Consider the following 65,958-nt stretch of genomic DNA (forward strand, 5'->3'; position numbering starts at 1 on the left):
GTTACCAGAAATTCCCCTCGACAAAGCAACATGATTTGAAAATCTTTAGAAATAATTTAATTTTAAATGTGTTTCAAAAGACTTCACATGAGACCTTTAACAAAACATCTGAATCAAATGTTAGAGCAAAAGACAGGTTTGAATAAAAAAAAGAAATGTGCTATTTACACAGTGCAAATAGAGGAAGATACTGTTAGCACTAGGAATGAACAGCAAGAAATAGCATTTTGTTTATACTACATGCACACAAAGGGTAAATGGACATAATATGCTATTTGTACTAGTGGTCGACCGATATTGTTTTTTTGATGGCCGATGCCGATATCTTAGAGAGCAGGATGGCCGATGGCCGATATAAAGCCAATATTTTTATTATATACTTAATATTTATTTTAATCAATATTTTATACATTTTAAATAAAATTTAATACATAGAAAACAAATCTTTAAAATAAACATGCTTATACTTTAGATGGCAACTTCTTGAATCTGCAATCCTATTACAGTATTTTTCACAAATAAAGTAATTGTTTAAAAATATATGTGAATAAAAAGGAAGTAAACACTGTAACATTGCACTCAGTAATCTGGTAATATTGTGCGCACTGGTAATCATATTTTTTCAAATAAAGGCAAGGTAACGCTAATATTACATACAGCACACAGTGAAACCGATATGAATATGACACAGTGGGCAACTGGATAAAGCACAGCATATTTTAAAATGAAGGATTTAAAGTTTTTCGATCACGTCTCCTGTGAAGCTGATCTTCTGTTTGCATTCACTCACTTCACACGGACCGACCGTCACTCGCAGTAACACGTTTATGCAGGCTACAAATTCACACTTCACAAGATATCACAGCTGGATTCCATTAAATCTGCAAGGTTTGTAAAATTAAATGTTTATTAGATATTCAGAGATTTGTTTAAATGATGTAGATGCGCGTTTGCTGAATGTTGACAGTAAATGAGAAAGTATTTTAGCCTAATTGTTTGCCTTTTCTGTAACAAATAATATAAAAGCAACACTTTACTTTTTCGCATACCATTTACTTTCTTTGTTTACCAGTTCTGTCTAACAAAGTATTAGATATGACTGACAGAGATCGTAAACTAATGAAGACGGAGAATGTGAGTGAGCGCTGTGTGATCAGGCGCTGCCATTCTCTTCTCAGGCACTGGTGTTCTCAGCGCCGCCCGTCAAAATAAAAGTCCGGAGCGCCGTCAAATATCGGCCTTGGCGATATATCGGTCGACCACTAATTTGTACTAAAGGTATAAAGTTTGTAGTTTGTACTAAAGAAATGTCAGACAGAGTTAGTTAGATTTGCCAATGCCAACAAAGTTGCCTGTTTGCACTCATAAAAAAAAAAAATAAAAAAAAAATATTGGCACCAACTTCATGCATATTGTGTAAAAAAGGCTTAAAAAGTTTCAAACAAGCTTTCGACAACAAATTAACATTAATCTGATGCTACATGACTTTCAGAACAAAGTCACCCTTTGTGATTTAGTCACCTGGTCAGACTCTTGGCACAAATTACAGCAGTTTTCCTCTAAGAATAATTGTGCATGCAAAACCATACCGTCCAGAGCTTAGTCCCAAATCAAATATCCAGTAGATGTCTATGATAAGCTTGTGCTACCTTAGTCTGGAAACACTTTCATATCTAATGCTGGATAACCCAACTATGACCTGAATTTTCTGCATGAGCATTTTGACATGTGCTGTACTATAAGACATGTATGTTGATGTGGTACGGAGTGTTATTGACAGTGCCTGATTCTCTCAGGGTTCATAAAGAGCTAGTAAATGATTAAAGTGACAGAAAGATGTGTTTGATATGTCAGTTATGGTGGCATAAAGGCAGTGTGGATCATGGATTCATTTCAGCACTAAGAGGCACACATTTTGAAAAGGTAACATGTAGAGAATATTAACTTAGCAGTGGTATATATTGAGTATTTGTGCTTGAATACTATTCAAACTGAACACTTGTACTTTTATTCAATTACATTTAAAAATACTTGAAATTAAAATACTTTGACCTTCAAAGCACAAAGTACACATTTCACTGGTCATGATAAATATTACTGTGTTAACGAGTCAAATCACATTCGTGGGTCTTTTTTCTTGTACAGCACTTTGGCATGCTTTTATAGTTTTTAAAGTGCTTTTTGACTGATTGATTGATTGATTAATTGATTGATTGATTGATTGATTGATTTGATGTTTTAACCATCAGTGAGAAAGAACACAATTAGTGATCAGTCTATAAACAACTATAATACTATTATGATCAATATCCTGTTAAATATATGTTTAAAAAAATGGCAGTTGTGGTTGTCAGAAATTGACGATGTTTTAGGTATTATGTAGTAGTGTAACGATATTTCTTGTCGAGCTGAAAAGCTGTCTCACGATCAACATGACAGTTGAGTTTGTGGCAAAACCTTTTACTGTGCTTGCATTTAATTGTCCTGTCTTTTACTGCATGTGATAATTCATAGTCAAAGTAAAACTGACATGACATTCATTACAAGATGATTGGTTAAAACAATTTAAAATGCACCTGCATTGTTTTTCATTTTGTGATTTCACCTCATAAAATAACTTTTACAGTCATTTATTCCGGCATTGAAGATTTCTTAAAAATAGTGTTAAAATATTGTCTTGTGAACCCAATATTGTGCATTGTCTCGTTTCGTGAGCTAAGTGTATCGTCACACCCCTAGTATGGGATTGAATATTGAGCCTGTAGGCTAACCGTATATTGCATTAAGGGATATAATGTTAATCAATATCAATCTTCTTGAACTACCAAAATCTGCTTTTTGCCTTAAAATGTACTGATAACCACCAAAGCAATACAGGTGGTACAACAGAAAAAAAAAAAAAGAAAATACATGATGAATCATAGCTGTAATTTTGCTCGTTGCCTATCCATAAAACTCACACAGCAGGGTCACACAAACAAAGACAAAACAATATAAGGGTAACACACGACACTAAATGCAAAAAACATTAAAAAGAAAATGCAACAAAACACCCTGATGTACATAACTAATAACAACAATGAGATGAGAAAAATATTTAAATAAAATATAATCAAATGTGATGTTTTTTGGAAATATCTGATGTATACAATTATACCTAATTTATAGCCTAGTTTTTATTTGCAAAAACCATACATTTGATAGTAATTTACAGTAAAATTACATGTAATATGATGTTATTAACAGTTTTTCACCTTTTACGGTAAGATCACTTAACCGTTAACCAATCAACAGGTTTATACTGTCGCATTTTTAGTTTTTTTGGTAAAAATGACAAACTTACAGTGTAATGAAGTAAAACATAATTCCCATACTTAAGTTCAAGTTTAATTTCCCGGTATACCCTAATAAGTTGAATATACAAAGAATTATTTGTCAAGCATTTTTAAACACTAACCTGACACTATGGCATAGACAATGTTAAAACTGAAATGTATAATTTCTCTGAAACTATTTTGCAAAACCAAAACATGTTTTCAGAACCCTCCCCTCATCTTACATTGGTCCGAAAATCGAATAGTTCTGCCTAGGGCTGTAACGATTCCTCGATTAAAGTCGGGTACTCGATTTAAAAAAACAAATCCTCAATTGCAATTTTCCCGTGTTGAGTAACCGGCAAAATACCAGAAGTGGCGCGTTCCACTCTAAGGCTACGTGGTATATTTAAACCCATTTAAAATTATAATAGAGCATAGTGTTATTGTAAAATCACAAAGGCTGCGATTCAGTTAAATAAATATTTGCGCTGTTTTTTCCCCCCACAGAAGCACGACGCTTTAATTATTAACATGCGTGCAGATTACATGTTAAACGTACCTCAGCTCTGTACACAGTAAACGCTGCTCCACTCAACCTCAGTGTCTGCATGTGCTGTTTGTTTAGGTTTCCAATAACGTGCATTTGGGAACACGGAAAGTCAGACGCGGTTTGTGTTTCATAGTTGCACTGTTTTCATTTATAGCCTATGCGTGGAGTGTCTCGGGTTTCTCAAACTCCATCTCTGCATGCTGTGTTCATCTGGGAGCACAAGTGTGCGCCATTTCACAAGACTTGTAACGTAACTCATTTGTATATCTAAGCCAACACAGGAGATTACATAAATGTTTCTAAATATGTGAATTGTTGTTCATCGCTTTTTCAAAATCAAAGTTTAAACTCTCCCTCTGAGTTTGCATGTTTTGATGTGCACATGTTCTTGTTCAAGAAATTACTGCGGTTGTTGCATTTCTATCGTACAGAAGTGACCAAATATTAAATATTAAGTGGATATTTGAATTAAATGTTGCTTGACCAATATTATATTAGTTTATATCATTTATTTTACATGGTGTATTTAAACAATGTATAAAACCCATGTGATTACTTAGATACTTTGTTTGAACCAATTATTATAGCTTGTTATTATATATTTGTAAGTCATTTTAAAGGCTGTTGTTCACTTGGATCTATTTTTATTACTAAAAATTGTTTATCCGATTAATCGATGGAAAATTCGGTAGAATACACAATTACTAAAATAGTCGATAGCTGCAGCCCTAGTTCTGTCACAAGTTTGACTTTGCTTTAAGATGAATGCCTTTGGATGCTGGCTCGATCCAAAAAAGAATGTGCTCTTTCTAAAATTAAGGCAAGACATTACAGGCAAAAACAGGGTTTAATTATCACACTAAAAGCATCTGTCAATTTTGAGATTTGTTTTTTTTGGGCTTTTCAAAAATTGTTTTTTCAGACTTGTGGACAGAAAACATCCAAAATACACTTTTAACTGTATCTTTTAGAGCACTTCATCTATTTGCGTCAGTAGATTTCAACTACAGTATACAGTGGGGAGAACAAGTATTTGATACACTGCCGATTTTGCAGGTTTTCCCACTTACAAAGCATGTAGGAGTCTGTAATTTTTATCATAGGTACTCTTCAACTGTGAGTGACGGAATCTAAAACAAAAATCCAGAAAATCACATTGTATGATTTTTAAGTCATTCATTTGCATTTTATTGCATGACATAAGTATTTGATACATCAGAAAATAACTTAATATTTGGTACAGAAACCTTTGTTTGCAATTACAGAGATCATACGTTTCCTGTAGTTCTTGACCAGGTTTGCACACACTGCAGCAGGGATTTTGGCCCACTCCTCCATACAGACCTTCTCCAGATCCTTCAGGTTTCAGGGCTGTCACTGGGCAATACGGACTTTCAGCTCCCTCCAAAGATTTTCTATTGGGTTCAGGTCTGGAGACTGGCTAGGCCACTCCAGGACCTTGAGATGCTTCTTACGGAGCCACTCCTTAGTTGCCCTGGCTGTGTGTTTCGGGTCATTGTCATGTTGGAAGACCCAGCCACGACCCATCTTCAATGCTCTAACTGAGGGAAGGAGGTTGTTGGCCAAGATCTCGCGATACATGGCCCCATCCATCCTCCCCTCAATACGGTACAGTCGTCCTGTCCCCTTTGCAGAAAAGCATCCCCAAAGAATGATGTTTCCACCTCCATGCTTCACGGTTGGGATGGTGTTCTTGGGGTTGTACTCATCCTTCTTCTTCCTCCAAACACGGCGAGTGGAGTTTAGACCAAAAAGCTCTATTTTTGTCTCATCAGACCACATGACCTTCTCCCATTCCTCCTCTGGATCATCCAGATGGTCATTGGCAAACTTCAGACGGGCCTGAACATGCGCTGACTTGAGCAGGAGGACCTTGCATGCGCTACAGGATTTTAATCCATGACGGCGTAGTGTGTTACTAATGGTTTTCTTTGAGACTGGTCCCAGCTCTCTTCAGGTCATTGACCAGGTCCTGCCGTGTAGTTCTGGGCTGATCCCTCACCTTCCTCATGATCATTGATGCCCCACGAGGTGAGATCTTGCATGGTGCCCCAGACCGAGGGAGATTGACCGTCATCTTGAACTTCTTCCATTTTCTAATAATTGCGGTCTACAATTATGTGCAGGTCTACAATTTTATCCCTGATGTCCTTACACAGCTCTCTGGTCTTGGCCATTGTGGAGAGGGGTTGGAGGGAGGGCTTCTTAAAGAAAAACTAACAGGTCTATGAGAGCTGGAATTCTTACTGGTTGGTAGGTGATCAATTACTTATGTCATGCAATAAAATGCAAATTAATTATTTAAAAATCATACAATGTGATTTTCTGGATTTTTGTCTCTCACAGTTGAAGTGTACCTATGATAAAAATTACAGACCTCTACATGCTTTGTAAGTAGGAAAACCTGCAAAATCAGCAGTGTATCAAATACTTGTTCTCCCCACTGTATATCTTTAAAGGCCATTTTCTCAAAATGAGTTTTTCCTCCTAAATTGAGCCAGAAATCTCCACTTCAGTAACACTTACATACACCAAACTTTACAGTTTTATTCCTATCTATATTCTGAAGGTTTTTACTGAGGGGTTTGTTCATATATAATTTTCCTGATTTTATACAACATTTTATTCCCAAAAAAATGGCGAAAATGTATTTATTTTTGGCTGTTGACAGTATTTTCTAATTTGTGATAAATAGAGATATCCAAAACTCCCTCTTTAAAACCCTTTGACTAATATATAAAAAAATGAAACAAGAATTCTGAACCTGGTATTCAGATTTTTGTTCTAGAAATGTATGCAAATTAGTGCACATTTAATTAGATAACCCCTAATTTGCATATTTAAACATAACATTTCAGAAAACTTGTAAAACAAATTTTTTTTGCAATTATTGTTGTAATCAATCAACTGGTGAAGAATGGTGATATTTATTAGTTATCTTTTTACCCTATTCATCTGGGGTGTCTCGCCTAGCATGACTAGACCACCAGCTGTGAATGGAGTAAGTGATTCCAGCAAGCTTGTTCTCTGATGCTTGGGAACTATTGCGGGGTCGGTGGGGACACTGCAATCCCTAAAGCTTTTAACAAATACCTAAAATGTCTTTTGTCACCAGGTCTTGCACTGAAATGAATGACACACCGGACAGAGGACTATTAAATGTTCTGCACTCTCATTTTTCATGGTTCAGTATATGGCCTTTTCAGTTTCATATTTCACTTGTTTTCTGAGAATTTAGTTTCTTTCTATCCAAGTTATATTCGGGCCATAATAGCAGACATACTAAATTCCAACAACTTTTAGCATTTCATTATTTTACAGTTGAACTTATAAAATGACCTGTTTAGCAGTTTTTTTAAAACAAGAATGAGAATAAAATGTGATTTATTCAATAATTTATTTTATATTATTATTTAATTTGATTATTAATTGTATTTAATAATTTATTAATATGAATAATTTATAGGGGTGAGAATCTTTTGGAATCTCATGATTTGATTAAAATTGATTCCGGTCATGATTCGATTCTCAAGTTAAAATAAGTTAAAATAAACCGCATTTCTAGACTTTTCGCTTTTTTCCGTTCCACTGACCTGTGTCTCGCAGTTTTAACAGCAAAAACACGTTCTGTGTGAACCGGCCCTAAAAGTGTTCTTCCTTGCTAGTTTCAGAGCACTAGACATTTGGGACTGAAACTGAGAAAAACGGTAAACGGCTGTAGGTGTTATCAGTTTAAATTTACAAGCAAAATTTCACATATAGCAGGAGGGAATAAATTTAACATGCACTTGAAATGGATGTTGCCCATGAGGTTAGGCTTTCAGAGCTCTAGCTCATTTTTTGTTGTGCATTACAAATGGAAAGTGGCTGGTTCCTAGTATGGCTAGAGAACAAGCACTCTCCAGCTAGACTACTTGTTTACAAGCATTCAAGGTCTTGTGACCTTCACAATGCACATCAATCAAACAAAAATCATCAAAAAAATGGAAGAAAAACCTCCATTGGTCTCTTTTTGACATATCCAAACTGTACCGCAAAACTGTATTGATCCTCTTTCTATTTTAGCAACACAGCTCCCATTGATCAACATTCATGCTTCCTTACCAAACCAGTCAGCATGCCTCCAAATTAGACATTTTGGATGCGTTTATCTTTGTGCTCAGAATAATTCAGCAGGCATGTACTGAGCAGCAACTCCCATAGCGTACCACAACACACAAGCTGCTTCAATATTGACCAAAAAAATGACATCAGGACGCCTGACAATCTATTATTCAAGCCAATGCAATTTGATGGATTTAAGAACAGAGGACAAATACTCAATCTCTTTTGCTAGAAAGAAATGCAGCTGACATCACTGACTTCATGTCAACACCGCTACACTTGTTACAGTGTCAAGTATCATTTGGGAAACACAATTACATGACTACAGACATTCATGCCTTTTCCCTATGGGGTATATTTGAATATTTGCATCCTAACCAACCAATTGTATGGTTCATGTTCTAAGAACTACCTCAAAACACCAGTGGACTAAAGCTAATTTGGTTGTGTGAGACTTTACAGACTACAAGGCTACAGTTAGCTTTCGGAAACATCATTAAAGCGATCAAACTTTTTATTTTTCCTATTGCCTTTTTTAACCTTTCCTGTTATCTTTTATAACACTGTAGCATGAGGCATACTATTCATCGCTAAACCTTAGTGAATATCCCCTGTACTTCTATAATGCAGCATAGGACAAAGCTTTTTATGCTTTTAGAGATTAAATTCTGCAATTTTCTGTGATTATCATGCACTTGATTGCAGCCTGCAGATGAATACCATCACGAGTGAAAATGTGACATTGATTTCATATTGTTCTGTTTCAGCAGCGAAAATAGTTCCAAACAAAGATCACAGCAGAACCATAACGCATCTCACAGCAACACTCAGCAGTGTTTTTTCTTTACTGAATGATTCAGCATTTTGAACGAATCAGTTGAGTCAAAGATTCAATGACCCATTCATAACACCTGTCTCATTCATGAATGAATCAGTCGTTTGAACGAATCGTTTAAATGAATGAATCAATGACCTGCTCATTAAGACGGTTGCCTACTGGCTCCTGCTGGCGGCTTAGTGTTATGTTTAAAAGGATCATTTTTTCAAACGTTTCTTATTTGTATATTTAAAACAATCTCCTAACATTTTGTAATGCAATTGTAATTTTTCAGTGTAAATGATTTAATTTGATCAGCCCAACCTAGGGTAACAGCCCTATAGTGTCTTATTATTACCATAACTGAATTCCAGCTCCGAAGGCTTCCTCAGTCCTCAGCGATTGTACACACTGTAAAGACAGTAACTATGCCGTCGATTTTACCATATCAATCCGAGCACGAGTCTGATGATGAAACATTGGAAGAACTAGTTATTCAACCCGAAAATCCATCGCAAGGACGACTCGAGCAGGACGTTTCTCAGTGATACACTTCTCAGTTTGAGGTACATTATGAGATGTTGCAGCTGTAATTCCTCACCATAAGCATTAACAAGTGTATGTCCATCAACAAACCGATGATATATTTAATTTATTGTGGTGCACATGTGGGAACTGTATCATTAACTGTATTAATAATAGTGCATATGTTAGCCAAATGACTAATGTAACATTAATGCGAGTTAGCCGGTTAGCCGGAGAGCTACACAATATAAAACACAAAACTACATATTTTGAACACCCGGTAGAAAATATATACAGTACCAGTCAAAAGTTTGGAAACATTACTATTTTTATAGAATGATTTCTGAAGGATCATAAGACACCAAAGACTGGAGTACTTGCTGATGAAAATTCAGCTTTGCATCACAAAAATAAATTACATTTTAAAGTATATTAAAAAAGAGAACCATTATTTTAAATTGTAATAATATTTCATAATATTACTGGGTTTTTTTTTTTTGGTTTTTTTTAACTGCAGGCTTGATGAGCATAAGAGACTTCTTTCAAAAACATTAAAAATAGTAATGTTTCCAAACTTTTGACTGGTTCTGTACATCATTAAATAATCATACTTAGTGATAAAGTGGGTACTGTCCCGTCTTTAACCTCATTTAGACCTCATGGAGATTTTAGAAGCATTCGTCAAAAGGTTATACTGCTGTTGTATCGCTGTGGTAATTTTAACCAGACTCTTCACATCCTGTTTACAAAGAGAATTTGCTTTTGTAGAGCAGAAAACAGCGCCTTCTCGACATACACAACCCAAACCAGCTACAGTGTTTGAGGGCGGGTCAAGTTGTTTACAGGCGGAAAACGTAAAACATAGGTGGGTGTTAGGCAAATGTGTTATCCAGTGACGTGTAGCCGTCACGAAAGTAAGATTCGAATTCCTGACGACTCGTTTAGGTGGTTCAGAGTCAATTCTTTCTTTTGAGAAACAATAACTTTATTTATCACGTGCTCTTTCGTCTTCATAACTGCACAGAAAGCTGCATTACACATTGCATCAAAGGGAATATTCGAATAAGCATAATGGGGCACTTTAAATATGGTCTGAAAATCTACAGAGAGGTTTGGAAATTTGAGGCTGGAAAAGTATGGAATTTTGAAATGGAAAATGTGTAGGAACCCTGTTAAGAGCTTTCTGTGCACGTGCATCTGGTGTGAGACGATGGAGTTGCATCTCTGATCAATGTACACGTACGTTAAATTGAAGTTCTAAATTTGTACAATTATTCATTTTTACGTTTAATAAAGATACTCTCCCAGATAAACCTACCGTATTGCAGCTGTTGAGAGGGCAATTCTGGAGACACTACATGAACTGGACAAGAAGATCAATCACCTGACTTCAGTGGTCCAGTCCCTTGCAGATAACAGCCGTTCCAATGTTCCAATGCTGGTGGTGGACAGTGAGGATGATGTCTTTCCTCTCACATTCATGGAAGAACTAGACAATCTGGAAAGACAATTAGCCTATCTGAAAGAGGGATGATGCAAAAGATGGTAAGAATCAGTGACATTTGTAGGTTTAACAATTGTAATGAACAGCCATATGCTGTTTAATTAAACGGTGTAAAATGTTGTTTTACAGACTCATGAGAGTTTTAGATATGGAAACATTTGTTTCGACATTCGGGCATTCATGAGGTAAAACAATAACTGATGATAAGTGAAGAAGAACCGTTGAATTATAATGCATGTGTACTGTGCACGTTTACAGTAATTTATTCGTAATATTTTACAGCAGGTCTGTCGTCAGTATTTACTCTTTTAAATTTAAACAACAGTTTGTTAGAACTTAAAGGTGTAACGTTAGGCCTAATCCTTCAACAAACCACAAAATCAACCGTTACCGCAAACGCTAAACGTTGCTTGATTAAACCACAGAAACACATATTCGTCACCCAACCTAGTTAGTACTTTATCTGTTACATTTATTTGATATAAAATCAAATATATTTTTGACTGACCATACATATTAATGACTATTAATCAGATTAGGTACGTAATACGTACCTAGTTTTCCCGCTGGGACAGGCGTCTTCCACTTGTCGTGTGATGTGGTAAGGATCTTTGAAAGCACATGCGCAGTTGTTATGGAGAGTTATGGGGAGTTATTGTTACTGAATCTAACTAGCCCCATATTCGGAGTAGACTCGAGTACGATATTTTTGTTCTTCACAAAACAAATGGTATATTAATGTATTATTATTACAGGACATTGAACGTCTCAACCCAATAGGTGGTTGTGATCTTAATTCTCACCTCTCTCTCTCATTTCTAGTTGACAATAAAATAATTAATATTCGACCCATGCTATCTCCTGACTAATTTGGTCAGTCACACTATACAATAATCAGACACAATAACACAATAATCTGAAACTTATTATATAAAAGACAATAGCATAGCGAAGTTTAACGTTTCTACTTATTTAAATAATGCAGACTTTCAGCACCACTGGGAATGAACAGCGACCAATCAAATAGAAAGCATAGCCTAATGTCAGTAGCCTATGTATGTATGCGACATTAAATCCTGAAACTCGAGGTGTTTCTCAATGTCAAGGATCCTTCCTTGACATTGAGAAACGCCTTCTGACTGACATAAAAAGGAAATGCGTCATTTTTGAAAGGGCAGATTGGCCTGATGTAGGTCTTTAGCTATACCAGAGCCCGTCTACGGAGAGCCTGTACCGAATTTTGGTTGTAGTTCCACCAGAGTTCCACTGGGGGCGATCGCCATGAGTGCAAAATGAATGGGAGTCAATGGGGCTAGACAGCTAAATTTGTCTCTTTCACCCGATTGCCGTTGAGAAATCTCAGATCTGATTGTAGATTTTGCAAGTTCAACATGGGTTTTAGGTCGAAAGTTGAATGAACGAGTACTTATGTCCTTTTGATTTCTTACAGGTTGAGTTGTTGTTGCCCATAACACGCTAGCATTTTGCTAATGAACGCTGATTGGTCAGTGAAGGACTGATTACGACCAGAGATACCGCTTGATGGCATCGTGTCATCCGCAGCGGGACCAGAAACAAACAAAACAAAAACTCTTCTAGCACGTGTATTTACCTGTGTCAGCTGTGTTGTCGATGCCTCGAGTGAAAAGAAAGTGCAGAGCGCGAACGCACCAGAGTGAGTGAAGGATTGCCGTGAAGCAGTATCTCTGGTCGTACATGTGTATGACGTCATTGACACTTTAAAAGACTTTTTAAAGCAAATAAGTGACTCAAAAAAATCTAACACCCAGCAATGTGTAATTTATTTGCATCTCCTTTCGAATACAACATTCAAATTACTAGACAAAAAATTATATCCTGAGAAAAGTGGATTTTTATTGGTATAGCGCCATAGACCTCCATTCATTCTGCACTCGTCCTGTGAGCGCCCTCATATGGAATCAGAGAGGAACTGCAACCAGTTCAGAAGCCGTAAGTGTACTGAGAGTGAAACTTCTCGCCATATTAGACATTCTCTGGCTATACTCACATGAAATGTGCTCGTCAGGAAAATCTAGAGACTGACACATCATGGCTAGTATAGTCCGGGATGTACTGCCGTTCAAAAGTTTGGGAGCGGTAAGTTTTTAATGTTTTTAAAATAAGTCACTTATGCTCACCAAGGCTGCATTTATTTGATTAGGAATAAAACATTTTAAAAAAAGAAAAAAAAAAAGAGAAATAGTCTTCAGATGCCATGTCTGTAATTTATATCAAAACATCTAGCGTTAATTCGATCTGAGACAGTTTCTCATTTCTCATTTTCTTCATAGTTAAGTTTATATTTCAACGGCTCTGCTTCGGACCAATCAGATTCCGATGTGGGCGGAGCTCTCCCATGTATGATATAGTTTAATAACCCTATCCCCCAGTTTCACAGACAAACAAGGCATTAGCCAGCAAGCTCTATGCCGGTGTTGTGCCGAATTTCGACCCCCAGCCAAATTATTAACCCCCTCACCTGATTGCCTAATCAACCCCACCCACACAACTAATCCTAAACCTAACCAATACTGGGGGGGGTAATAATTTGGCGGGGGTCGAAATTCGGCACAACACCGCTGTCCGTTCCGGTGTCCATGCCGATGTCCGTGCCCATAATAAAATGAATGTCTGAGCTGTTATACCTGAAAGAAACTTGCACTAGCATATCTTAAAATATATCAGTGCCATTGTTTTGTCTCAAGACACACTTTTTCTAAGGCACGTTTATAAAAGCTATACTTAAATGCCCTAATTGAAAAAGGTCTAATCCTGGCTTTATCTAAGCCCTGTCTGTGAAACGGGGCCTATATGTTGAATAGCCTACATGCAACTCCATTTACACTGCAGACCAACACATGAACAATCGCTAATAGTTTGTTGGATGAAAACAACAAAAATACCAAAAAAATCTGTGAGTCACGCATTTTAAGAAATAAATATTGTGAATCTCACTGGCAAGGCAACCTATATTCCTTTACTGATGAACAGATACAAGAACAAGCCAATTATTTCCTTCGTCTGAGTGCTTTAAAAAAAGAAAGAAATTTGGAACAAAAGGTATAAAGCCAGTGAGCTCATTATCCCCCACCATGTTAGCAAGTTACCTAAAGGGTCTTCCCGTCAAATCGCTTGGTTTATTCTCCACAGAGCACTATCCCTCGAGATTACAAAACAGGAAGAATTATAAAGAAACAAATTAGGGAGGCCTAAAAGTGTCTTGTGGTGGAATACATTATAATTACCTTTCCGTCATTGAAAGTCATGTACTGCAAAACAACATGGCTTATCCAGAAGAAATTTTCATTGTCCTTTATTTGACTTTTATGTTTGCTGTGTATATCATCCACAAACATGGGCCATTTCTTGGTTATTTAGGCCAATTAGAGACAAACCAGAGAAGTAGATGCGTTGCATACCTGAAAAAAAAGATAAGAATGGAGTTGACCAGAGATAGCCAGTTAATTCTATTGATAGTGATCAGGTAGGCTTCTTAGGCAGTCAATTCACTGCAGCATTGCTCAGGCAGGCCTCCAAAATGTGTCCGGTGTCCAATGTCCGTGCCGATGTCCGTGCCAGGCCCACCATTGCCATCCTGGCCCATTCATAAGGCAGCTTTCTTCTCTCTTGAGCGTGCATTTTTTAATGCAGCGGCTATTTGTGTAAGTGTAAGTTACACTGAGTGAAAATAGCAATAGATTCTATTTCCACTATATAAAAATAGCAATATTTTCCGTGTCCGTGCCGATGTCCGTGCCGGTGTCCATGCCGATGTCCGTGCCGGTTTCCGTGCCCGTGTGTCCATGTCCTAACGGTGTCCGTGCCGGTGTCTGTGCCGGTGTCCATTCCGGTGTCTGTGCTGGTGTCCGTTCCTGTGTCTGTGCCGGTGTCCGTTCCAGTGTCTATGCTGGCGTCTGTTCCGGTGTCCATGCTGGTGTGTCCGTGCCTGTGTTCGTGTTGGTGTCCATGACCATGTCCATGGCAGTGTCCGTGGCAGTGTCCGTGCCGGAATTCGTGTTGGTGCCCGTGCCGATGTACATTCCGGTGTGTCCTTGCCGGTGTCTGTGTTGGTTTCTATTCTGGTGTCCTTGCCTGTGTTCGTGTCTGTGACCGTGCCGGTGTCCGTGTCGGTGTGTGCTAGGCCATGCCGGTGTCTGTGATCGTGCCAGTGTCCGTTCCGATGTCCGTGCCGGTGTCCAATGTCCGTGCCGTAGATTATATTTCCACTATATAGAAATAGCAATATTTTACGTGTCCGTGATCGTCCCGATGTCCGTGCCGGTGTCTGTTCCGGTTTTCGTACTGGTGTCCGTGCCGATGTCCGTGCCGGAGTCCGTGCCGGTGTCCATGCCGGATTTCGAGTTGGTGTCCGTGTCGGTGTCCATGTCCGGAACAGTGCCAATGTCCGTGCCGGTGAATGTGCTTGTGTTTGTGTTGGTGTCCGTGCCTGTGTGCCCCTGGCTGTGCCGGTGTCCGTGTTGGGGTCCGTGATCGTGTTGATGCCCGTGCCTGTGTCCATGCCGGTGTGTCCGTTGCCGTGCCAGTGTCCGTGTGTCCTTGGTCCAGGCCCACCATTGCTATTCATAAGGCAGCTTTCTTCTTTCTTGTGCGTAAATGTTTTTAATGCAGCGGCTATTTGTTTAAGTGTAAGTTGCAACTATTTACACTGAGGGAAAATAGCAATATTTTCTTTGCAATGTAAATAGTAGTTAGATGCTATTTATACTTATACATTTTGGGTGTGTCTGTGTCCATGAACCCATTCGCTCTGGGATGCCAAGGGGAAAAATCCATTTTGTGGGAGAAGCAATTGAGGAACCCTGCAGTCCTGCTGTACCAACCAAGCCAGAGTCCTCTCACATTGTGGTCGCTACACCAGAGTCTCGTCATGCCTATGTCCAAGTCCGTGCCAGTGTCCGTGCTGGATTTCGTGTTGGTGTCTGTGCCGATGTCCGTAACCATGCCGGTCTGCCGAAGTCCGATTTTTTGTTGTCCAGCCACATTAATTATAGGTAGGACACTGGAAATTTGCCAATTAGATGGTTTAGTAATGAAAATTATCTACACAAAAATATATTGAGCTCAAACTTGACTTTTGATCACTTTTAAGAAGTTACTGTACTCTGCCTTTGTATTGTCTGCAAAAAGTGCAGCTAAATGAAGAAGAGTGCGATCTATCTAATTTGTTTGTCTAATGCATCTTTTGTGTTACACAATTTCTTACCTCGACCTTGATGTCTGTGTTTCAAAGCCATCTCAACCATCAACCATCTCTTCCCTTCAAGAGCAATGGGCCATACTTAAACGCTACTCAACTATTTGCTTTACCTACACTTTTATTCAGGTATCATGTGTGTCAGAAGTGCTTCAGTGACAGATGTATGACACAGGCTACACCGTAATTTAAATGCAGCAAACTTTAATGGACAGTAAATCAAAGGCAGAATACCATAACTCCAGGATGGCACAGTGACTTCTAAACAAAGGCAAAACATAGAGTATCCTAACTCAATTTGAGCATAAAAAAAAAAAAAGGCAAAGAAGGGTAACTGGTGTTACGGTGTTCTGCCTTGGTTTCTCCAATGCTTTTAGAAGTTACTGTTAAGACAACCCATTATTTTCTCAAAAACAAGCAAACAACGGATTTGACTCGATACTTATCCACATGATAAAGGAGGTCTTGAATGTCCCAAAAAAAAGTTGCTGCCTTTTGCCTTTGTAGGGCAGAATGGCACTGACACATTTTAAGATATGTCAGTGCAAGTTGCTTTCAGGTAAGACATACACTTTATTTTGGGACTAGCTTAAGCCTTGTCTGTGAAACCAGGCAACAGGGTTTTACAACTATGGATTTTAACTATATACAATTAATGATGCATGGTTAGATCTTTTTGGAGTTGAGCAGCTCATCTCAGACTCATACCTAACAGACTGCACCGCATGCTGAGTGGAGTAATGATGCCTGAGATCGCATTCTTTGAAAGCTGCAATTTTCTTCTTCCAGATCAAGGAAGTAGCAGCTCTATTTAAGAGATCAGAAAATCGCACTTTCTTTGATGTAAAGGTCAAGTTACTTGAACATAAATAAAGATTGAAAGATTGAAGCGCTGATTGTGAAGATTTAACACGATCAATACACAAGCAATTCAAACATTTTATTTGTAAATCATTTTATTTTGGGCGGCAAAATAAAATAGCTTGAGTAGCTGCAGTGTGTTTAAAAATAGAAATAGGCCATCAGTTAACGGTGTAGACAGGCCTGTTGATTATAATGCAAGCGCTGCAGTTTTGTGCTGCAACCGTAACCAAACTTAGGATAACCAAAAAAGGCTACAGCTGCATATTTACATACTCGTTTTATTTGTGAAATATAAATCATTGTGCCACATAGCGAACACCCAAAATGCTCATCATTTACTCACTTTTATGCTGCTCCAAACCTGTAGTAATCCACCAATTGTTTATTCTTATTTTTTATTTTACCAAAACACCAAAGGTTTTACAGTTAGCCAATGATTTGGTGATTAAATTTGGGGAAATGAAAGCTTTAGCGTAAGTTCTGCCAGGAAGACTCAATCAGCGCATCATATATTACCTCACTTCAAACCAATCATGTGCCAACACTCGCAGTATAAAAGATTGGTACTTACATTTGTCTGAGTTCGCAGATGCTGACGCTGCCAATTACCTCCATCCTCCCCAACCACTACCAAGATGGTACCTTCCCCTTCATCCTCCCCACCACCACCAGGATGGTCCCTTCCTTTACCTCCAGGGAAGCCTTCGTCTTCAGGCAGGATATGCAGCTTCCGCTACCCTCGCATTGCGCGCTAAGGACGGGGCCTACGCCAAAGAACTTTATAAATGTATGCTTTCTGGCCTGTTAATAAATATACACTTGTTATATCAATTTATCTCCCGAGTCTTTCTGGTAGAACTAAACTCCGTGTGCAGTTCAGAATGTTCTCAGATAATAAATTAAACCAGTCGTAGAAAAATTCTTCAGCAACTCTAAATTTCAGCTGAACAAATTTCACTTATTGCAACTCAATAAAGTGAGTTTTTAAAGTTTTAATGTAACTTATGCATGCTGTGTGCATAAAATAGAAGAGGTCACAATGTGTCATCTGAGAAGCGCTGATTTCAGCCCTCCAAATATTTTTTTGCCTGAAATTGAAAATTCATTTTTGTGCCGTTTCAGGCGAGTATTTTTGGTTGCTGAAATTTTTATGCATCACTAACTTGAAATGTTTTTGAAAATATCTTATTTTGTGTTCCACATGAGAAAGAAAAATCAAACAGGTTAGGAACCTTAAGTAAATGATAACAATTAAACGATCCCCCTTTAAGAGGACTACAGGTTAAAAGGGCAAACCAGAATGTTAAAATTGTTTTGAGGGTCAATAGACCAGTAGTTCAGATCCCGGTCCTAGACGAAGAGCTGTATATCAAACAGCTGAGTTTCAGTACTGAAATTGTCTCTAAAGCACTAATAGAAACGTACCGAACGTGGGCAGGTACTTCCAGGTAAACATGGTAATGTAAATAGAGTGGGTACTTAAGGAAAAGTCATTGGAAGAGCAGCAAAAACAGCATGTCATACACAAAGAACTGTGTTCACAGCATGGCGGCCAGCTCACAGGTCTGTTTTAAAACAACACTGGCTGTAATGAGTAGCTGTACCTGGGCATGAAAAATGAGCATCTGCTTTTGCAGATAAGGCATCGCTAAAAAAAACTGAAATGTAGCTTTATTTGGTATGTCTGGTGGTGGGGGAAAAAAATGTAGGATATGATGCATGCTGACTTCAACACAGGGCATGTGGAGAGGGGGGAGAAGCAATGTAAACAGATGGAATGGAACAACACTGCCCCCTACTGAAATATTCAGCCATGCTCTCTCTGGTTTTTCACGAAAACAAATTTAATTTAAAAATGTACAGTTGAAAACACTAATTACATACATGACTGATCTGTTCAAGCAGCAGATGAGAAGAGTTTCGTGATGTAGAGGACACAGACATGGCCTTCACTCTGAAGATGGTGCTCAATTCTCTCAGGACAGGAAGTGATCCTGCTGCTTCTGCTCTGAAGTCCATCACCAGCGTGGGCACAGATGGCAACACTGAACTTAATACACATATTAGTGCTTACATTGAGTTGTCTTGCTGACCCCCTGTATCTGTGCTTGGCCAGACCACAGAAATATGGTACGGCTTCAGATCTTCTTCAGAGACGAAGTCTGGAGCGTGACTCATGAGGTCATGACCCCTGAAGGATTTTGGAAAAGCTATGACGTCTCTGATACTGGGAGCTCCTACAATGATGGACACCAGTCGATCCAGCCCTGTTCAGAAGAAAAATAGCAATTTTATAATTATTAGGAATGCACAACTTTTCAGCTAAAAAATATTAGCTGAATCTTCAACACCCATTACTTGTCTTCGGTGTCACATGATCCAGAATATTCCCAATATGCTGATTTGGAGCTCAAGAACAATTTCTTATTATCAACGTTGAAAACAGTTGTGCTGTTGTAATATTTTTATGGAAACCATGATATATTTGTTCAGGATACTTTGCTGAATAGAAAGTTCATAGGATCAGCATGTATTAAAAATAGATTTTTTAAATATCTTTATTTTTACTTTTGTTCAATTTAATGCATCAATGAATCTATTTTATAAAAATCTTAAATTCTTTAAAAAATAATCATATGGAGCACAAAACTTTGAATGGTAGTGTATTTATTCATGCATGCTCATTTCCCGTATTTTTACATTTAAATGACATTTGCTGACAACTCATTTGCTGACATTTGCTCACTTTAACTTAATAATTAAACAACACTGTAAATGTAATATTTAGCAAATCTCAAAATGAATATCCATTTGTCATACTGTACATTATAATATTGTGATGCCTAAATTCACTTGTAGCATTTAAAACAACTCATTTTATTTTTACTTTTTTTGGAACAAAGTAGTATATCATTATAATATCTGCTATTGAACCATTATTGGCCATTACATAAAAATAATTCAAATTTTAAAATCAGTGTATCCCTAATAATTATACATATTTCTCTCAGATGTTAAAGACATATTTTATACTCTTTAATCTTTATAAGGTAAACAAGAACATGGTAATTTTGTGTATCACAGGTTATGCAAGCTGTAAAAACAGCTCTAGTTCTGCCATACACAGAAATAAACCCAAACAGAAGTTCTCGAATGATCAAGGGCACTTCATGCTTCAGTTTACAGTCTCAAACTGAAACAAAGCTGCCAAAATTTCTTGGCTGGGCAAGCAATTTCAGTTTCTGAGCATGACCGTTCCACTTTAACCAACAGGAGAATGTAATCAACAAGGCCTTTCGTCACAGTGGTACCCAACAACCTTGCGAAAGTCCAAGGTAGCATGTATTGAATGCTCACTCACCTAACGCGATTCCACCGTGAGGAGGGGCCCCGGAGTCCAGAGCCTCCAATAGATGAGAAAGAAGTGATGGGTCTTCCTTTAACACAGACAGCATGGAAAAAAGACACATTGGACCTGGTTCACAGCCTTTTCAGTTTGAAAGGGAATTGTTCATAGTCTCAGCATGTATAAATCGTACAGATCCATACATCTACTTTAGTGCCAAGAGTAAATGGACCTTCAAAAAGATTTCCTTTGTAGATACAAATCTTATGATAGCACACTCAACTTGGGTAAAAACACCCTAATGTGATCTTTCTTCTCCCTGGCTCTTAAGATCCAAAGCATCTGTGCTCTTAAAAGACGGTTAAATATAGCTTAATGGGTTGCCACAGCGACCGAACGGGTTGTCGGTGGTGCGGGGGTGTTAAGTAAGAGTCACAAATAAGAAAATGGTGCAGTAGGGTATCTGGACACATCTATTACAGGTGCTTTAACTCGCTGTCAGAGTAGCATTAAATGATGCACTTCGCTTGCTATGTAATTTTTCACTCTTGTTCCATTACCTTGAGAATCGTGTCCAGGATATACAGCTGCTGAGAGGCATTGTGGATACGAATTGAACCTCCTCCGATCTCACAGCCATTCAGCACCAAGTCATAATGCTGGCCACGCACCTGAGATAAACAGGTAGGGGAAGCATGTGGAATTCAGAACGAGATCCTACATTTCCTTTATGATAAACTTGGCTCATGACTGTAGACTTACAAAGTGATAAAAGCATAGACTAGTGCTGGGTGTCAACAACAACCTCACGGTACAATGCACATCAAAATACATAGTGGGGTCTAAATGCCTGAGACCACCAGTAAAAATGCTTCTATTTTGTATTGTTCTTTTCATTTAATACACAATTTTTCATTACAAATTCTACCATATGTTATGTTATGTATCTAATGCTACATGTATCTTCGTCTAAATTTTCTTTTTTTAAAAGAAGACTATAATCAACCCTTTTGTGATTATTGTGACTACTGGATAAGGATTTTTTTTAATTGTTTTGATTCAGACTAACTCGCTAATGAGTAATTTAGACCAATTTGACTAATTCATTGGAATAAAATGACTCCAAGGATTGATTTACTCATATATCAGACAATCATCACTATGAGCAAATTTTAGAGAACAGCAAAACTAGAAAAACGCAACCTTGGTTTCAAAAGTGTTTTTTAAAGGAAACCATACTTTTATTCAGCAAGATCGCATTAAATTTATTAAATGTGACAGTGAAACCATTTATAAAGTTATTTAAAATAAATGCTGTTCTTTGTAAAATTTCTATTCAATGTCAATGAATCCCGAACATAATGCATGACTGTTTTCACAAAAATGTATAGCAGCTGTTTTCAAGAGTGATAATAATAAGATATGTTTCTTTAGCACTAAATCATATTTCAATGATATCTGAAGGATCACGTGACACTGATGGCTGCTGAAAATTCAGCTTTGCTATCAGAAGAATAATTTTAATAATAGTGTATATTATTTACTATTTTAATCTTCATGACTGTCAAGATGTCCTGTCCTGTTCTGTCCTGTTTCCATCAAAATGCAATGCTATGATTCTGTAATGTTAAAAAAGACAATCTGTGATGATCCACTATCTGTGATGTGACACTACATACGCCGTGGGGCTGGGTGTAGAGCAGATGGACGTCCTCGGGGACTGGAGCCGTGAAGGGATGGTGGGCAGACTCAAGCATCTCTGGATCATCCTCTTTGGGTAAGAAGAGGGGAAAGTCCACCACCCACAAGAAGTGAAAGACAGAGGGGTCACGAACAGGCACGCCGTAGTGCTCAAGGAGCTCAGCGCACTGCAGTCTCAGCTTCCCCAGCAGAGGACGCTACAACATGACAAAATTAATTTACATTTTTTACTTTATAGCTAAACACAACAGTCAAAAGTGACAAGATATCAACAGTGACAAGAAATGATCAGAAAGAGGTAATAGGTTCAGGACATGTTGCAGGCTGGACTCGATATATTTCTACATAGTTTTATTTTTATTTTAGTAATTAGCAAATTTATTTCAGATAGTTGACAACATGTCTAATTTTCATTTAAGTTTCCTAAGTTTAGGTTTTTCATCTAATATTCATATTTTATTTCAGCATTATTTTAATTACTGAAAACTGAAATTAATAGTTTTAGTTTATACAATTATTTGTCCATACAATGAAAGTCAAAGGGATCCAGTGTTATTTTGGAGTCCATTGACTTTCATAGTATGAACAAAAACAGTTGAAACATTCTTCATACTAACTTCTTTCGTGTTTTACAGAAGAAAGTAAGTCATACAGGTTTGGAACAATATGATGTTGAGGAAATGATAAAAAAAAATAAAAAATTTGATCTTTGAAGTTTGATCTATCCCTTTGAGATACATAAAAGATTATGAATGTTTCAGGTTAGGAACCAGAAACTTTATGATAGCCTTAGGAAGCATACTGAAGTGCTACAGAAAATTTGAGAGTCACTTCTAACCATGGATTTGTCATTTTAAAAATGTAAAAATCTGACTAGTAGTTTTTTGATCATTCATGGAACAGCAAAAAAAATTTAATAAAAATCATGCATTTAGGGGCAGGTACATGTTAATGAATGCCAAGATCTCTAAAACTATATTTGAGGAGAAAGATCTCCCTCAGCTCTCATTTCTCTTGCTTTCTGAGCTAGCATCACCATTCATCCCACAACCTCAGCACACAAAGCTCGCCAGTTATCCCTAGCCATCTCCCACTTCTCTGCTTTGTGACTAAACAGTGTCTCACTTTGTGCCAAGCTCACCATCTGCACCAGCCCCGAGCGAGAGCCGAGGCATGGAAAAGATGACTATTCTTTTAAAAGTGATTAGATCATGTCAGCATTCCTCTGAAGCCATATTTTCTAAAAAAAAACCTAATCATCAATCACTTTAGGGCACAAATACTGATGGGAAGGTACTTGAGGACCATAAATAGGGATGCTGATCATTAAATTATTTATCCAACGCAAAATGTCTTGATGTACTTGTAGCCCAACTGTAGTTTTATTTAAATATATGCTCGCTGAGCTCTCATGATGCGTCTAAGAAACTGAATCAACATGGTTATATCAATCAGTGAAGACAGGGAACAAAATGGAGGCGGATACGCACCACGTCCTCCCGGGGTCCGGCCGTGATGAAGATCAGGTCTCCAGCATTGGCCTGGGCCATCTGGAGCAGCTGCTGTTTGGCCGTGTCCGAGAGCAGCCGGCTGAGAGGGGATTTCAGTGAACCATCTGCCCTTACTGGAGCCACGCTCACCTCCTGTACGACACACGGCGCAAGCACAGCAATGATCATCCATTTCCTCCATCGGACCATATTCAATTGCCATTGACAGCATAGGGCACAAACTCTTGAGCAATCATCAGTTTCGAGAACTCTGCGGGCTGGTTTCCCAGACACAAACCAAGCCAAGACCTGAACTAAAATGGATAGCAATGGAGAATCACCTTTGACGGTGCCATTTAGTTCAAGCCAAGAACACTAGCTCAAAGTTCACTTTACATTTATACATACAGACAGAAGAATATATAAAGTGTTTTCAGTGGGAAAACTAAGCAGCTATCATAAGCTTTAAATAACTTTTTTTATTATTTATTTTTGGTAAGTTGCCTTTATTTTATTAGATAGTAGAGACTTGACAGGAAGCAAAGAGAGAGAGAGAGAGAAGTACGGCATCATAGTAAAAAGTAAAACGAGCCAAAAATCTAACTTGAGTCACCCGAAGTGGTGTCCACATTAAACATTAAAAAGTTATGTCCCTCATCATTACTCTTGACTTTTATAGGAGACTATTATTAACACAATGTTCCCCTTTTGACAGGAATTAGATTTAAGTTTATTCAGTAAAAAAAAAATATCAAGATGTACTTTTTAGGAAGGATATTAAAGGGTTAGTTCACCCAAAAATTTAAATTCTGTCATTTACTCAACCTCATGTCGTTCCAAACCCCGTAAGAAGTTCGTTCATCTTTAGAATACAAATGAAGATATTTCAATGAAATTTGAGAGATCATAAAATGAATCCATATTAATTGAGCGGTTCAGTCCAAATTTTCTTAAAAGACACGATTGCTTTCTCTCCTGAACAGATTGAATTTAGGCTTTTATTCACATATAAACATTGATAAATGCACAGACCGAGTCAGACAGTGTCAGACTGGTAACCCGAAGTTTGCGGGTTCGATTCTCAAGCAAATGGCTGCCCACTGCTCCGGGTGTGTGTCCACGGTTTGCAGTGTGGTGTGTGTGTTCACTACTCACTGGGTTAAATGCAGAGGACAAATTCCAAGTATGAGTCACCATACTTGGCCTTCAAGTCATGTCATGTCACATCAGTTATGGTAAATGGAAGCTGAAGCACGCTTGCTTGAAGTGCGAGAACCAATGAGGTTCATTCTCGAGTGTTACGCTGCATGTTTGAGCTTCTGCAAGAACCAATGAGGTTAGTCCTTGTGCGTCAAGCAAGAACAGTTGAGCTTCTGTTTATGTTTGATGATGAGTGTTTATATGTGAATAAAAACCTAAATCCAATCTGTTCATCATATAATGCGATAGTGTCTCTTCAGAAAATTTGGACTAAACAGCTCGATTCATATGGATTAGTTTTATGATCTCTTTAGGAACTTTAAAAAAGTCAAAGTGGTAGTTGCGTAGCTGTCAACAGAGGGAGAGAAACCTCTCAGATTTCATTCAAATATCTTCAATTCTGTTTCGAAGATGAACAAAAGGCTTACGGTTTTGGAACGACATGAGAGTGAATAAAAGATTATCTGTTTTTTCATTTTTGGGTGAACTAACCCTTTAAATTAAATGTACTAAATTACTATACACTTCAAGTTTGGGGTTATGTTAAATAATACTAAACAAACAAAAAATATGGCAACATATTTGATCAATAATTGTTTTATAAGATACTACTGGAAAAACTACACTGATTTAAGTCTCACAAGCCTTAAGTATATTACACAGTAAGTTGCAGTTTGCAGCTTGCAAGTTGTTTGATTTACTAAAAAGTACCAGCTCATCAGAGTCATTCATCCAGGGAGTCAGTCAACTACACTGGTTGTTCTGTATGGTTTTGATTTACTAAAAAGAACCCATAAGAGTCAGTCGTTTGGGAGTCAGGCTACACTGGTTGTGCTAAACGTTTTTATCCACTACAAAAAAATGGCATCATGAGGTTGACTCATGAGAGTCAATCATCTGGGTTTCATTTTAACTACACTGATCACGTTTTATGGTTTTGATTCACCAAAAAGAAACAAATCATAATAGTCAGTCATTTGGGAATAGGTTAAGCTACACTGGTTGTGTGATATGTTTTGTATCCACTTGAAATGGCTCATAGGGGATGAGCAATAGCGATTCTTGGCTTAGCATCATCACTAACAAGAGCATACTGAGACAAAATGCAAATTAGTATTAATTTGTATCTCAGTACAAAGCATTTAACATGAATTAACATGAAAATTTGATCAAACCGTTTTATATTATATAAATCATTACAAGCTAAAAATTATGAATGTACTACATATGCGGTGGAGGAAAAAAATACATCTAACATTCCTTTTATAAGACTTCATGGACGGCCTACAACACACGTTCAACACATGACCCTCTAGTGAGGTCGATACTTGCCTCAGGGTAAGTATGGAGTGTGTTACATTTGACTGTTTTACCACCAAATCATCCTGACTTATTGATTACTTTCAGATAAATATTTCAGGAGACCTCCCATGATGTGCACACACACTGAATGCTGGTAGTGTTCCATCAGCAAACAGACACAAAACTCACCTGACCATACTGTGCCTTCGCTGCTTGTTTGAGGAACTCTAAGTCTTTGCCCTTCAGGTGTTTCTGTGGAAGAAATGTCACACACAGTTAGCTTCACCTGTTCCAGAGACAGTATAAAGAGGAAGAGATCGGCCTCTCATAGAAATATGAATGACAGAAATTGTGATCCTCAACACATTCAGTAACAACTTTTTAAAGAATGTCATCTTATAAGTGATTAAATACAATAATGTGATTTATATTAATGATTATGTTCATTGATTTCCAGTATAATACGAATTAAAAGGAACACATTTCTGGTGTGGTGCCTTCCCGATGACAAGGAATGAGAGTTCTAAGGAATTTACAAAATGTATATAATGAGTGAGTACATCATGAATCCATCTTCCAAAACATGTTTTTGTCTTAACCTGAATCACTATAGTATGCTTATGATAATAAATGTTTGTTCGTAAACCAGGCAACACTAATTGCACTGTCAATTTTGAAGCACTGAAATAAACTCAAAAGATTATTTTGTTTGGAAATCAGACTACACTGTGCTGTCGATTAAATGGTGTTGATTCAGTGTTGGGGCATCAGTAACAGAATCTCCAAATTCTATACTTGCCATTCCTTCTGGGACACAGATAGCCTGAATGCAGCCACCAGGTTCAAGAAGTGCATCTTTGATGAACTCGATTTGCGTTCCCTGGAATGCCGTGGTGACATCCACAAGCTGAATACAAGAAAACACATCAGAATTAACTCAGGCCACAACTATTACATCAGCCTTAAGAAGGCAATACACAAAGAGAATGTATTAACAAGATAATTTGTGCAAATTTACTTTAACATTTAAAATGTACTTGTAAAATTAGTACTTTAATAATATCTTATGAAATAAAGATAGGTGTATTTTAAAAGTCAAGATAAAACAAACAAATAGAAAAGTAAAAATATAAAAGGAAATGTAGTTAACATATATACACTACCATTCAAAAGTTTGGGGTGAAAGAAGTCTCTTATGCTCACCAAGGCTGCATTTATATGATCAAAAATACAGAAAAACAGTAATAATGTATAATATTATTACTATTAAAATAACTGTAATTTAATTATAAGATGGCAAAGCTGAATTTTCAGCAGCCATTACTCCAGTTTTCAGTGTCACATGATCCTTCAGAAATCATTCTAATAAGCTGATTTGGTAATCAAAAAATATTTCTTACAATTATCAGTGTTGAAAACTGTTGAGCTGTTTAAAATTTATGTAAAAACGAAAAACTGTTGAGTTGTTTAAAATCTACTTGAAAACTGTAATACTTTGTTTCTCAGGAAAAATGTTACATTATAAATGTCTTCACGTTCAATTTTAATACATTTAATGCATCCTGCTGAATAAATGTATTCATTTCTTTTTATTTATTCCAAATTTTTTAACAGTAGTGTATTTAATATTCATCTCTTGTTTTTCTAAATGCTAAAACATCACAGATTCAGCAAAGCGCTCTAAATCTACAAGCAGAACTGAATGCATTCAGGACGCACAACGGTCCAAGAGAACGCATCACGAGAGATTCATTTTTAATTGTTGAGCACCGCGTGAAAATCTGTGATGTGTGGGGAAACAGGATGCCAGCACAGCGTGACACCAAGGACGGCCAGCATGCAAACAACCTCATTGATGTCTTACGTCCAATCTAGGATGATGTGTACAAAGAAAGAAAGTGCGGTCACCTTCATCCCAAATCTAGTGTCTGGTTTGTCAACTCCGTAGTCTCTCATGGCTTCCTCATAAGTCATGGAGGGAAAGGGAACATTAATCTGTCCTTTGCCCTCTGGCCAGGAGTACTGGACCAAGCCTTCAATCAAACTCATGACTCCAGCCTGGTCTACAAAGGATATCTCAATATCCACCTAAAAGATGTGTCAACACAGAAGAGAGAAATAAGCCAAAATGCTTTGTTCACACTGCAAATGAATCTGATTTGTTTTTCAAATCTAATTCTTTTGCTCAGACAGTGTATAAAACCTGATTTCACTTTTGAATGCAGTTTGGATCGGGTTTAAGACACTATATGTTTTTTTTTTTTTTTGCAATTCAGATCATCAACAACTACTCGGATTTGACTTGAATGCACAAAAAAAAATGGTTTTTTTTATTTTTGCTGGCTGTCTGAACAAAACCAAAATGGTCTTTTGGGGTCTTTAGTCTGAGTGAGCCTATTAGCAGCTCTAACCCTCATGAATGGGAGTTAGAGCAAGTCACGTCATTAAAACACTCAATATTCAGCTACATCAGAAGCGAGCCCCAGCTTCACAGATATCGTCAGATGTGCTACATGTTTCCTCCCAACCTTTAGCACATCATTACCTGTGTGAATTCAGGCTGTCTGTCAGGCTTGGAGCCCTCGTCTCTGTAGCAGCGAGCGAGCTGAAAGTACCTGAGATTGCAGGAGATAACCAGCACGTAAGTGACTGTGGGCCAAAAATTGAATGACATTTTTAAATCATGCATAGCATATCATTTTCCTTTGACAGACTTTTCATAGAACTAGCCTGCAGTCCTAGCTTAGCGCAACTATTAATTCAAAGAGACGTGCTGCCAAAATTTAAATGAAAATGGTTCTATTGTGGTCATTATCATTTTTCAAAATCTAATAGAAACTAGACTTTTGCATTTTCTGATTTGACACTGACAGAGTTGCTTGCCTGTATAAAAATGTTAACACAATGCTAGTGTGTTCTGGGTGGTTGCCACCCTCTCTCACACTTTTGTTCGCCTGATTTCACTCCAACTTTATTTCACGAAGAACTTTTTAAGTATTTAAAAGGTGCACTCAGAAAAAGAATTTAATATTTATAATAAATTCATAAATAATTTACACTACCATTCAAATGTTTGGAGTTGGTAAGATTTAAGTCTCTTATGCGCTCCACAGCTAATTTATTTGACCGAAAATACAGTAAAATTCTGATATATTATTACAAATTTAAATAACTTTTTTTTTTTTACCATTTTTACAATCACTGTGTACTTTTTTAGATGATCAAAAATTCTTCCTATGCTCATTACAACAGTTTACATATTTGAGTACACTTGTTGGGCTCCAACATCTTATTTCGAGTTTCACTGGCTGGACTGCGAAGCGTCATTTGAGTTTAAAATGAACGTGTCCTTGCATTCTAAAGCATATCACACTGTACATGCCGCATACATGTCACTGTTTTGGCATTTCATACAGCATTGGAACAAATGCAGTTCTGCAAATTCCAGAGCTGCTAAAAGCTACGAATAATACCATCTGATTCCAAGAGTATGTGGCCAAAAGTTGTTTTCAAGGGGCTGTCTGTCATTCAGTGAAAGCAGTTTAGTGAATGTGCCAAGCATCTGACAACAATCTATGAATATAAAGGAATTAGAAAAAGGCAAGAAAATGTGATAAGAAATATGATTTTTGTACCGGTCTATGCCAGCCACCATAAGAAGCTGTTTGAACTGCTGTGGGCTTTGTGGAAGAGAGTAGAACTTCCCAGGGTCTCCAGATGGCACCACAAACTCTTTGGCACCCTGAAAAACAGTTACACTTGAATAAACAGTGTGTATTCCTGCCTCTGACTGGGAACTAAATCAGCCAGAATATCCCAAGCCAATCTGATAAATGTAAGTCACATTATGAAATATAAAAGAGAGAAGCAAAAATAATGTAGCACGGGGTGAGAAAAAGCATGGAAAAATATTTTTTAAAGTGTTTTAAGGTGCTCTTCGGTCATTTCTGACTGGAACATTTTCTTAAAAAAAATAAATAAATCACAGCTTCATCGGAATGGTCCGAAACTTGGTGACTTTTATGGCATTTGGAATGTGAACACACAAAAAAAATGAGGGCATGATTCGAGCAGGCTAAGTGGTCGTAAAACAAATAGTCACACTTGTGCTCTTCGGTCAAAAATGACCGACCATTGGAAATGAATGGGAAATCGACAAAAAAGTACAATCTACAAATCAGCCACGATGCAGAAAAAAAGTGCTCAGCAATGAAGGGGTGAAACTCTAAAACATCAATAGTGCAAAACAGAACCACCCACTCACACACAAAACTATAAACACAAATGAACTGGTAGGGCCATTACCAGCATAATTGAGTCAGAAGACTGAAATAAGAGGTTGAAATGAGATCGGATCCAGATGGATTAAGCTGTGATAAAGCATTCCTGTTTATTTTTGTACATTTTTTATTGAAATTTAATGTTACGTGTAACAAAATGCTTTCTCTGTATTCAGGTTTGACTGTAGTAATAATAGCCTAATGCAAAAACATGTACACTTCACATCAAAATGATTATTCTTTTTTTTATAAACCTTGACAAAAGTATTATTTGAGGATTTCTAAAAAGTCATTTTGACCAAGAACTACTAGAGAATTCACAAGCCTCTACATAGAGAGCCGTACAGGCATCTAGTGGTTACACCATGAAATTACATGTTTTATTTTATTTTCTCTCAACAGATGGCGCTAATCTGACTTCAAATACTGCATTAATTTAAAAAATATTTTAAAAAATTAGATTTTTTTTTTCTTTTTAATTTTCAATGGCAAAAATGTACCATAATTATTGCATAAATATTAATAAGTACCATCAAATCCTCTCAAAATACAAAAGAAAAAATATTATTTAACAAAAATAAATTACATTGGTTTTACTGGGGTAAAGCTGGAGGAAGTTTCATTTTCAGGTGACCGGTTACTTCTGACCACGAAGATAACAAGTGCTACACCCAAATGAGGAGCACCAGAGGGTTAATGATCTATCTATCTATCTAAGCTTTCTTGTGATGCACTGAAATGAAAGTGACAACAGTACAGAAAAAAAACACTGTAGTTATGCATATCTCAATGTTGGAATATGCAATCATTTTTAAGTGTGTCGATCATGTTACACATTATGCGTGAAAGTAAAAAAAGCTAGAAAAATTTAATAAATGCTTTTAGTACCGATGCCACTGTATAAATCCACTCACTATTCTCACTCATGATTCATTTATTCCACAACCTAAAGTTTCCAGTAACACCGGATAAAGTGGGTAGCATTCAAACTATCATACATATGTGTCAAAGCTTTAAAAGTTATAAAACTTTGAAACAGATGTATAAGTTCTTAGCACAACAAAGCCCGAGGCAGGAAGCCAGAGTGATGTGATTGCTCACAAAATTTCGGGTAATGATCTGGCAATATTTTGCACCAGCTGTAGTTTGTTGTTTGGGCAAGCCTTACAGGGGTGTCTTGCAGGAAACAAGAAACAGAAGCATGAGTCACCATAGAAGCATTGTAAAATAAGTTCTCATGAATGAAACGTTTCTGCAATTACAAATGTTTTTATGCTTAGTATTTTGCACAATACTCTCTCTTTCATTTTTTGGATTTAGCTCAGTAAGTATTATATTTGTTTTTGTGTTATTTGATTATAAGTGCAATTTACAATGTTGGAAGTTAAGAGATACTCTTAGATTCTTAGTGTTCATGGCCACGTTTTTTAATTCCTGAAATCACTTGAAGTGCATCCAAATCACAAGCACAGCTGTTGTAACTTGTATGTATAATTTATTTTTTGAACATTTCCATACTTAAACAATGTGCAGAGTAGCACAGCATAGATTCCTATGAAATACAAAATACTGTGTATCTGAATAAGCAAATGGTCTTAAGATTTGGCAAAGTCCCTTTCAAGGAAAGTCTGTTCACTTGGCAGACATATTTGCAATGCCTCTGGGCAGCTATTTCAGGCATCCTATCTATTTGAATAGGGGAATCCTGAAATCTAAAAAACTGCCACATTTAAATAACATAGTCCATGTCAGATGTTGTTTCTGATTTGAAATGTCACATAAATGTTGCTCAAATAGCATTTAAAAAAAGCGTATTTTTCATGCTAGACCAGCCAATGCGCATGTGCAGTCCTTAGCAGTCTCAGAACACTGACTGTTTCTATGCCGAAACTTCTAACAGCAGCAGCGGTGACTCGATGACTTTACCAAGTACTGATTGACTCTTTTGTTTAGAGGATGGGACTTATCCCACCATATTGCACTTTGTACTTTGTCCCATTCGTAAGCGATATAAATGTACCGTCTTTGTATATCTAAAGTCTTTGGTTTTGGTTATACGAATTAAACTGATTCATACCGTAAAAAATACCTACCCCAGGTGTTCTTTTAAACAACGTTGGTGTTTCCACATCCACAAATCCTTGGGAAAAGACAGGTAATGCTCAGTGAGTATTGGGGTACATTAACTAAGCAAATGTACTGTATGCACAAGTTTGAAAATTCCACTGTTAATCCTCACCATGCAAATTGCAAAGGTACTCCCTCATTTTCATCACCATTTGTGATCTCAGTCTTAAATTGTACTGCATCCCGGGTGACCGAAGATCAAGATAACGATACTGCATCCTGAGGGATTCTGATTTCTTCAAGGCAAACAAAAAAAGAATTAAGATGAAATGTATCAATGGATTTTTTTATGCTACTTGGACAACAATTTTTGTCTGGATCACAAACACTGTTGGTCAATGAACCTCATATAATAAAAATAACATCCATCTGGAATTAAATGCATTGGTTATTCCACAGCAAATGACAGAGAGTGACTATCAAACACTGTCAAGAAACACTCCAGGGCCATATTTAATTACATTTTTTCAATTCAGCAAAAAATGATTTTCGGTCCCCATAGACAACTTTTCATGATAAATGACAAAATATACATAATAATTGAAAATGGTGTAGGCTGAAGCCTTTAGCTAAAGCCAATAGAAACAAAAAAATGCAACAAAAAAATTGTTTGCACTATATGTCTAGCCTTTAATTAACACTAATTTGAATAATAATAGCAATACAAATGAAAACACTGTCTCCAGGCAAGACACAATTACTGTATTACAATATACATTTGTTTAATGGTTATAAAAATGACAACAACAAAAAATCCTAAAAATATGTTTTTGATTGAATATGATTTTTTTTCTGCAAAACATACACTACCATTTGGGGTCAGCATGATTTTAAAAAGAAATTATTAATTTTATTCATTAAGGATGCATTAAATTGATAGATAAATAAATAAATAAATGATATTGTTATAAAGAAAATGAAATAAATCTATCACGGTTTCTACAAAAATATAAAGCAGCATAACTGTTTTTAACACTGACAACAGAAAGGAATGTTTCTTGAGAACCAAATCAGCATATTAGAATGATTTCTGAACGATCATTTGACAATGAAGACTGGAAGAATGGCTGCTGAACATTCAGCTCAGGAATAACTTATATTTTAATATATTAAAATAGAAAACAGTTATTGTAAATTGTAATAATAATCCACAATATTACTGTTTTTCCTGTGTTTTTGATCAAATAAATGAAGAATAGGTAAGTATAAGAGCCTTCTTTCAAAAACATTATTTTAAGGAACCAACATTTTTGAATGGTGATGCACATAATTTTTCCTTCTGAATGATATGTTGTTCTTCGTGAGATTCACCCTAGAAATATTGCAGGCAAAATTTAATTTAAAAAAGTAATGCATGCAACACTTTGTTTTATCATATTTACTTACTTTGACAAATTCTTTAATCTCAAACGGCAGCTTTCGGCAGGTATTCAGCACTTTCATGCTCTCAGCACAGACCTCAATGTCTCCAGTGGACATTGTCTAATATTGAATAAAAAGGACAATTTTACACACATTTCACAATAAACAGTACAGTGTCAGACTTTTCTCTTTATGTGCAATTGAACAGGCATAACAACCTTATTCTCCTGTCCCTCTGGTCTACGCCTGACCCGTCCTTTGACCATGATGACCGACTCCACCGTGAGGCCAAGAAAAGCATTCTTCAGCTCAGATTTAGACTAAAAAAATTAAAGTGTCAAAAGAAAAATGTTATGGTGAAAACACCAACAAATAAACCAACATGTGGACAGCATCAGAATTAGTTTATAAAACACAAAACAAGAAAGAGAATTGGCTTGCTACCTCATCCTGTGGGATAAGAATTTGCACCAATCCACTGAAGTCTCTCAAGATCACAAAAAGATCTTGCCTAATAAGTCAAGAACAGAGAATGTGTTATAGGCAAGGCAAGTTTATTTATATAGCACATTTCATACACAATGGCAATTCAAAGTGCTTTACATAGAAGAAATTAAAATAATAAAAAGAAATAAGAATAATTAAAACAGTTTAGAAAAATTAAATAAAATACAGTCCAGTACAAACAGTCGGTCGAACAGCGGCACAGTGCTCATTCAGCAAATGCACAGCTAAACAGATGTGTTTTGAGTCTGGATTTGAATGTGACTACAGTAGGAGCACGTCTAATCTCCTCTGGAAGCTGGTTCCAGTTGCGGCTGGCATAATAGCTAAAAGCAGATTCGCCATGCTTAGAGTGAACCCTTGGTATTTCTAGCTGATATGACCCTAATGATCTGAGTGATCTGTTGGGTTTATATTCAGCGAGCATATCTGCAATGTATTGAGGTCCTAGGCCATTGAATGATTTGTATACCATTAATAATACTTTAAAATCAATCCTAAATCTAACTGGGAGCCAGTGTAAAGACCTGAGGACTGGTGTGATATGTTCATATTTTCTGGTTCTGCTCAGAATCCTGGCGGCAGCGTTCTGTATGAGCTGCAGCGGTCTTATGGTCTTTTTGGGAAGGCCAGTGAGGAGTCCATTACAATAATCTTCGTCAATGCATTGGCACAGGGAGTCAATGGGGCTGTAATCGTTAGGCGAAAGGGCTAAGTAGATCTGTGTGTCGTCTGCATAGCTGTGGTAAGAGATCTGGTTCTTTCTCATTATTTGGCTCATTGGGAGCATATACAGGTTGAACAGGAGTGGCGCAAGAATTGAGCCTTGAGGGACTCCGCATGTCATGGATGTCCACTCAGACTTATGGTCTCCTATACTCACATAATAACCTCTCCCATCTAAGTATGACCTGAACCATTTTAGGACTATCCCAGAAAGCCCCACCCAGTTTTCCAGCCTGTCAAGAAGTATGTTATGATCGACAGTGTCAAATGCAGCACTGAGGTCGAGTAGTACCTCAGTGCTGCATTATAGTGATGTGGCCCAGTGATATTCGAAAAGAATAAGCCTTGTGTCTCAAACCTATGGAAGATTGTTTCTGCCATAGAACAAAAAAAATGTAATGGTAATTGTGACTTTCTATCTCACAATTGTGACTTTTTCCCCTCAAAATTCTGAGTTTACATCTCGCAATTTTGCTACTTTGTTTAACCCATGGAAGAATTTCACAATTCTCACTTTTTTGTCACTAGTCTATTTATATGCTTCTGGTGCTTTTTCTAAAAATTGTGAACAAAAAATGTCAGAGTTGAGCTATAAACTCGCAATTGTGAGGAAAAAAAGTCAGAATTTGAGATAAAACGTGGCAACTACCTTTTTTCTATTCTGTGATGGAAACGAGCGTCCATACAAACCTCAAGTACTGAATCCAGCCACATAAAGTAACTTCTTCATCTATTTGCCTGGAGCACAGTTCTCCACACGTGTGGCTTCTCTGTGAAAAACTGCTTTGACCTACAAGAAGAAGAAAATAGATTTTTTTTTTTAAAGGCAATAACAAATACAAAGTCTTGTTCAAGGTCACATTACCTGAAGTGTAAGTAGAGCAGGTTCTGGAGAATTCATAAGCCCATGCCAAAGAGTTTGGAGGAAGAGATGGTTTTGTGGAGTAAATTTGATTTATGGAAGGTAACGTTACTGATCTCGTGCTGTACACACACCTCAACACCTGCTGGGCTGATCTAAGAAAAAATAATCTGTATTTGTTTGCCATTGTCCGTTATGAGAGGTCTTAGTGTCTCTGGCTACATTTAACCTTTATTCTCTTTAACAAATGAAAATATACATTTCAGAGCTGTTATTCCACTTGACTGTGTACATGTTTTGTACATGTCTTCTTTGTGTACGCGGTTGTAGTTCTATAAATCCAGTTACATTTTCGCAGTTAATGAAACACTGACGGTCACCTTTGTTTTTCTTTCCTTTCGTTAATCTTGTACATACGCCAATCTACAAAATACAAATACATATAATAGTAGGATAATATGGCGTATAACAATAAGTGAATCAAAATAAATCCTGTTGAATATTCAATGCCATTCTGAATCATGACAGTTGCGAAGTGTATATCCGTGTGTTACATGAAGCCAGGCGCATGGAATACTTTGACACGACTAATCAAACTAGATCTAATCGATTGTAACATGGCAACTAGTTACTTATATTACATTTATGTGCCATGCTTTTACTTTGATCACCGCCAATTACTGATCTTGATAAATATGGTCTGAAGTCAATTAAATGTAGAAATACATGATAACGTTACGTTACCCATTTTACCTCGCTAGCAGCAATCGATTAGTGTTCCTGCGCCCCCCCGTTGCACGATGGGAAAGCGGGATGTTCAAATCCTCTTCCTGATTTTTTTTTTGGCTCGGTGTGTTTTTGTTCATCATGGAGGGGAGAGGCAGGTACGGCGGATTCAAGTTTTAGTTTGTCTTAAAAAGAAATTTGCCACGCAGAATTATTTATTTAAAACACAACACGTTTTAGCATTTCGCTTAATACGATGAAAATTGATCTTGTAGTTAACTTAGCGGTGGAAGCGAACTGCTAATAATAGTCGCGATTGTCTGAACTGTTGTCTTTCGTTTTCTGATCAAGTTGTGTTTGATTAAATGCTTTAAACCTCAAAATGACATTTTAAGTAGGCTATGTTTTGAACGTATAGTTACGACATATAGCCTCGATTTCACAGACAAGGCTTAAGACTAGTCCCAGACTAAAGTGCATGTTTGAGCTGTTTTAACTGAAAGCAACTTGCACTGACATATCTTAAAATATCTCAGTGCCATTATTTTTGCCATACAAGATGCACACCAGTAATGTTTATTTTTTCTAAGGCACGTTTATAAAAGCTGGTTAACGTTAGTTCACCCCAAAATAAAAATGTATCTCATGTCGTTCCAACCCCGTAAGACTTTCGTTCATCTTCGGAACACAAATCAAGCTCTTTTTAATGAAACCTGAGAGCTTTCTGTACATGTTTATAGACAGCTACGCAATTAACACTTCAAAAAGTTCATAAAGAGATTGTAAAGCTAATCCATATGAATTGAGTGATTTAGTCGAAATTCTCTGAAGAGACTCGGTCACTTTATATAATGATGAACGGATTGAATTTAGGCTTTTGTTCACATTTAAACATCGATCAGGGAGCAATAACAGAAGCTCAACCGAACCTGCTTGACGCGTGAGAACAAACCTCTTAACTGAACTAAGGTCCTGACTAATCTTTGTCTGTGAAACCAGCCCATTAACATTTTATTAAATAACACTGAAGGGATTGAACTTTGTATGTCCCATTAGTAGTAGTAGAGTCTGTGTTAATAACCCATTTCTGTTGCATCTTTTACCCATGCAGTGCCGTCGGTACACCTGCCAGCAGACCTGTAACTCGTAGAAGCAAAAGTTATGGACGGAGCTGTGTGGAAGCACCCTCATATTTCTGGCAAACACCAGGACATTTAACAGTCTTGAAGATCCCAACCAGTAGAGGGGCTGCCAAATCACAAATCATCACTGTAAGAGACCATGAAAATGACTCCATCTAAAAATGCTGTTTCTGACATAGAGTAGCTTGAGTGACAAATATCTTTATTCTTTCTACAGAATAAGGTTGACCCTGAACATATTGCTCTTCTGGTGAAAAATGAGTGGAAGCTGTCCTACGTCACTCCTTTGCATTGCTTCAGACATACACAGCTGAAATCATATTCCAAGCATCTCTCAGCCTTCATCGTAGCAGAGAAACAGCAAGGAGTTGCAGTTGAAGTCGGGTTAGAGGCGGGATTTAAGGTCACATTTACTGCAGTTCTTGGACTGGCTGAGACAGATGAGGATGCTGAGACTGTTTTCATTCAGGTAAGTCTAACAGGATAATATTTTGTTGTTGTTTTAAAAAAAAAATGAGTTTTTACCCATAAGTTGTTCCAAACCTGTATACATTCCTTTGTTCTGCTGAACACAAAGGAAGATATTTTGAAGAGAGTTTGTAACCAGGCTACTTTGGGGCACCAATGACCTCCAAAATAGGAAACAAATACTATGGAAGTCAATGGTGCCCCAGAACTTTTGAGTTTCCCACATTCTTCAAAATATCTTCTTTTGTGTTCACCAGAACATAGAAATGTAAACAGGTTTGGAAAAACCTGAGGGTGAGTAAATGACAGAATTTTCATTTTTGACAGTAAAGACATTTTTACTGTCGCAAAAGAGTTCAATTCCAAATAAATGGCATTCTTTTGAACTTCCTATTCATCAAAAAATCCTGGGGGATTGGGGGGGGTGCATTATGGTTTCCATAAAAAATATTAAGCAGCAAAACCATTTTCAACATTAATAACCCAAAAAAAAAAAAATCTTGAACACCAAATCAGCATATAATGACTGCTGAAATTTATCTTTACCATCACGGAAATAAATGACATTTTAGAAAATGTGTAATTCACAATATTACTGATCACTTTTTTTTTTTTAAATCAAATAAATGCATCATTTATGAATACGAGACTTCTTTAAAAACATTAAAACTTCTCACCAACCACAAACTCTTGAACAATAGTGTATAAATACACCGCATTCATAATAATAATAATAATAATTCATTACATTTATATAGCGCTTTTCTCAGCACTCAAAGCGCTTTACATAGAAGGGGGGGATCTCCTCAACCACCACCAATGTGCAGCATCCACTTCATGCTGTTTTTCTTTCTCTTATTCCCTCAGATCCAATCCAAACCGGTGTTTGCCGCAGCAGCAGATGCACCGAAAGTTGTCTGGCGCGGGTGGCTCACGTGCGTCAATGGGGATCTAGAGTACCTGAGGTCGCTGCCTCCAGATTTTGTCAGCTTGCCTTTGTTTTGCACAAGTGGACCGGAGTCTCTTACGACCCTGGTTAAATCCTGGTTCGAGAGGGCTTTTGATTGCAACTTTGGTTCTTTGGCTTTAAACTCCACCACTCTCAATTGGCTGGCTGCTTTGTGGACTGGTTGCCATCCCACCTGCAATATCAGGTATCTGAAACTGGCCTGGAGCCTTCCGACACAGCCACCCCTGGATGTCTCATACACGGTGAATCCACAGGATGCATGGGAGCTGTGGAACAGTATTCACTCAGAGGAGAGTACAGATGACCGGATCGATATTAAAGAGGTCCAGTCTCTCATGAACGGGCTGGAGACTCATTTTTTCAGACACTTCAAGATCTACCTGTCTGCTGGTACGCTTGTAAAAGTATCTACCGCTCTGGGATCAGCACAGCTTGATGGGAAAATCAAGGTAATTACTATGTGTCCTATCTGTTCATTGTATATTTAGCATTTGTTATATCTTATCATTGTTATGATTTTTTAAAAACTATTTTTCTCTTTTTTAGATCGGAAACAGTGACTACATCACCACCTTACTTACCCTCCTGACAGAATGTGCCCTTCTTAAAATGCTAACCTAAAATCTTTCTATTTTAAATTTGTAAATATATTTTTGTTGCTGGTTTTTTTTTTTTTATGACATCTAAACTTTTATATCTTTTAAGGCTTATCGTCTCATATTTATTTTTTGTGCTGTAAAATATGTCTGTTTTCCAGCTTTTAAAATTTAACTTGTTTTTATTCTGCTTTTGAATCCCGGTTTTCTTTCCTAAGAAATTGTTTATCAAGACAAATAACATTTATATCAGTCCATAAGGCTAATATTAATGTGATACAATTCATTTAACACAAATAAATTTGATTGTCAACTTTGTAAATGTATCACTACTATATGTATAGGTGCTTATAAATAGTTCACACAAATGTGTTCATATCTGTAATTAGTATATTGTAACATATGTTGATATTTAATACAAACATTTTGTACCCTTAAAAATATGTAAGTCACTCACTTTGACAGTTGTCATCTTTTAGTAATGAGTTGCGGCTGGCTTGATTTTTGGATGTTTATGTTTTGACAGATTCATGGTTTCTGAAATTATCCTATTAAGTTTTGTTTTCAGTGCCAACAATGTCAGCATCTAACAGTCGAAATGTATAATGTTTTACAAAGTATGTAGGTAGAACTTGCAAGCAGATTTTTTGTTGGAAGGATAGTTGAAAGTTATTTTGGATTTTAAATTTAATTGTTTTTGTTGTTGTATATTACTTTGATTCATCTGCACTCAAGACACATTCTTCATTTAAACATTTACATCAGAAAATGACCTAGGATGTGCATAACAAAATGTTTTTGAATTGAGCAACCTTTTGTCTTACAATAAAGCACAGATCTAAAGTTGAATTTTTTTTATTTATATTTTAACAAATCCCCAATTTGTATGAGGAGAAACACATTTTTGGTTTAAAATGAACACGTTTTACCAATCTAGATTCGAAGAATCTAAACCAGTAGTTCTCAACCTAAAGTTAACTTCAAATTTTTTTAGGCTAATAAGACACTATAAACATGTTAAATATCTAACCTGTAAACAGATCAAGACATATTTTGACATTTATTTTTTAAAGATATTCCTTTTTTAAATGAATTTGTCACTCCTAGTTTCAGAAATAAAAATATTTTAAAACATGCAGCTTTGTCATTACAGCAAAAGTACCAGAGAAAATACCAGAGTCAATAAGGTTGAGAACCACTGATCTAAACCTCATTAAATAGGTTAATCAGTTGTTAATTTCAGAATCGACTGAAAGCATTTTAATATTTTTTTCCTGTTTTATTTCAACTTTTAAAAGTTTTGAAATGTACAGACAGTTGAACATCTTTAAAATTAAATAAGGTAAGATCATGGAAGATATACTTTATGTAACCGTATTTCAACACCAAAATAGAACGCATTACTGTCCTGTGTGAAAATGAGTGTTCGTTAAAAAAAAAATGAAAGGGCAGTTGTACATTTCAAAGAGATTCATCTCATATTCAGTAACAAGTTTAACATGACATTTCTGACCATACGTGCAGGCTGCTAAAACTAGAAACCTGTTTGTTCTGAAATTTCAGAAACCTTTTTTTACCTTAGTCCTCAAACTTGCATAAAACAATACATCAGGGTTTTTCAAATCCGGTCCTTGGAGAGCCACTGCCCTGCAGAGTTGAGTTCCAACCCTAATCAAACACACCTGAACAAGCCAAGGTCAAGGTCTTCAGAGTTACTAGAAAATTGCAGGTAGGGGAGTTCGATCCAACCTCTGCATGACTGGCCCTCCAGGGTTGGATTTGAGGAACCCTGCAATACATCCAACTATATTTTAAAGAGAAAAAAAAATACAGACTTCAATAGAAAAAAAATCTTAGTGGATTAAAGTGCATGGACTGATTCATTGATTCATTCGGTTGTATAAAAGTAAACAAATTGATAATACGTCAAACCTGTTTTTGACAGCTTCAAAAATAACTTCTTTTCTTCTGCAACAGCCTTCGTTAAATTGCAATGTTTCAGGGAGGAACTGCATTTTCAGTACACCAAGGATTGAAACAAAAGATCAACTAATCTGCTTACATCTGGTAAGAATGCAGAAACAGATAATGCTCAGTGTACAACTCATTAAAAAAAACTAAAGTTAAAGAAATCACAGTGCATCCAATTCAGGGAAACACAAGCATCATTCACACCAATCCCCAGTAATGTGTTTCAGGTTACTGTCATTCTTCAATGCAGTCAAACAGACCGACAGACGCCTAGTTCCATCCATAAAAACGAACGCACTGGCTGATGCTTTTTTTCCGGCTGCTGTTTCTCTCTTCAAATCGTTGCCTTTGGCTATGCTCAAGTACAAAAGAGAAACCAAATGTAAAAACAAAATGGAGTGATGCTCTATGGCCGTACAGGTGAGTCTCCTCAGAGCAGCTTCCAGAGATGGTATACCTTTGGTTTGCCATCTCAGTAACTGGAGACAATACTCAGTTTTTAACCAGGATTTCCTCTTGCATGATGCACAATGTCTCTATGAGGAACGAGCTATGGTGAGGCATCTGTGAGATGGATACTGTAGTTGTTACCATATATGTGATTCACAATGAGTCATTTTTATTACACCAACGCCACCTCCCAACCTCCTGTAGTTCATTCCACCATAGAGCCTTAAGGGAGTGGGAAAAAACAATTAGTGACTGGGAAATCACATATGAAGTGATTCAGGTTCAAACATTTAGGGTCTTTATGTTTTTGAATGTCTCTTATGTTCACCAAGGCTGCATTTATTTGATCAAAGATACAGTAACACAGTGATCTTGTGAAATATTATAAAAATGTTCACTACTTTAATATATTTTAAAATGTATTTTATTCCTGTGATGGCAAAGCTGAATTTTCAGCAGCCATTACTCCATTTGTCAATGTCACGTGACCCTTCAGAAATCATTTTAATGAAAAGCTGATACATTTCTTTCAGATCCTTTGATGAATAGAAAGTAAAAAAAATAAACATAATTGTTACTATGACTTGATCAATTTAATGCGTCCTTGTTGAATAAACCTTTTTTTTTTAATCATCTTACTGACTCCAAACTTTTGAACCGTGCTGTGCATATTTACCTCCACGTGTTGGCATCAGGGTCATAGACTTCTATAGTTTTCAGGTATGTGGTACCATCAAAACCTCCAACTGCCATCAACTGGCCATTTACTACTGCTAAACCAACCTAGAACAAAAGAGAGAATTTGTTTGTTGGGCAATTCTTTTATAAAAGGCTGAAACGAGATCAAAGAATCACATACCCCGCTCCTTCTTGACGTCATGGCGACCACAGGGGACCACTGATTGGTTCTGGGATTGTATCGCTCAGCGCTGCTCAGTTCTGTGGTATCGTCTCTGCCGCCCACAGAGTAGATCATGTCCTGGTACACGGCACAGCCCAGGTGTTTCCTACGGGTCCCCATGGGTGCCACCGTATGCCAGCGGTTCTCTTGTGGGTTATACCGCTCCACTGCCAACAAAATAACTGTTAATAAACATTCTGCATTTCCTTTAGAATAACTGAAATTCAGCAATCAGCAGCACTACTGTTCAAATGTTTGGGATCAGTCAGATTCTTTAAATGTTTTTGTAAGTCTCTCATGCTCACCAAGGCGCGCATTTAATTGATGAAATAAATATACAATAAAAACTGTACTTTTGTTCAAAATTATTACATTTTAAAATATAATAAACTAGAAAACAGTTATTTAAAAATGTAATTTATTCTTGTGATGGTAAAGCTGAATTTTCAGCAGCCAGAAACATCTTTTATTATTATCAATGTTGAAATCTCTTTAATATTTTTGTGGAATTCTCTTAAAGATTCCTTCATAAATAGAAAGGAACAGCATTTATTTAAAATAGAAATCCTTTGTAACATTATTAATTACTGTCACCTTTGATCAATTTATTTATTCTTGCTGAATAAAAGCATTGATTTCTTTTATAAAAAAAAAAAAAAAAAAATCATACTCAACCCAAACATTTGAGCAGTTTTTGTATAAAAAAAATGTCAGCACAAAAATACTAGCACTTTATCAATTTGATGCTAAACGGAAAAAATAATAAAATAATGAAATGGTCATAAATGTCAACTTGGGAGGTATTAAAGGGATAGTTCATCCAAAAATGAAAATTCATAATTTACTCACTCTCATGTTCCAAACATGTATGCATTTCTTTCTTCTGTTGAACTTAAAAGAAGATATTTTGAAGAATATGAGTAACCAAACAGTTGATGGGCCCCTTTGACTTCCATAGTGTTTTTTTCCCCAACTGTTTGGTAACCCATATTCTTCAGAATATCTTCTTTTGTGTTCAACAGAAGAAAGAAACTCATAGAGGTTTGGAACAGCTTGAGGGTGAGTAAATTATGACATAATTTCATTTTTGGGTGAACTATCCATTTAAATGTAATTACAGTCATTGATGAACCGGTCTATTACCATGTTAATATTAATCGACCAATATTGACAAAAAAGGGAAAACTACTCACCTCTCAGAATTCATTAATTTGCTACTTATTTTATTAATAACTGTTTAATTATTTGAAAAAACTTGAAACAATTTTTACTTGAGCAATTCTTGAAAATAATAAATATTTATATTCCTATTTGACTTAAAAAGGGACTGTATTCAATAGCTTATTAATTTATCTGTGGTACTGAGAAATTTCAAATTGATTTTATATTCATATCATATTCGGTACTGGTATCGTCTAGACAATTACTGCAACTTTAAACAATAACACATTTACCTGAACTGACAAGTTCAAACTTAGTAATTGTCTTTTATTGGATTGCATCTGATACTGCCAACATGAAACTGTCAAAACCTTCCTCAGCTGCATTTATTCTTAGAAGTACAGAAGACACATCAAATCTTAATTGCATTCATAGCAATATCTGATCACTTTGGTCTGACTCCAATGTCACTGAGTTTTGCCTCTACATCTTCCTGTATTTACCTGTATTTAGTGGGGATGTGCCATCTGAGCCGCCCACTGCGTAAAGAAAACCTCCTAATACGGCTACAGCCACACCCAACCGTCTGGTACTCATTGAGGCAACACGAGTCCACTTATTCTCTTTCGGATCATACCTGAAAAAAAACAAAAAAAAAAAAAGTACATATCTCATTATATCCCCTACCAAAGGAAAATGCAAGCTAATTATTTTAATACTAACCTTTCTACAATGTTGAGACAGGAAACGCCATCCTGACCTCCCACAGCATACAGGTAACCCCCTAATACAGCAACACCCACACTGGTCCTGCAGGTGCTAGTAGGGGCGACATCACTACTCCACTGATTAGTCTTTGGGTCATACCTGACAGAGCCAGCAGAGGGCGGAAATGTAGAGTTCGCATTTATCCATACAAATTTAATTTATTTAATTCTGTGAAGATTTATTCATTAGATTCTAGATAAATGCTGATTCATTTGTATAATTCAAGCAGCACCTTTCCACACTATTGAGATAAGACGAGCCGTCATGTCCGCCAACAGCATACAACAGATCATCCAGAACACTGACACCTACTCCACAGCGCCGTTTGCTCATGGATGCCACCATCCTCCACTCATTGGTCTGGGGGTCGTAGCGCTCAACGCTTGAGATGGCGTCACCACTGCACCAACCTCCCACTGGCAGACAGGACAACAGTCACACAAACAGAACTCGCATCACACGACTGCTTGAGTCAGATGTGGCAGGGGAAAATCTTGATCAAGTGGGATATCAATCAGTGGGATAAGAACTAAGATCTGTTTGCTAAAACACTCACCAGCAAACAGTACTTCTCCACAACGAATAGGCTTTCTGGGCCGGGTTCTAGGTCCCTGCATTAGGGGGCGCTCTTGGGGTAGCAGAAGGTAGTTCTTTGCTTCATCGACCAAGTCCCTATACGGGCAAGAAGTGTTGATAAATATGTGCTGACACAATTTAGAGACTGGAATGGAAATTTTACATTTAAAGTTTTATAGAGAATAAAAAAATATACATATATATTTTAATGGTTCAGACTGATTGCAAACGGCTGTTAGCTCAGTAAAGACATTATATTTTAATAGGAAAGAATTACGTCAAAGTGACCTATAAAACAAACTTTTCAAGGGCCTGAAAAGGTTTTAAATACTATTTATTGAATTAATATAATATATATATTCAGTTTATATAAACCCACACAGTTCAGTTCTCTTTCATGGCTTATTGCGCTTGAATATCAAATACACACACAATTATGTCAAAATAGCTATCGTATTAAGTATTAACATAAGGTTTTCAAAGTTTGTCTTTGAAAAATCTGGTCTCACTACATTAAAAACGTTTTCATAAGAATTAACTGACAAGTAAAGAGACCTATAGCAGTTAAAACCATCACAGTTCATTAAATTATGCTCTTTATTAGATATTGGACTCTGGCAAAAGGGGCATAAAGTCGTACATTTAATCTGTAGTGGCCAGTGTAGATTATATGGTTAATACTACAATAGTACAATTATTGAAGTAATTTATAGCACTGTTGTTCACACGTACCTACACTCCTCATCACTCTTGATCAGAGGATCCGAACCCACTGTCCCAACCAGAAACTTCGGGCTCAAGAGGGGAAGACGCACATGTTGCAGAACCTGTTGCCATGACAAAAACGGATGAGATGTCTCATGAATTATTCGAAGTCTAAATAATAACATAATATACATGTAAAAGAGAAGAATTTGTACACTATGTAACCTTTTTTTGCTCAAAATGAAAAAAAAAAAATTACATAACTCAATACATCATCAATCTTTCTTCCAAATTGTGTTTTTGTCTTACCCTGATTTACTATGGCCTATTATGAGTGTTTATATTATAGACCTAGCGGGATGGTTTTCGCAGGAAATTGCATACATACGTCGCTCGCCTGTGCATGTCTCCTCATATCCATAAATAGAAAAAAGTTGCTCCGGCTACTATGATGCATGTATGGTGTGGGAGTGGCATAGGTTAGCTAAATCTCGAACCTCTGGGGAATCACCTGTTTTTAAAAAAACAGAGGAGAGTCTGCTGGCAAAAAGAATGCGTAAGAGCTCGTAATAAAACCAGAATCTACATTGGCTTGGCCTTTCAGAGATGGCGAGAACTGAGGGATTTGAAATGGCGATGAAGAGATGGTGTTTTTATTACTCAACAGGTAGTAGGGTATTTTATTGACCAGATAAATTGCAATATGTAGCTCTTCTACAGAGTTCATTGTAAAACATTATCTATTGTGAACGGTCATTTCATTGTGGTTGTTGTAGCGCTGTGCTCGAATTTATTTTCAAGGAAGTACCGTGACTATTAAAGGGTATAGATATAGTAACATCTTCAGCTAGTCAGCTTGAGATCCTTTCCATCTAAACTCACTGGTTATATCTCTTAAGCCTAGTAGTAAATGTTTTATGAGCAGTAGGATAATATCTCTTCTCTTTTTTTAGCTATAAAGAAGAGCCATATTCATCCGTAGAGTCACGCAGAGCCGAAGCACAACCAAAACAATGTTCTTCTACAAAATGCGTGCAGTTTTGTTTTTTTAACCGCTAGATATATTGATATATATATATATTTAGATGTATTGATATATACTACATATACAAAACTACTTGAGTTAAATTTTCTTCCAAATTATGTTTACAACAAGCAGTGTCTATAGTGATTCATATGCTTATATCTGACCTGTGGCAGCTGAGGCCTGCGCTCCTGAATGCTGTATTTAACCCAGGCCATTACAGCATTAAACACCTGCTCCTCACTCCGAACATTGAGCTCATCACTGGAGATGATGTCTATCAGCTGGTTGGCTGGCAGCAGCATGAACTCTTCACTCTCCATCACCTAAAAGGTAGAAATTATTAAAAACATGAACAGGCCATGTGACCGGTATCAATTCCTTTCAAGAAGCAGATCATAATTATTTGTAAAAACACATTCACAGTTTCACACATATTATAGTTTATATTTTTCCTGGGAATTTAACCCATAACACCAGCAGTGAATATGACCCTTTTAAACTAAATAAGAAATAAGGAGGGTGTTCATTTGATACCAGCAATGGGTGTTCTTCCCATGAGTCAAAAATAACAGGGTTAAACGGCCATCAGGGAAATCCTAAACTAGTCCATGGCTAAAATTAGTAACAGGGAAGTCACACTTGGCACATACAGGGTTCTTTCTGATCAGTGTAATTTTCAAAGAAATATTAGTATTTTTAGAAACATTTATATTGACTATTTATTTCGATGACTTCTCCAAGCCTGAAAATCAACTTTTTTTCTAAATTGTCTGAAATGTACAGGTTTTCCAGGATTGTGACAATCCTTATGATTACAACCAGAACTACTTCTTGAATCTAGCTTTCTTTTTTAAACAAAACCATGCAAGATCAATGTACAATAAGGCTTCATTACCTTCAGTTCAAACACTAGCTATCATGACCTAACAAGGACAATACTTACAAAACATCAACAGTATGAGGTCGGTAATTTTTTTTTAAATGTTTTAGAAAGAATCCACTAATGCTCGCCAAGGTTGTATTTTTTATCCAAAATACAGCAATATTGTGGGAATTTTTTATTTATTTAAAATAACTAGTGCGGTCAAATTGATTAATCGCAATTAATTCTAACAAAAGTTATATATATATTAAAATATATATGTGTGTGTGTGTGTGTGTGTGTGTGTGTGTGTGTCTAAAAATAACCGTTTTCTATTTTAATATGTTAATATGTATTTTTTTATTAAAGATACTTTGATGAACAATAAGTTTAAATGACCAGCAATTATTTGAAATATATTTTTTGTAATATTATAAATGCACTTTTTATTTTACTACATCTCTTTACATAAATATTATTTTTTCTACTTAAAAACTATAATTTCGTTATTTTACTAACCCAACTAATTACTCATCCGCGCTTTCCAATAGGTTGCATGTAAGGGGGGAAAAAAAGTATCACGATCTTTCTGCCAGTCGGGCTGCAGCAGAGAAGCTGTATACAGCTTTGCAAGAATTGCCGAAAATTCTGTGATGGGCCCACGGAAGAATTCCGTGAAATGAACACGGCCCCTTAAGTTAAGGAAAAGGTCGTGTGTGGGCTTACATTTCCATGACACGCGGGACAACAACGGGACGGCTAGGTTTAGGAAAAGAAGAATGGGACAGTTGGGTTTAGGAAAAAAAGAACAGGACTGTTGTGTTTAGGAAACTTGACACGCGGGACACGATCCCCGGTCTCCTGGGTGAAAGTCCTGTGTTGTTTGACCCATCCACCACACCAACCAACCGGATTTTCAGCCTTTCATACTACTCGCTAACGTAGTCGCTCTAAATGCTACGGAATCGTGCTGACCATCACGAAAAAAAAACTGATAAACATGTCCGTGTACACGAATCAATAGATTAAATTACGTGACCATTTCACGAACTGCCGTGAGACTGGGCTGGTCTGACAGGGTGGGGGGCGTGGCATCACGATGGTGGCTCTCCATCGTGATGTCGGTCAGCCATAGTAAAGTGTTACCTACTTTGTAATTGCATTTATGATTAATAGAGAGAGGACATTTAGACCTGTGCTGCACAACCAAAGACAGCAAAAACAAATGAGAAAAGAAAACAAAAAGACTCAAGTTCAAAGTCATGGTACATTCAGTGTCAACACAATAGAGGGTGTGTGGAGGTCAGCCATTTACCTCCTGAAAGTTATGCTGGGTGAACTTATCAGCAATACGCAGCAGCTCTCTGCAGGAGTGAGTGTCGGCGAAGGCCCTGATGCCTAAGCAGTTGGAGGGGTCAAGTTGGCGTTTGAGGAATTCACAGCAGGCTTCCTGAATCTCTGCCAGCTGCAACAAGCAAGCAGCGGGCAGCAAAGTCTGCACATTTCCCTCCTCCACAGTCACCTGCAGGCCACCACACAATTTACATCAGCTGGTTTAAAGTTTAATATTGAACTTCAATACAAGCACTGGAGCTTAATATAAACATTTACAACAGTTGAACATTTAGTGCAGCTCTAATAATGAACATACAGCAATAGAAATGCATACCTGGGAGGTATAGGCAAAGTCGATGAGCAGCTCCATGGCTCGTTCATCAATATCCCGGATGACAACCTCCGTCTGCCGGCTCTCGGCCAGTTCCCCCGTGAACATGGCTCTGAAATACGGGCTGCAGGCGGACAGGATCACACGGTGTGCATAAATCTTCTTGGCTCCCACCACCAAAACCACATCGCACAGCTCTCGATGCTTGCGGAGCAGGTTTATGACTTCCAAGGTCTGCCGAGGGTGCTTGTCCGAGATGTAGGGCATCCGGGCAGGCTGAGGCACTCCCTCTGGGAGCTTGTTGGGGTCACCCAGGGTGCAACGACTTGTGATATCCATTCCTGTGGTATCGAGGCGTGCACTGGTACCCCTTAGGAACAAATACATTTTTTTTTGTTTATGCTAATTTGATACTCACTGAAAAGCTGTAATAAGTCAATTTAAACAGAAGTATCTGCTAAATGAAAACAAACTATTGTGATGTACATCCAAAAGTAACTGCATCTCAAACAAGAAAAAATATAGCCTAGGGCGGGAATGAATTGGATTGTTGTGGTTTGCTATTGCTGTGATCTCATGTGCTCGCCCTCACGCCAGTAAACACATCATCAGAGAAGAAATGTCATTACAAGGGAGAGGGGAAGTGCTTGGATAAATCATTCAGTTAATAAATACTGCAAAATTCCATAAAAAATACGAATTGTCCATTTTGATTTTATGGTGACTTTAAATACTCCCCTAATTCAGATAAGAAGATGAAAACCCTTACTTAAAAATACATTCAAAGCATGCCAACATGATTGCAAGCACATCTGTGCATGCATGAGCAATCTAAACATTGCACCAAAAATGTTGTTACCTAAAAATTATTATCTAGAGATCAAGCAGTTTGAACTCTATGCAAACAAGTTTGAAAACAGCACGAAAAGCAAATATGACAGCAACACACGCCATAGCATAACTTACATCACAATTTAATTCACTGACTCTATCGGAATGTGATGAACATTCCTTAACAATAAAATATATGAGTAGACGTGTTATATATTGACATTTAACCGCAGTGCTTTCCGTGTAAAACCTATTTAATTAAGTTTAATCATAACACAACTTCTACTCGTGTGAGTTAAATGGTTGAGCTGAATAATTAAATGCTGAATTAAGACAATACAGAAAAATTGAAATGTGACTTCAATCAGGCAAATATATACACAAACTAACTCGATGTTATGGACGTTGGAATTACATTTTTAAAGTACGAAATATTCCTCTCGTGGTGTTGATAATGATAACCAATTTGACAGGGCCCAGAGTATCCCTTATACAAACCTTACGCACTAGCAGATCTCCTTTAGGCAAAACCAAGAAAATAACTGTACAGCTTTAATACACATAACGTCAAAGTTTTGAGTATATCTGTGAGAGAGACTCACTGTTTACACACTGGCTAACGGAGTGTCCCTTAGCTCTAGCTTAGCTTTATCGAAGTGCTGGATTTGTTTTGTTTAGCTTTTCAAAGGTGGCGATACTCATGGTAGGGACTATGGCAAAAGATGCGTAATTCCCTCACCTTATTTGTCCATTTAATCGGTCCAGGTTGAATTTTAAGTCGTCGAGATTTAACCAGATAATATCAAGACAACCGCTCGGTTTACGGGACACCATCCACTTTTATTTTTTTATTTTCCCGAGGACTGAGAGTTTCCTGACAAGACCGGAAATAAGCTTTTTAAAATACAAGTACCCTGTCCCACGACTGCGGTACCAGAAGTGCCAGAAATATTTTTTTAATTAAGAGACAGTTTATTTATTTTTTTACCTTTATAGGGGTATTTGCACCTGTATATTTAAATAATATTTACAAATACTTCAACTGGATAATTTACTTAAAAAATAAAATAAAATAAATCGTAATCTCCTGTTACCAGCCATATCAAAACAGCAAATAAAAAGCTATCTATTGTATATACAGTTACAGTAGATTTTTGATGTAAACAGAGTTTGAGGTTTTGGGAGTTGTTTGGGAATGTTCATCACGTCAATATTTTTGTTAATTGAAATAAAACATAAATATTAGATGAACTTGGCAAACTAACTGAAATAAATATTAATAAATACCATAATAGTATAGAGTAATAATAATAAAATAACACTGCTTCACGTGTAATGTTTTCAGAGCTTGGTTCAGCAAATTTCACTTTATATTAGTTGCACATTCAAGTGTTTGCAGCAAAATCACACTTTTTCTCTTTATGTGGCTATTTGACATACTGTATAAGTGGCCTTTTGGGTAGATTCCCTATAGTTCATTTAAAAAAAATATTTATTCTTTATTTTTATCTACTTGAATAAGCTAAATAATTTTACACCTAGTCACACAAATGACACTGATGTCAATGCAAAATCACATTTCAAGACCAGTTTTATTCTATAGCTCAATTTTATGTTGGTTCAACTCAATTAATTGTCCTTAAATGTTAAGTTAACATAACTTGCAATTACTTAGTATATTCTATTGTGTTAGAATGTTGAGTGCAATCATATATTTAAGTACATATAACAAAGGGTTTCTTTTATAACTAAATATAACTAAAATTGGTCCAAGTTGGCTTTACTTAAAAAGTGTGTTGTAAAAATTGTGCATTTATAATTTAAGTAAATTCAACATAATTTTGTTCAGTGCAGTTATTTTTGTTGCTAAAATTACTTTTGAAATTCCTGTTTGTTGCTGTGTTAAAGGACAAATATACATTTAAATCTGAAACATCTTTTAAACTGTGTTATGGCATTGTAAGATCATGGGTTGTTTTTTGTTTTCAACTTGCACTTGATGTTTGCCTTTTAAGAATATGCTACACTTTGTTTGTGTCTGTCTGTCTTTAAGGTGTGTAGAAAGATATTCAGGCAAGACTCAAATAAGCTTACATTCTTCCAGTTTATTGGAATGTTTTCAGACAGGTTTACAAGTCTCTCTCTCTCTCTCTCTCTCTCTCTCTCTCTCTCTCTCTCTCTCTCTCTCTCTCTCTCTCTCTCTCTCTCTTACACACACACTCGCTCGACTTCTCCCCGCCCTTCGCTTCTCTCTCCTGCAGTCTCTCTCTTTCTCTCCCCGTTTCTGTTCAGTGGCATGTTTTATTATACTCTTTTGTAGTGTGTTTTACTTTGTGCATTGGTGGCCCCCAAGTTGAACCATAGGAGGCAGTGCTTTGGAGCCTGATGTGGGGGGAAACAACACCACTAATAGAGGTAAACAAGACCTTCTCAATAGACACTGCATTAATCAGCCTGAACTCTGCAAATGCCATAAGTGAACAGAAGAGATGTTACTATGCCTGAATTTCATAAGACAATCAAACAATCAATCAAAACATTGTATGATGAAAATGTGTTATTACAGTCATGAGAGTTTTATAATACATGAATTTTCTGCAATATTTATGTTTATAAAACAAATAGAGTTCATAATATATATTTTTATAATACAATAAAATGTGATTCATTTGAATCTTCATATTGCAAAATAAGTTTAATTAATATTTTCACTTTTACCTGAAGGGCCTTTCAACTGCTGGAAAAAAAAAAAAAAAAGAGAGAGAGAGAAGTATTTCAAATATTGTCTCATACAGTTGTGAAAGTTTTCTGAAATGTTTTCCACAAATCATAATTTAAGACTAAGCAAAAAGGATCCTCCCCTTCCCCAAATATCCAGACTTTGCAGTGCTGCCTGGATTTCAGTTCTGAGGTGTGAGGAAGGCAGAAGAGACCAGGAATAGTGTGCAATGCAGGTGGATCCCAGCATCAAATAGCCAACGAAACATCTCATAGCAATGACATCACTTCTGCTTTTGTCCTGGCTTCTTTGACTTACAACCATACACATAAAACATGTGTCATTCTACATAGGCAAAACACTGGACGTCAAGCACATCAGAAAAAGAGCTCTCGGCTACTCTGAGATTGATATCACAAGGTCTGTTTCTCCAAAAAATGTGTGTCCCCCTCCTTTCCCCCCCTCCTGGGAAAACAGCGACAACAAATTAGCCTTCTTTTATGTCAGAGCCTAAGGACGACACTTGGACAGCCCTGAGATTGTCCGCCCGAGTTCCCATGAACCTCACTAACCTTCTCTTTCAGTGCAGAAGGAAGCGGCCATTGTACCAGCACCTGTTTCTGTGGAAATTGGTGAAATGATGGCTTTGTTAGGCATTGCCCAGGCAACCAGGAGAAAAGAGCATGAGGGTGAGCGGGAGGAGGAGGTGGGGCAGCTGAGGTTTGGGTGGGGGGGAGGGGCCACTGGACCTGGAGGGCCCACTCTTGAGAGGACGTAAGGGCTGAGTTATAATTGGGCAAAGGACTTATTCTTACCAGGTTGTTCCACTATATGCTATAGCTAAGTTACAATACGTGGCGAATTCAAGATATCAAAGAAATAAGACATTTACTGTCCAAAAGTTTAGGTTCAGGAATATCTCTTTTTTTCTCTTTTTTTTTTTTGAAAGAAATTAATATTTTTATTTAGGAAGGATGCATTAAATTGATCAAAAGTTTATAACGTTACAAAAGATGTCCATTTCAAATAAATGCTGGTCTTTTACATTTTCTATTTAAAGAATCCTAAAAAATATATATAGATTCTTAAAAATGTACCATAGTTTCCATAAAATATTAAGCAGCACAACTGTTTTCAACATTAACAATAATAATAAATATTTCTCACCATATCAGCATATTAGAATGTTTTCTGAAGGATCAAGTGACGCTGAAGACTAATGATGCTGAAAATTCAGCTTTGCCATCACAGGAATACATTACATTTAAAATTGTATTAAAATAGAAAAGTTATTTTAATTTAAATTTTTTATTTTTTCACAATAATACTGCTTGCTTTTATTGTATTTGTGATCAAATAAATGCAGCCCTGGTGCATTTAAAAACTTACAAATGGTAGTGTGTGTATAAGACTATAGAAATATATCCAGAGGAGCCAGAGATGTTAAATTAATGTTAAATTAATAAATAGTTTAAAAGTATATAAATAAAAAGTAGCCTAAACAAATAAATTATATTACATTAACACTTATATCACAACACTAGATAATGTTCTTTCAAATATTTAAAATGTCATGAAATGTGTTACAGAAATGTTATAGATATGTCCCCATGCATTTCCCTGGACCTTGGTTGAAAACCCTGAGTTTACTGTAGATCATAACAGAGAAAAGAGATTATCCTTTCTTTTAAGGCATGAATGAAGCTACTGAAAGCATCGTCTGAGTCTCCCACCAGAGGGCAATCATTAATCAGGAGTCACAGATGTGTGAAACCAGGCTCATTATGCTGAAAGGCAGGATCTTCAAGCTTCAAAGCTATATTAAAATGTCATCTATTTCTGTGATGGCAAAGCTGAATTTTCAGCAGCCTTTACACATGATCCTTCAGAAATCATTCTAATAGTTGCAGCTAAAGAAACTTATTTCTTATTATTATCAATGTTGAAAACAGTTGTGCTGCTTAGTATTTTTATGGAACTGATACATTTTTGTTTTCAGAATTTTTTTAAATAGAACTCTTCTGTAATATTATAAATGTCTTTACTGTCATCTTTGATCAGTTGAATGCATTCTTGCAACATGAAAGAATTCTTTTCTTTAAAAGAAATATCTTACTGACCCCAGACTTTTGATGTATAATCAATAACTGTTAACATATTTTGTAACACACATACACATTGTAGTATGACCTTATGTCGACAACCAGGCTGTAGGATCATGCCTTTAATTCTGAATAAAATTACTTTTAATAAGCCAAATATATGGACAGGCAGAGAGGGAGCAGCATCAGTACGGTCAGGTCTGGAAAGTCCCAACCGCTTCACTCACTCTGAGCAAATCCACCTTCCTGAACTGACCACATTTGAGCCATTGATTGGCTGACCGTTTCCACTAATGACAGCCCTCAGTCTGAGCATAAGCAGTGAAAGCTCTATCTGTTGCTCCAGTTTGAAAAAGGAAACTGGTCACGATGCGTTGAATTATCAGGAACCATTTAGTAACCCACAAAAAGTATATTTAACTTGTACAAAAATATAAACTCAGTCCTAGGTGGACAATAACATGCATATATGATACCACATATCTTTCTCTTGGGGATGATTTGTGAATTGTAAATGTGGTCAGTTAAAGCAAATAACATATTTTACAGACTCACTCTGGTGTTTATACTGCCTAAAACTTGGCATTTCTCAGCAGAGCAAATATTTAAATGTGTGTGTGTGTGTGTGTGTGTGTGTGTGTGTGTGTGTGTGTGTGTGTGTGTGTGTGTGTGTGTGTTATAATATGTTTTATATTTAATATTTTTATGGGTTTTTTATATTTGATTTTACATTTTAATACTAACCCCAATACTTTTATTTTAACATTTGCTATTATATACAACTGTTCAAAAGTTTGGAGTTGTAGTCAATCTACCATTGTTTCAGTTTCATTGGTTTGGTACTATAGTCCAGTGGGTCGATGAGCACAGGGGATGGTGCACTGAATTGGGGTGGTCTTTGTCTCACTCCCACTGGCATTAAGTCGGCGAGGTGGCATGCCAGCTGCCAAGCAAACCCACTGCACCCTGCTCTTGTCTCATTCCCATGCGTATAAGACAGAGAGAGAGAGACAGAGACAAAAAGCAAGGCAGAGATGGACAGACAGTCCAGACAAGGGTTTTCACAGATCCAAGCAGAGAAAGCTAAGGAAACCTGTTTGAAAACATTTCCGTTTAGTGACTCTATAAACACAAAAATTACACACTTTATCATAAATTTTGGATTATGACAGGATTTTTTGTTTTTGTTTAATCAGGTAATAAGATCATATTGAGGTAAAAGGTTAAATGAAGAGTTCACCCAAAAATGTTAATTCTGTCATCATTCCACATCCAAACCATATGACTTTCTTTCTTCTGAGGAACATGAAAGACATGTTTTAAGAAAAGTCTCACTTTTTTGTGAATACAATGAAAGTAAATGGTAACCAAAAATTTGTGGTTACTGTCTTCTTTCAAAATATCATCTTGTTCGGCAAAAAGAAAGAAAGTCATACAGGTTTGGAAAGGGCGGGTAAATAGTTTTCATTTTTAAGTGAACTATATCTAAAATCTTACCATCTAACAGTCATGTCAGACCCTACAGGTTTCCATGTATGTGTGCTTGTCATTGACAAAGAGACTTTTAAATACGTCTCGGTAGGAACTTTGTGAATGACCGCATGCTTATGAAAGCTACTAAAAGTGTCCTCACAACTGTCATGCATGTGTTATTTATAAGTGTATTGCACTACCTTCTTTTAGGCCCAAGACAGATGGAAAAAATACTATGTGGGGTAGAAGCTGTCAGACATACAGTAGGCTATGGTTTGCACAGTGTTCATTCAGAGACAGCATAAAGCACCCCATGCGTAGGAGAGAACCATTATTCCAGGGAGTGGAATAAAAGACAGATCCAGCTGCGTACACACCTACACTCACAGACACTGCTACATGTGTAGACCCAGAACATATGTGCACATTCACACACACACACACACACACACCAAGAGGGCTGAAACACATGCCTGATTCTGTGCCGCAGTATGGTGTGTGAGGGGGCTAGTTAAAAATGATTTATTTCCGCGTGGGGATTCACAGGATGGCTCCAGTTAAACCGATTTCCCAGAGTAAGCGGAAGCTGCTACCAGCCATAGCAGGCAGGAATTCTCATCCCCGGACCCTCCTCATTGGGCCCTCCTCAGTCCCCAGGCCCCTAGGCCCCTATGCAGGCAGACTGATGCAAATCGCAACCCGTCTGCTTCTCATGCAATACGCAAACCAACCACAAAGTGGCGCTGTGCAAAAAGAAAATATCAAAATTGCTACTGAAGCAAAGTTGTACAAGATGCTTCATTGGAACTTGGCAATTTTTTCTCTTTTTTGTATAATAAAAGTCTCCTAATTCACACAATTGCTTCCCCACATTTTATGGTGTTGCTTTTACAGTCTCAATGGAACCTTCTTACTTTTCCATACATGCAAGCACATGTGCTATCTGTTTGTATGAATAAATAGACACCAAATGAATGTATAAAAAATATAGTCTTCCTAAAATTAAAGGTTCTCAACGAAAAAAGCACAGTCTTCTTATAAAACTGAGTATTTAAAATCTCTAAAAAAATGTAAGTGCACAATTGTACAGTAAGTGCTAAAACAGATGTTTTGTCCCCCTTTTTTTAATTGCGTGTAAACTTTGGTTAAAAAGTTATGAGACTCACATGTGCAGACATCCTCCCACACACACAGACTCAGACATAGTTCTCTCTCTCTCCCGAATACATTTGAGTAACCACACACAGGTAAAACAAGCAGGCGCGCAGAAACACACCTTTACAAGACATCACCTCTCACTAGGTGCCGACAGGACCACACATACTGCCTCACACAAAATGTTTGGAATGCTGTAAACATTTATTTCAACAGAAACCTAAATGGTTCCATCTCAAATAGTCTTCCGGGGACATCTTACTTCACCTGAACTCAATAATAAACACAAAGGTGCACGACCACAGTGAAAACATGAAAACATTGCTTGGGTGGCTTTACTACAGTTTGGGTATGATTATTTTAAGACGTGCGTCATCCTGAGATGCTTTTCAAACATCACCCTGTGCGTTTACACTAAAGGAGAAGTTGCATAAAAATAGACACTGAATCTAATGTTTGCTCAGGTATATGTATAATAAAGAGTTAGAACTATTAGCATCCACACCAGCTGATGATATCGTTCTGTCTATTCTTGTCTGTCACTTTAAATGCTCAAGCTCTTTACAGCAGGATGGATTCTGATTGGCTATCAATGTTTTTATCGTTCATCAGCTAGATAAAATCGTTCTGAAAGTGATTCCAACGATATCGTTTCTCTGTGCCGTTATCGTTATAGCTGTGGAGTGAACTCTGCTATTCTTTAATATTACGAACGATTTTTAGACCTATATGTTTATCGTTACCTTTATAGGTATCGTCCTTTGTTTCAGTTTGTTATCGATATCAATCGACTTGTTGGAAAAATAATGGATAGATTATTTGATTGAAAAATAATGATGTACAGTGGGACATTAGAATTCATTGGATTGTGAAAAGTGGCAGCTATTTGTCAGAATGGAGCTAGAACTGAATGCTAATGGTAAACATTAGCTATCTGGCTATTCGTTAACATTGTCTAATCACATAGTCTGAGTGTAGGCAGGTGGTGCTTATGCGTAACAAACTAACGTATTCTGTAAAACAGGTTGTCTTTTGTATGAGCTTTGTTAAATAGAGTCGTTTTACTCAAGATACCCCTCGAAGGAGCGAGCAAAGATGTATAAAAACAATGTCCATCACATATGCAGATATGCTATATGTAGGCTAATCGGAAGGTTATTTCAGAGGAATGCAAGTTTAAAAAAAAAGTTTGCTTCCATCATTTGAGAGGAATGCATTAGTTGATAAAATGTAAACTCTGAAGGCACAATAAGATGGGTGCCTTAAAGTTGCAATGAAATTTCTTCTGTCTTGTGACATACATCCGAATCCACAGCCAAAAGAAGGATTGAACACGTTCAACGGTAATAAGAGAAGCGTTTGGTTCACAGCGGAGTGCAGAAAAGGAGATGGTTTAACCGTGACTCAGTCTGAGCCCTGGCCTCATTAGCCTAGTAAATTAAATCCTAAAGTGTGATTTGAGAAAGCCTCTGTGTGTGTGTGGGATGTGTGTTTGTGTGTGCGTGTGTGTGTGTGGCAAGAAGTCCCACCCATATTTGTTCTGCCAGCAGGCTGCTCACACAGTGAAGGTGGACCTCACACAGCGCTCAGCCAAAGCCGCAGCGTTTCCGACAGTGTTCCGAGCCTGGCAGCCGCTACAGGGAGAATGAGGAATTCTCTGAGAATGGAGGAGATGCTGCCAGATATCAGCTCAGAGGCCACAGAGTAAATTTCTCAGGACAGCCAGCTGGGTGTCTGAGTCTGACAGCTCGCTCACAGTGCCCGCAGAAGAAATCTCCATTAAACCACAACGAGACACTGAGGACTTTTCTGACACTCATCGGTCTAATTACGACGAGAGAGAATCAAAAGCCCTTCAGTGTGTTTGGGACAAAACACCAGCGTTTTGCCCGGGGGCACTAGACATTGAAAAATACAGAACAGCAAATCTATAATTATTGTCGTTGAGGGGCGTCATTATACCTGTCATCATTACACAGTGTCTTCCCTCATTCATCTTCTACGTTCAGATCCAAGCATGTTGAGTAATTCATTACAGACACATTAAAGTAATATTCAGGCAGGTGAAAGATGCTCTATTGATACAACAAAACTCAAACCACACATCGAAAATTCATCACAAAACCACACTAGTATTATGTCCGTTGTGTTTGGCGTGGAATCTGCAAGCTATTCCCTGTCTTGTCATCCAAGGATAAATCAAACCTTTATAAATCTGCTCAAAGCTTTATAGATTTCTTTCTTCCAGATATAGCCCAGTCTAAAAGATGGATCGAGTCCAGCTGGATAAAACAGGCACAATTATGCATTAACGCGAGTCAACCACCAATGAACAGCGACTGTCTCATCAGCAACTGTGGGAGGAAGATATCACAGGATGCCACAACTATGCCAAGTTGGCCATAAAATAGTGATTAAACACTGCTTAGATGTGCCTCGTTCATAATTAAAAGAAAATTCCCCAACCGAAATGAGCCACTGCAAGATATGACGCTCATTTTTCTCAAGAAAGTCCCGGTGTTCGGTGCCTGGAGGCAGGCTCCCCACGTGCAGAGAGATAGTGTGGGCACGGTGTTGGAGACAGCGGGGATGTTTGAAGCGGCGTGGGGAGCATGTGTGGTCACAGACCTCACAGACCGATGGGTTTAGGGTGGACACAGGCAAGGCAGACACACACAGAGATCACAGGAACCGGGTGGACTGATGTGCACTGTGTGCAGTGAAATACAGTACTTTTAGATTTAGTAAATAATATTGAAAACAAATGATAAAGATTTACATTTTGTTTTAAAAAATGAAAAAAAAAAAGTGACATGCAGAGTTCACATACTCGTTTCTCTGAAAAACACTTCCTACAGCCAGTTATTTTACTTTGAAATGTGCTTTCCGTGTTGGAATGTCTGTTTTGGTTTTGGTCTGGCTGATCTCACCCACTGCCAATTCACCCAATAGTATTTCGACACCCTGGGATGCCAGTTTGCAGGAAACACAGCGTATTGCAGCCAGCAAACAAACTGGGTCAGAGATTGCAGATTCTACCCAACCTAAAAAGCCTCGGTATCCATCTAAAAATCTCTAGGAACGAGAGCATATTAAAACACGGATAAATCAACTCATCAACTTACAATGTATAAGTCTCCTTGGCTTTCATTGTCAATTGCGCTCCTTCCTGCTGCGTGTCCTCAAACTGGCAACCCGTGTGAGCGTTGAGTCTGAGGAGGAGAGGGCGGGGAAACAGCGATCTCCGATATTTAGAATTTGGACTGAAGTACCTATTTCGACCACTAGCTGTCATTCTTACAGACTGCACCTTTAAGACATAAACAAAAAAGCCATGTAAATTCGATTCTCAATCAGGGGGGCTCAGCCAAGGGGGCAAAAGGGTGACTTAAAATTATTGAAATTAAATAATAATAATTATTATTATTATTATTATTATTATGAAAACAATCTAATGCAATTAAAATACAAAAAAATATATATATACTTTTTTTTTTTTATTGAAGAACACACTGTTCTTGTAATAAATTTGACCCATATCAATGCTCCTAGTTTATGTTATAGTTCTATTAATATGATATAATATAATATTGTATTATATTAAATAATTTTTTATACAGGGTATAGAATGAAAAAGCTTGTGTGACAAAATCTACAGCTTGTCCTTTCCCTAAATATTTGATTAATTCTTCTCAAATAAATAGCCACAAACAGAACAATGAGAGCAAACCATTTCAGAACTGATTTCAACATATTTAGTCTTTACAAAAGAAAATATCACACATGAATCCATGTTTTATTACTTATACCACTATTCTTATGATTCGTACCCATAATCCATGACTTTATTAGAGGTTTTTTTCCCTCTGTCTCTCCCTATGCCCTCTTCTCCTCCCTTTCATTACCCAGGTCTGGCCTGTGACTCTTTGCCTGGACCCTGGCCACAATTAGGAGTTATAGCAATCATTAACCAACTGAGATATGAGGCAAGCCAAGCCCAGACAGCATGTAAAACAGTCAAAACCCTGCCACAGACACTCACCTAGCACAGGGAGCCTGGCACTTGTGGGGCCCAAGCTCTGGAAGGGAGCAGCATTCCAGACTGGCCTGTAGCTTGGGACAACTGGGATGTGTCTTACCACTGCCACAACCGGACCCATGTCAGAGTGGAGAATGGACTACATAAGCTTTACAAGGAATCTGAAGGGTTTTATGTGGTGTCACCCTGCAAAGTCTGTGTTTAAAGCCAGCGAGTTAATGATGGCTGTCGGTGCCGTTATCACAAATTACAATTCTCTGGGGAGCACAGTCAGTCTTTCAGCATGTGATACCAGCATTAATGAAGTCCTTAAAGAACAATAACCAGCTATAAGAGTTACTGGACAGACTTCTTCAATTAAACAAAATAACTCCAAAAACATTTTAAACAGGCTGGAGCAATAGAATGTGCAGGATGTTTACAGTAAAATACTGCTATTTCATGGGAAGCCAGCTGGGGTACAATTAGCAGCTACTGAGTTAACGAACGCACAGCAGCACAATAGAGTTGACAGTCCTGTATTTGTGTTGTTTACTTTCACACCGAATACTGTTATTAAACATTTTCTCACAACCGCATTTTCCGCTCACCTCTGTATGAATGTAACCGCACTGGTCAATGGACGTCGCCATTTTGATAATAGTCACTGCTACTATGGTTACAGGCGGGTTACAGGTGACAAAAATGGGAGTGGCTGGCATCGGTTATTCGTTAGATTCTAATAGACTTTATTCACAGCAGCGCCAGCTTTGATTTGTGAGGGATGGATTGTAACGGGATGTTTTGGGAATGGCATCGGTTATTTGTTGGATTTGAATAGATAGCCTACTCAAATACTGTGCGTAACAGAATGTTTTTGGAATGGCATTAGTTCCCAGACAGGAAGGTGACTGATTCAATGTTAAAATTCCATCAGAAGGCCTATTCGTTATTTGATATTCGGTTATTACACACAGAGCCAGGGAAAAATAGATATGTATTAGGAATTCCTAATAGGAATTCCTAATAGGAATTCCTTTAGGAACCCCTATATTCGTGTATGTTTTATTAATTTGTTCATAGATTTCAGTTTAATTGTGATATGATAAATGTGTGATTAAATGATTTAACAAAAATGAAGGAACGAATGAATAGGAAACAAATAATTGTTATTTGTTAATAATTGTTATGTGATAATTCAAAAACGTGGTTGGCTTGTTTAACTGCAAGGTGCACTTTCATTCCCATGGTTGCCAGATAAAGCGCTACTTTTTTATATACATTTTTCAGCTCTTGTTATTACTATCAGACATTGTAAAAATTGTAAAACAGCTGGGTATTTAACAGTTGTGTGGATATGCTTCAGGTGACACTAAAAAGCTGCCAATAATGTCATTCTGTTGTGTAAAAGAGTGAAAGATTAGATCATCCCTTTTAAAATGGGTTTATATTCCTTTTGCAGCTGGAAGGTCATAAAAGCTGCTATTTGAGACATACACACAAGCACCAATAATCACATAGGCCTACACAAATAGGCTAAGCCTAAATAAGATGAATGCATGCAAATTGCTGACTTTAAGTTAAATCCTGGATTTTTATGTCACAAACACATCCATGCCATTTGGACCTATAAGTATTTTTTCTAATCGTTATTTAGAAATGAACAATCATAAATACCTTCACAGACAGTGCTGCAGTTCAGAACTAACCGAGCGGTTGTGTGGTCATGATTTATGCACCATTATCAGTTGCTAATGGGTCTGTGAATGTGTATTCTCACAGTTCAACCTCCATGTCAACTAGCACTCACTGGGAGACCTGCTACAGCAGAGTCCAATTGTGCATTAATGAAAACCATGTGCTCAGACTCTGTCAAACTAGGCTAATTCCTCAGTTCTTTTAACCCAATACTTTGAGTCAAGCAATGCCTCACTTGCACACTATACTCAAGACCACACCAATGTAATCCTTAATCTCTCTTGTAAACAACACAAAATGTTTTTATGTTCCTTCACTTGTCATAACAAGAATCCTTTTCTGTTTCTACATGCATTATTATGTCTGTGAAGCCATCCTGTAAAGCCTTGTGAATGGCAGATTTCTTTTTTTTCCACAGGAGCAGTGAATGAAAAAGGGCTTTCTGAAATGCACAGGACAGAGGAGTATGGAGCCCGTGGAGCCCAGTGTGTTTATCTATGTCACAGTCTATCGGTGGCTGACCGTGAATAAGTTGGTGGGGTGGGGGGTGTTTTTGTTTCCATGGCAGATGGGGCCCTCTCTCTCTCTCTCTCTCTCTCTCTCTCTCTCTCTCTCTCTCTCTCTCTCTCTCTCTCTCTCTCTCTCTCTCTCTTTCTCTGTGTCCAGGAAGTGCCGCAAACACAAACCACACTGAGCGTGTTGTGCTTTCGGCCGGGCCGTGGCTTGCAGTGAGGCAGCGGTCAGGCCTGAGTCTCACTCCCTGGGTGGTCTGGCCCTGCAAATGTTTATGATCTAAACCAACCTAATCCAACTGGCTTGTTTAAGGGAATTGAGAATGATTTACAAGAGCTGCGATGGCCAGGAATAGGAAATCAGAGGAAATCGAGGCAGAGCTTCAAGTCTGTGGTAGCCTTATGACTCTGCTTTGCTTCTATCTATCTGGCCTCATTATCCCATGCAGGAAAGTCTTTATGTTGACTGCACCAATGGCAAATTGTCTGGCTCAGTTGTCTTGATAACATAAGGCTCAGTGGATTTGTCACAAAATTTGCAGTTTTACACCTGAATGCATATTTAAACCACATAAGTCATGCAGTTTTACAATTCATGCTGCATTTTAGACATAGAATAGTGGAATATATATACATTTACATTTATATACACCAAATTTTCAAACCACATTCAGAGAACCTCTGACTCTTCTGGCAAAATCAAACAATTGCCTCAAAAGCATTTTATCTACGCTCAAAATCAAACAATGCTTTCAGATCATAAAATTATATGATCTGAAATTTATAAACAAGCGAGCCAAAATTATAAACACTACAGATCATTCGTTAGACACTACATAAAAAAACGGAGTACACTGAATCCAAAGCATGCAGTAAATTGTAACAAAGTAAACTAATTTTCCAATTATGTAAAAAAGTATAGTAATGACAACGTACAATATTAAGGTGAATAAATGGTATACTGTATGCACTGCAAGTGTAGTATTGTAATATTGTATAGGGTTGGCCCATCGAATGTCTGTATATTAAGCACTTGCATGCTGTGAAAATACAGTGACCCAACTGCAAAAGCCAAAAAGGTTACAGTAAAAAACCTCTAAATAAAAACATGTTATAGTCACTCAGAAGATTTGTGCAACTGCAGAATCAAGGTCAATGAGAGATTGATTCTGCTTCAGCATCATGTCCATCTTTTGTGCATGTTCATCTCAAACAGCACTCATCAAGGACTTTGTTCCATAGTTTTCCATACATTTAGTCTTAAGCCCTCAATATTTTGTTATGGTCAAATGTTAGTGCTGTAAAAGAGCAGATAATTACTAGAGAAGTGTCAGTAGCCTGGACTGACTTTTATTACTGCCTTTCTTGAACCAGAGCCCGCTGCTGTAATGACAAAAATATTGCCATCTGTATGTAGTCAACAGCTTGTAAATAAAGATGAATCACAGGTATTAGAACATAAAAACTCTTATTGCTGGATTGCAGAGATGATGGTTCCCAGATTGCATGGATGTTAAAATGCACCCCTGACCTTAACTTTGAAATTTGAAGAAGTGATAAATGGCGGTCAAATAGGCCTACTGAAATTCAAGCAAACATTTGTGTAGGAATGTTTTTGAAATT

General features: G+C 37.2%; 3 protein-coding genes across 3 annotated transcripts; 1 reads left to right on the forward strand and 2 right to left on the reverse strand.

Annotated features, from left to right (window-relative positions):
* Window positions 1-18,761: 18,761 nt before the first annotated feature.
* On the reverse strand, window positions 18,762-36,423 carry dars2 (aspartyl-tRNA synthetase 2, mitochondrial). Its single transcript, XM_084412705.1, has 18 exons — window positions 36,098-36,423; window positions 35,842-35,993; window positions 35,667-35,766; window positions 34,191-34,257; window positions 33,965-34,066; window positions 33,771-33,866; window positions 32,497-32,620; window positions 32,351-32,397; window positions 29,613-29,719; window positions 28,523-28,592; window positions 27,886-28,065; window positions 26,777-26,884; window positions 26,167-26,229; window positions 23,476-23,628; window positions 21,964-22,182; window positions 20,845-20,955; window positions 20,300-20,375; window positions 18,762-19,205 (listed from the first exon to the last, which is right to left on the reverse strand). The coding sequence occupies exons 1-18, from the start codon at window positions 36,130-36,132 to the stop codon at window positions 19,009-19,011; spliced, it is 2,007 nt and encodes a 668-aa protein (XP_084268831.1). The 5' UTR covers window positions 36,133-36,423; the 3' UTR covers window positions 18,762-19,008.
* A 223-nt stretch (window positions 36,424-36,646) lies between these two features.
* cenpl (centromere protein L) lies at window positions 36,647-40,643 on the forward strand. The gene is made up of 5 exons (XM_084412707.1): window positions 36,647-36,722; window positions 37,676-37,835; window positions 37,924-38,175; window positions 39,042-39,593; window positions 39,691-40,643. The coding sequence occupies exons 1-5, from the start codon at window positions 36,706-36,708 to the stop codon at window positions 39,763-39,765; spliced, it is 1,056 nt and encodes a 351-aa protein (XP_084268833.1). The 5' UTR covers window positions 36,647-36,705; the 3' UTR covers window positions 39,766-40,643.
* Window positions 40,644-40,975: 332 nt separating this feature from the next.
* klhl20 (kelch-like family member 20) lies at window positions 40,976-51,528 on the reverse strand. The gene is made up of 12 exons (XM_084412706.1): window positions 51,398-51,528; window positions 49,831-50,197; window positions 49,477-49,683; window positions 47,464-47,622; window positions 46,300-46,394; window positions 45,548-45,663; window positions 45,224-45,407; window positions 44,947-45,090; window positions 44,727-44,860; window positions 43,021-43,229; window positions 42,838-42,944; window positions 40,976-42,383 (listed from the first exon to the last, which is right to left on the reverse strand). Exons 1-12 carry the CDS (start codon window positions 51,490-51,492, stop codon window positions 42,299-42,301), a joined length of 1,902 nt encoding a protein of 633 aa, XP_084268832.1. The 5' UTR covers window positions 51,493-51,528; the 3' UTR covers window positions 40,976-42,298.
* Window positions 51,529-65,958: the final 14,430 nt, after the last annotated feature.

The sequence above is a fragment of the Rutilus rutilus genome, assembly GCF_951802725.1.
Source record: "Rutilus rutilus genome assembly, chromosome: 6".
Lineage (NCBI taxonomy): Eukaryota > Metazoa > Chordata > Actinopteri > Cypriniformes > Leuciscidae > Rutilus > Rutilus rutilus.

Excerpts from the sequence above, each read along its gene's own strand:
- klhl20 (XM_084412706.1), bottom strand. The coding sequence starts at position 51,492 with ATGGTGTCCCGTAAACCGAGCGGTTGTCTTGATATTATCTGGTTAAAT. Across the intron at positions 50,198-51,397 it reads CGATTAAATGGACAAATAAG|GGGTACCAGTGCACGCCTCG; the intron begins GTGAGGGAATTA and ends TTTGTTCCTAAG. Across the intron at positions 46,395-47,463 it reads GCAGGCCTCAGCTGCCACAG|GTTCTGCAACATGTGCGTCT; the intron begins GTCAGATATAAG and ends TCATGGCAACAG.
- cenpl (XM_084412707.1), top strand. Across the intron at positions 37,836-37,923 it reads CCAAATCACAAATCATCACT|AATAAGGTTGACCCTGAACA; the intron begins GTAAGAGACCAT and ends TTCTTTCTACAG. Across the intron at positions 39,594-39,690 it reads AGCTTGATGGGAAAATCAAG|ATCGGAAACAGTGACTACAT; the intron begins GTAATTACTATG and ends TCTCTTTTTTAG.
- dars2 (XM_084412705.1), bottom strand. The coding sequence starts at position 36,132 with ATGTACACAGTCAAGTGGAATAACAGCTCTGAAAT. Across the intron at positions 34,067-34,190 it reads TTCTTATCCCACAGGATGAG|TCTAAATCTGAGCTGAAGAA; the intron begins GTAGCAAGCCAA and ends TAATTTTTTTAG. Across the intron at positions 26,885-27,885 it reads ACACTAGATTTGGGATGAAG|CTTGTGGATGTCACCACGGC; the intron begins GTGACCGCACTT and ends TCTTGTATTCAG.